Source organism: Eubalaena glacialis, chromosome 15, assembly GCF_028564815.1.
Source record: "Eubalaena glacialis isolate mEubGla1 chromosome 15, mEubGla1.1.hap2.+ XY, whole genome shotgun sequence".
NCBI lineage: Eukaryota > Metazoa > Chordata > Mammalia > Artiodactyla > Balaenidae > Eubalaena > Eubalaena glacialis.
Genome location: NC_083730.1, coordinates 92732269 through 92804357, shown reverse-complemented (window position 1 = coordinate 92804357; position 72089 = coordinate 92732269). Strand labels below are relative to the sequence as shown.

General features: G+C 47.5%; 2 pseudogenes; one reads left to right on the top strand and one right to left on the bottom strand.

The window, feature by feature from the left end:
• The first annotated feature begins 35393 nt into the window (after positions 1–35393).
• LOC133075203 (proton-coupled zinc antiporter SLC30A9, mitochondrial-like) lies at positions 35394–56299 on the top strand (annotated as a pseudogene).
• Positions 56300–69838: 13539 nt separating this feature from the next.
• Positions 69839–72089, bottom strand: part of LOC133075202 (sec1 family domain-containing protein 1-like) — a 4036-nt pseudogene continuing 1785 nt past the window's right edge.

Here is a 72089-nt window from a genome sequence, read left to right as displayed (position 1 = left end):
GAAATAATCAACACTGGTGAGAGGTATTCATGTGTGTGATCTCAGCCCTCCCACTGGCATGCAAGGTACTATTTTACCCCCCCCCCCATCCAAGCATTGGTTATGATTTTACATTTAATGGGGGTATAGGACAGGTCTGTACTAACATATATCACAAGGACGCTGTGATCAGTGTGGTGCATGCAATATTGGAGAAGGGGGAGATGGGGAGGGCACTGGGGGAAGATGAGGATGGTGTTGAATGGGTGTGATTCAGCTCCAGCCCAAGTGTTTGGGGTCACTGCTACAGCCTCCTGAACCTTGTTGAAGATGAAGCCTTGTTCATCCAACTGATATCCTTGAGTGCCTGCCACGTGAAGGCAATGGATTCTGAGGTATGATACCAAAAGCGTGAGTGACAAAGGAAAACATAAATAGGATTTCATCAAAATTTAAAACATTTGTGCTTCAAAGAAGATTATCAAGAAAGTGAAGAGACAACCTACAGAATGGAGAAATTACCTGCAAAACACATATCTGATAGGCATCTGGTATCCACAATATATAAAGAAATCCTGAAACTCATTGCAAAATAGTCAACAAGCCAATTAAAAAAATGGGCAACTGACTTGAATAGGTATTTTTCCAAAAAAAGATATATATGTAGATAATTAGTACATGAATATATGCTCAACATCATTAGTCTTTGGTGAAATGCAAATCAAAACCATAGTGAGATACCACTCCATTTCCAGAAAGAAGCATTGGCAAGGATATAGAGAAATGAACCTTTGTACATTACTGGTGGAAATGTAAAATGGTTCAGTTGATGTGGAAAACAGTTTTGATGATTCTTCAAAAAGTTAAACATAGACTTACTATATGATCCAGCAATTTCAGTCCCAGGTATGCACCCAAAAGAATTGAAACAGGCTCTCAAACAAATCATTTGAACATGAATGTTCATAGTGGCAACATGACCATATAGCCAAAGGTGGAAACAGCCCAAATGTCCATCAAAGAATGAATGAATCAACAAACTGTGGTATATACATGTATATTAATATTAATAATGGAATATTGTTCAGTCTTAAAAAAGTAATGAAGTACTGATACATGCTACAGTGAAGATGAACTTTCAAAACCTATAATAAGTGAAAGAACCCAGACACAAAAGGTCACATATCCTATGATTCCATTTATATGAAATGTCCAGAATAGGTAAATCCGTAGAGACGGAATGCAAGTTGTTGTTTGCCAGATGGAGGGATGGGAGATGGTGAGAAAATGCCTAAAGGGTAGAAGGTTTTATTTTGGGGGGATAATCCAAAATGTTTTGGGACTAGATGGAGATGGTGGCTGCACAATGTATTAAATGCCATTGAATTGTTCAGCTTAAAATGGTTAATTTTGTGTTATGTTTATATTACCTCAAAAAATTGAGTGGTTTAGTATAAAATTCTGATTTCTGGATTATCTTGAACAGTCAGGGCTCTGGTAGCCTCAGGCTCCATTCCTGCATGGATTCTTGCTGAGCAGTGGACCTACCCTCATGGAGACACCGGCTCACCCAGCCCCACCTGGTCCATTGTATCCTGTAACTGCCTGCTCCGGTGTCTCCTAAGGATTCCAACTTTGAATCAATTCATATTCACTGACCAAGTGTTTGGAAATTGTGAGACTGTTCTTGACCTTGAGAAGGATTGGCTTTCAAGTCAGATGAGGTAGACAGGCAATTCAACAAATCACAGCAAACATCAAGTGCAGGAAAAGAGAGTAGGGCTAATCTTATTCAAGTCCTTGATGGTGTTGTAGGTAGAGTAATAGTCTCCAAAGATGTCTACACCCTAACTGCCAGAACCTGTGCCTATGTTACCGTACATGGGGCTTTGCAGATGTGATTAACATTAAGATCTTGAGATGGGGAGAGCATCTTGGATTATCCAGGTGGGCCCAACCTAATCATGCAGGTCCTTAAAATAGGATAACCTTTCTTAGCTGGGCCAGAGAGATGAGGCAGAAGAGGGAGGAGAGACTTGAAGTGCGAGAGGGATTTGACCACTATTGCTGGCTCTGAAGATGGAGCAAGGGGCTGTGAGCCAAGGCACATACATGGCCCTTAGCAGGTAGAAAGACCCTCCTGTGACAGTCAGAAGGAAACAGAGATCTCAGTCCTACAACCACAAGGAACTGACTTCTGCCAACAATTCGGATGAGCAAGGAAGCAGGTCCTCCCCTAGAGCATCCAGGAAGAAACAGCCTGGAGACATCCTGATTTTAGCCCAGTGAGACCCACATCAGACTTCTGACCTACAGAACTGTGCAATAACAAATTTGTGTTGTCTAACCCATTAAGTTTGTGGTAACTTGTTAGGTCAGCAATAGAAAACTATACAGTTGGTTGTTTCTGGAAAAAAGCTGACCTTCAGCCCATACAGACTGGAAGCCTGCTCTGCCTGAGGCCAGGTGTGTGTGCGAGGTGTTGGAGTGGAGCTGCCCTTGTTTGATAAATATAAATAAGGTGTGGTGAGAAGGATGAGTGCGGCTGCCCAGTTGGGAATGTCGGCAGTGTTCACCAGTGTCCTGAAAGGTAGGTGTCGTGTGCTTCTCTCAGCCTCTCAATAACCAATCTGTGGCTGGACCAGCCCTTGTGGTTCTTATTATGATTGCAAGATGCCCTTCAGGCCATCAGGGAACTTTGGGGACAAAAGGTTTATTACTTACAGGATCTGGAGAATACATGGCACACCTAGGGCCACACCATGATGTCACGGGTAGAGAGAGAGAGAGAGAGCGAGCATGGGTCTGGGGTTCCGCTTTTATTGGGGTCAGGGTAGGGGCCTAAGGTTTCGAGGTTTCACTCTTTATTTGTAAATTTAAAATATAAGAATGGGAATTTAAAGCTCCGGAAGAGAAAAAACAAGTGGCCCAATGGTCAGCTATCAAAATCAACCAAGATCTTTAAAACAAAGGGGTCCAGTGGAGGGAGGCAGCCTGGGTCTTTATGGCTGGCAATGTGTTTATTTGAGATAGCCATCTCTGAAGCAGATGCCGTCTTTGAAGTGGATGCCATCTTTGAAGCGGATGCCATCTTTGAAGTGGATGCCGTCTTTGAAGTTGATGCCTCTTTGAAGTGGATGCCTTGGCAATCAAAGCTTAAGTCAGGCACTTGCAGAACAAAAAAGAGAAGACCCAAAAGTCAGGGTTTACCTTACTGTAGGACAAGGTGAGTCAGTCCCAAATCACCACCACAGTGAACCAGAATCTTGAGAGCTAATTACCTGCATACAGAGTGCGATGCTGCCCGTGGCTTAGCAAGCTTGGCAAAGAATCAACAGATCGACCTCCTAGAAATGGTGAGGAAAGGAAATAGATTTGGAAAATGGGTGATGTGCTGAAGTGATGTCATTTTCTAAAAGGTTGTCATGTTTGTGCTTTTTGTGTCCTATGAAAATGACACATCTGAAGGTTTATTTTGTTAAGAAAGCTAGTCTTTATGTTCTGTACTTTTCACACACTTTCTGAAGGTTCTCAGGGAGGGGGTCATTTTTTCTTTCAACCACACACCGTTATTCAGTCAGGAAATTTCTCTCAGCTTCCCTTGTCATCACCAGCTGTACCAGCTCTGGGATTGATGCCAGAATGTCCTCTGTGGCCTGTAACAGGGGACCACTGCCCTCTAAAGACCCACAGCTAGTTCTTAGGACGATGCTGAGCCTGTGTCCGAGGGACGGGCACGACCAGGACGTGGATGGCAGACCCCGGACCTTGGCCCCCTCCCCAATTTCCCCGACATTCACTCTTTCTACTGACATTGCTGACTCTGTGTTGTGGGCCAGGTCCTCCCTGGGAGCTGGGTGTGAGCAGCAATGGGAAGATCACGTCCTGCAGGTCAACCCACGTGTCAGAGATTCCAGGAGGCAGAGACAGCGAGGGGCAGAGAGGAGGTCTGAGCCATGTGGATTCCAGGAGGGAGGTCATTTTGGCTTCACCTCAAACATTATCAGTTGGATTCCCAGAAGACTGGCTGCGTTCTCAATGTCCAATGTGACAAACCCCTGCTGTGTCCCGTAGCTGCAGGCCTCATCCTCAGCATCTCCCTGGGTCTGGGAGAAGCAGCAGCGCTGTCCTCTGAGCTGGAGGGGATGGGCCTTCCTGAGAGATCTGAGGTCTCAGAGAGCAGGGCGTCCTGGATGGTGGGAGGTGGCAGAGTAAGTGTGAGGTACACCCAGCAACCAGGGAAGGGGAGACGCCCTGCTGTAAGGCTGGAGGAGTCCTAGAGGGATGGCCCACTGCATCTGGGGTCAGTTGAGTGGTTTGCCTTGTCTGCGTGACTATGGGAAAGAGAAGTAAGAGAGGGAGGGGGGAGGGGAGGAGAAGGTGATCCCGGCTGACACAGGAGCCTGAGGGAACCCTGGGAAATGTTGAGCCATGTCAGCTCTCACTCAGGTATAAATTAAAAATCATCTCATATGAGCTGACTGAAAATGACAAGTTTCCTTCCAGATGACAGGCTGGAGGAAGGAGATATGAAGAAATGAAAGGGATGGTCTGACTAAATGTTAATGGCCCACAGGCATGTGTGAAAGGCAAGATTGTAGGGAATCAGAACATAAATTTTAATCTAAAAGAACAAATAATACAACGACAGTTCTAGTTCCTGTTATTCTTCTAAAGTCTAGGCTTAAGCATTAGGACTGAGGGGATAAGAAATATGGGTTGAGGCAGCCAGGTGAGGAACAAAAATGTCATTTAACATGAAGAAAGATTTGAGTCCAGGGCCCTAGTTATGAGAAAGCATGTGATACAGGCCTTTGAAATCTAGTGCTTCATTCACAAGTGCCCTGAAATACAGCATGACAAATCTCAAAATTATTTCTGCACCGTTTACTGCAAAGTCCACCTTGTGAACGTGAAGTTAATAACCACCACATTCATGGAGCACCTCCTGGGTGACAGGCCTTGTGCTAAGGGGCTTCGATGGATTATCTCATTCAATCCTCTCCCAGTGAGGTAGGTTCTGCTCTCATCCACACTCACCACCGAGGAAGCTGAGGCACAGAGAGGTTACAGAGTTGGCCACACATCCAGGGAGGGGTGGAGCCAGGACCCCCACACAAGCGTGTTCCACTCCCAGCTGGTGGGCCCTCAGCGCCCAGGATGGAGCATGGTGTGGGGGGAGCCGCCTAAGACACAGGGGCCACGGAAATAATGACAACATAGAATTCACATCTTAACACAGGGTTTAGGTTTAAATTGAGTTTCTTAAAAATCATGAGTAGTCCAGCATTGGAACAGATATAGTTTTTTGTTTTTGTTTTTTTCTCTGCTGAGCATAAGATGAAATAAATGCCTCATTCGTAGGGCCATTTTGAGTGAAGAATACAATTTTAAACACTGAATCATCTCAGAATGGTGAAGATACCCCCTGGAGACAGATGAGGGGACAGCAGATCCCCATCCTCTGATTCCTGCATTTGGGACATAGACTCCTTGACAGGAATGACCCAAATGGGTTAAATAGTTTTCCCTCTCCCTCCACCTACCCTCTCCCTGTTGTTGAGTGTATATATCTGGATTTAACACCTAGATGAGTGTGTGCCAGGATCCCACTGTGTGCCGTATCATAGCTTAGAAGAAGGTTCCTTGGTCGACATCAACACAGTGATCTCCCTACACTGAGTACCCGTTCTCTCTGCACACGATGACCACATGCTGGGTCAGCCCCTTTCCAGTGCTGGCCACGCCAGAGAAAAAGCACTTCAGGTATGCCTTGTGAAGAAGGCCCCCTGCCCCCCCACTCACACACACACACACTCACACTCATACACACACACACACACACACTCACACATACACTCACACATACACACACTCACTCACACACACACACACACTCACACACAACACATATTCAACCAAGAGGATCAGTTTTATCCTCAGAACATTCCTTCTGGGAGGAGCCCTGCGACGGTGTGGAACATGGATGGCCAGGATCTTCCCCGGTCACGCAGTCTGGCTAAGTGAAGGGTTGTCCTGCTGAACAGCAAGACATTTTATAACCTTGTGTTGACAGGGGGAGGGCAGGTGTGAACCATCTTTGCTACGTCCTCAGTGCTAAGGGCCTTGGATTTGGGCGTGGTGTCCTGGAATGACTGGGGTGGTCAGAGGAAGCCTCTCTAAGGAGGTGGCATTTGGACTGAGGCCCGGCTGGAGAGGTGGGCAGAGAAAGTTCTAGAAACATGGGGGGCTGGGCCTGGTGTGTGGGAGGATGAAAGACGGAGGGGCCTGTGAGTCTTGCGGCCGGGGTCTGGCTGTGGGAGAAGCTGGCGCGGACGTCGTGCAGCCCCGGGCTGGCTGTGACACCTCCCTTCCCGGGGGACACTTGCCTCATCAGGAGCCTCACTTCCCAGGGCGGAAACCAGAGGTCCGTTTCCCAGCCTCCCTTGCAGCGGGGCCCAGTCACGTGACCCCGGCCCGCCAATCCGAAGCCTCCCGTGAGCCTCTGCCCCGGAAGAGAGACGGTGGAGCCGGCAGAACCGGTGAAGGCGCTGGAGCTGGCGGCGAGCGTGGCCTCGGTGGGGAGGGCTGGAGAGAGAAGGTCCAGTTCTCGGGGCCAGCGGCGGCGGCGGGGTCTGGCTGAGTGGCCCTCGTGTGGGGCAGGCGTTTGTTCCCCACGGGGGGCCTGAGAGCCTCCTGACATGCGCCCCGGCCGCCCACCTGGCGGCTTCACCTGGGGCGGTTGGAGATGCTCAGGCTCGGACCCGCCCAGACCTGCGCGCACGGGAACGCTCAGGGACAGTGAAACGTGCTCCTTTTCCCCTTCACCCAGCTGCAGGGGTTCCTGTCCTTACAGTTGCCAACCCTGATGATGTAGAAGCCCTGGGAGGCCTTAACCAGGGAGTGAGGTGAGCTGGTTTATCCTTCACATGTCTGTCCTGCTGCTGGGCTCAAGAGGGGCCGGAGGGGAGGCCAGGCCAGGAGGCCACGACTTGTCCAGAGAAAACGTGTCGTTGTCACAAGATAGGCAGACATGCACATGCCCTGTGCAAGGACAGAGACACACACCTGCAAGCTTCGACGCACACATCACAGATGCTCACACACACAGGCTCCCATGTGCAAATTCGGAAACATCTCTATTTATACAGAGAACACAGACCCACAAAGACACAGGTGAGGGTGCTGACCCCAAAGCTGCTTTTGTGTCCTGTGCCCCTAGAACCAGAGGAATGAACCAAGCCTGCCTGACTTTGCTCCCCTCGTGCTGCAGACAACCTTGCAACTGAATTAAATATCCACGAGCCCCGGGAGCCTGGTTTGGGAGATTGGATCCGGTGATGAGAAGTCCCAGCTCCAGGCCAGATGCGATGCCTGTGGTCCTGCCTCTCTCAGGGAGGATCGCTCAGCTGAGCCCCCCATGGCTGCAGATCAATATGGACCAGATGCTAATGGCTTTTTAGCTGGGGACCAGCATTGAACCGGGGCAGTGTGTGCTGGCAGTGGGCACCCTTGCCTTCCACAGGGCAGAGCGGGTCAGCCACGGGCTGTGATCCCTCGTTGGTGACCTGGTGTGTATCACTTGTGCATCAGCGGGGTGTTCTGACATTGGGAACATCAGCTTCTGTCCACGATCAGCTGTAAACACTATTTATACCTTGGTGACTCTATCCCACTAATCAATTACAAGGGAAGAAAATCACATTTGAGAGATAGTCAGACATTCTATAGTATATTGCACTTCAAATTATAATTTTATGAAATCTCATTATTTGTGTCTAGACTGAAAGAGATTTAATTTTGATTACTTAACTGCATTTCCTGTTGCTCTTATGAGGAATGCTGCTTTTCTAAAGGTCCTCTGTTTCAGTCACTGAGAGTGGTTTTTTTTCCTGATGTGTCTGGAAATGAGCAGCGCCATCAGGGGCTTCTAGAAGTCTCTGGGAGCCTCAGGGTTTGATGCTGGAAGGACATTATATCCATTCTGGGCTGCTTGCTTTCATCACTGTTATCGTCATCATCACCACCATTATTATCACTGCCGTCATTGCCAGCATCACTGTCGTCATCACCATCACCATCGTCGTCGTCATGGTCGCCGCCATCACTGAATGTGGCACTCACAAGTCCTGGCACTGCTCTAAGTGCTTTCAATCTGTTACTCTGTTAACATCATCACAAGTCTATAAGGTAGTGTCACCATCCCCATTTGAATGATGAAGAAGTTGAGGCACAGAGAGGTTAAGAGACTCACCTAATGTTGAACAGGTGGTGAGCTGCAGAGTCTGGGCTCAGACCCAGCAGCCTGGTCCGACCTCCATGCGCTTACCCACTCTCTGTTTCGCACAACACGCCCTCGATCTCCCTCGACAGCCTTTGCTCTCCATCGCTGGGACTGTGTCCGCACCTCAGCTGTCCCCAGAATGTCCCTCGCTGCCCCTGAGCCTTTGTCGACACACTCACCGTCCACACTTCCCTCTGGGCCACCTTCTCCTGAAGCCCCTGCTAGCATCTCTCCCCAGCTCCAGACACTCACAGCGCTGCGGCTGTCCCCTCCTGGCACTGACCACCTGCAGCACCGTGCTGAGAACCGCAGAGGCAGGTCTCCAGTTGGATAGACTCTAGTGCCCTAAGCACCCCCCCAGGATGTCCAGGGACAGCCTGTTGTTACTCTGATGATGGCACCGGGTCAAGGAGGAGGCGTTTATCACCTGAAATTCCTGGTCTCTCAATGTCCTCCCATCACAGCCCACAGAAACGACATGGCCACGGCATCATTCTGGTTTGACAGGCATGTGCTGTTCCCCGCCCAGCGTGGGGCCCCCGGCTCTGGATGTAAGCGTGTGACGTGGGCAACTGAGAGATACTGAATTTGAATGAGATCAGATTGAAGCAGGGAAGCCTGTCTTCCCCCACAAGGCGACTGTGCTGGCACCTCCGAAAGGGACTCACACTCCGTCTGATCTCCCTGCTGGAGACTCCATTATCTCTTCTTACAGAGAATCTAGCCTCGAAACCTACACAATTTTCCTGCTGTAGCAAGACGCGGACGGGGACTTAGATCAGCATGTGTAATAGACCCAGACTGGGCTTCCCCACTGACAGCTGACAGGGGCAAACCAGCCTCCCGGTGAGCACGGCCCCTTCCTGGGCAGCTCAGGAAGGAGTGGCCTCTGCCATTGTCCCCTCTGAGACCCCAGCCCAGGAAAGACCCCCGCGTCTCCCCTGGCCAAGGTGCAGATGAGAAGACCAGCATTCAGGATGTTCACTCAGTGCCGGCCATGCTTGGGGAGCTCTGCTTACAGGACCAGTTCGCTCAGTCCTCACCCTGACATGGGGATAGTTTATCCTCAGTTTTCGGATGAGGAAACTGAGGTACAGAGTGGTCCATTCCGTTGTCCAAGGACACACGCTGGTGAGTGACGGGACTGAGGTTGTCATCACCGTTACCTTCTCCACAATCATAACCACCCTCATATCAACCCCTCCTCATCGTCACCGTTGTCATCACTGCCCCTCCCTTCTTCCTTTTTACTTAATGAGAGTCTTTCTTTGTCATGTCGTTGATTTCTTTGAGAAAGTACAGTCAATTTTTTCCCTTGTGGTTTGGCTTAACTTGTTTCTGTATAAAATAACTTTTTAAAAATTATATATATATTATTCAGATACTTACAAGATAAATATTCAGACATTATGAAATTAAAACTAAACAATTATTTATAGAATAAAATGAGAAAAAACTAATAATTCATGTTCACCAGTAATATTTAGATGGTTCTCCTTCTTTGTTTTTATTCAAAGGTATGCAAAACGTTTCTTTCACCAAACATAGGGTAATACGGCACGTGGTATTTCATAACCTGCTTCTGCCACTGGACGCTGTGTTGTAACATCTCATGCCCGCTCTCACCCATGTACCTGTGCCTCGTGATGTGAAGCCCGCACAGGGGACACCAGCCAGCCTCTCCCACCTGTCCTCCTCGCGGCTCAGCGGGGCGAGCATCTGCACCCCAGTCCCCCACTTCCCATAGGAGCCCCACTTGTTCATGGTCATCAGTTCCTGACCTGCCTCCTGTGGGAGACCCCCTCACCCATATGTTCTGTGAGGCCCCCTCCCCACGTGGGTCATAGCTCATAAATGATCCTGCTTGCTGCCTTGTCACATTTCCTGAGAAACTTCTCACTCCAGACCCTGGGTGGGTACTGGGGAAACACAGACAACACGGCCGACCTTTCTTGAGCACTGACAGGCACCAGGCATTTACTCTTTACTTGTCTGGCTTCCATAATCCCATAGCAACCCCATGAGGTACGTTCTGTTATGTCCCCGATTCAGGCCTAGAGGAGGTGAGGTAGAGGTTGCACAAGTGAGAAGCCAGGCTTCACCCCAGGCCGTCAGAATCCAGAGCTGAGCCCCTAACCGTCCTGCTGGTCCATGGTCCCTGGCTGTGAGGAGGCCACCCTGCATCAGAGGACTCTCCACCTGCCCAGTCCTGTGTCCCGAGAAAGGCCAGGCAGAGCCCTAAGTGCTCTGTGCAGCTAGAACTCGTTTAGTTGTAAAGGACAGAAAACCCAACTCTAACCGGCTTTAGGCAAAATGGAGGGTTTCAGATTCAAGCTCCTCCACAGTCTAGGGCCAGAGCTGGCCTCTCAAAGGCTGGATTCAGACCCGGTGATGCTATCAGGGCTCACTTTCCCTCTCTCCCTCTCACTGTCTGATTTCTTCTTCCGGGTCAGCTTCATTCTCAGATACACTCTCCCTGATGGATGCAGAATGGCTGCAGCATCTCCGGACCTCACACTCTCTCAGCTTCAAGTCCAGTGGGAGGTCACCTGCCTCTGTCCTGGAACTTGCACCAGTGGAATGTGACAGGAGTGACGGGTGTCCCCCCTGATAGAAGCTTTAGGAACCCGTGTGTCGCTCTCTTCCCTGCCGCAGTGAACAGCAGCGTTCCAGATAGAAGCTGCCTCGGTAGCCTGGGTGCTGGAGTGACAATGCTGCGGAGCAAATCCACAGCCACGACAAGACGCACACGAAGCACGAGCAAGAGCGAGCGTCTGTTTTGGTGAATACTAGACCTGGGGCTGTTTGTCGCTGCAGCATAACCTAGCACGTCCTGCCTGATCTCCAGCGCACGGACGTGGTGCGTGTCGGCGGAGGGTCTGGATCCGGCATCGCTGCGTCTTGTTTCCCCCAGAGAGCCGAGTCCACACGGGGACCCAGTCAACACCTGGTGGCTGATGGGTGCCAGTCACCTGTCCACGTCGCTCCTCTTTATCTGGGCTCTGCGCTGGCTCCCTTTTCCTGTAAAGTCTCTCTGGCCACTGGCCCTCCTGGAGTCAGCCTAAAGCACCCAGCAGGGCTCCAGGCGCTGGTCAGGAGCAGGTGATCAGCTCCAGCTCACCCTGCTGAACCGTGGAAACGAGTGTGGTTTCCATCAGTTCTCCTTTTGAGCTGGGGCATAATGGGACCTTCCCTGGAGAAGGTAGCTAGGAGCCTGCCTTAAACTGACACAGGAAGGGAATAAAAGCCCATCACCAGTTTTCAAAAAAATGTTTTTCTGTACAGTTGTGGAAAAAATAGGGCACTGGCTGCCATAATGTTCCCTGAAGTCAGAAAGAGCCAGGGCTCTAATTTAGCCTTTGTTCAGCGGCAGACTCACTGGAGCTCCATCGAGCAGGAGGCGTCGTCCCTCAGAGAGCAGCCTCTCCTCACTCCACAGGACACGGTGCCCGCGGAGGAAGGACTGTGTCATCATCAATCAGAGCTTCCTGCACTCAGCCTGCAGCATGGCTCCTGACGCAGCCTGGCCCCTTCCCATCTACCCTCCTCCTCGACGGGGCCTTCATTTCTGGAAATTAGTTCAGTAAATGTACCTGCGTGTATGTATGTGCGTACATGTATATGAATAAAACCTTCACTGGAGTGTTTATAGACATTTCAGACCAGGAACCACAGAGGTGTGCGTGGACTGGGGCAGGTTAAATGCCGCGTGTTCATCGTTCACAGGGACCCTGTGTGGCTCCTTTTAGACATGAGGCTCCTCCATGTCTGGCACCTGGGGGTGGGGAGATGCTCCAGGCTTGGGCAGTGGGGCGCTTGCTCCAGGACTAGGGGCTCAAGTGAGGGAGCAGAGCTGGAGCGGTCATGTGGCGGCCAGTGTGGTGCATGGGCAGGGGCGCCTGGGTGTGACCTCTGCAGGGTCCCTGCTGCCCGGCCTCCAGAGAAGGGCCTGTTTTCTGGGTCTCCGGCAGTTCTGTGGACCCGGAGAGCAGAGGATGATTTCCCTTTGTCCTTAAGACAGAGAGGGCGTCTGCTGTGGCACCGAGAACCCTGGACCCTGGAGCCTGCTCTGCATCCTTTACCCTGAAGGACAAGGTCGCATATGGGTCTCCCTGGCTCTGCACCTGGACCACAGGCTGGCAGAGGGCAGGCCCTTCTCACCTGTGCTTGTCCCCATGTCACCTCCTGCAGGACAGACTGGCTGCAGGGCTGACTGCACGGAATCCCCCATTCACGTTGCTGGTCTCAGGTGGGGTGACAGGGTGACAGTGACGCAGGGACACACATGGCTGGAGCCCTGGCTGACTCCGGGCTCTCACTGGGGCTGAGGATGGGAAGCACACGATGCTGTGACTGGTCACTGGGAGGAGGAAAGTGCAGGTGGAGGCCGAGCGCTGAACGCACAGAGAGGAGCCCGAGGGCAGATGCGCGGTGGAAGGGGCACCTCCTGCTGAGCTGAGGCTGCCCCAGGGCACCGGCCTGTCCCCAGGGCTGGGGCAGGGGAAGCAGGTGCTGAGCATCCTGGTTCCTGCTGAAAGGAGCCTCTGTCTCAGGGGAGGTCGTGGCTTTATTGCTCTGTGGGGTTAACTCTCTGTTCATTAAAATTAACCAACTACAGTGAGGATGTGGGGCAACGGGACCCCTCCTGCACTGCTGGTGGGAATGTAAATTGGTGCAGCCACTATGGAAAACAGTATGGAAATTTCTCAAAAAACGAAAAATACAACTATCATGTGACCCACCAATTCCACTCCTAGGTATATATCTGAAAACAAAAACACTAATTCAAAAAGATACGTGCACACCAACGTTCATAGCAGCATTATTTACAGTTGCCAGGATGTGGAAGCAACCTACGTGTCCATCAACAGTTGAACGGATAAAGAAGATGTGGAATGGAATACTACTCAGCCAGAAAAAAAAATGAAATTTTGCCATTTGCAGCAACATGGATGGACTTGGAGGGCATTGTGCTAAGTGAAATAAGTCAGACAGAGAAAGACAAATACTAATATCACTTATATGTGGATTCTAAAAAATACAACAAACGTTGATATAACAAAAAAGAAGCAGACTCACAGATATAGAGAACAAACTAGTGCTTACCAGTGGGAAGAGGGACGGGGAAGGGAATCGGGGAGTAACAGGTACAAAGTATCAGGTATAAAATAAGCTACAAGGATACATTGTACAGCACGGAGAATACAGCTTAATTTTATAATAACTATAAATGGAGTATAACCTTTAAAAATGTGAATCACTATATTGTACACCTGTAATGTATAATACTGTACATTAACTAGACTTCAATAAGAAAAGTACATAAAATTTTAAATATAAAAGAACGCAAATAACAGAGAAGAAAATAAACTAACTGTGAATCACACCCGCCACGCTGACACACGCTGGTCTGGGGGTTTTGCTGCCGCTTCTGCTTTAGGAAGAGCAGGGCCTCAGGCGGGGCTCGATGAGCAGCATTTAGCAGGTGTGGCTCCAGACAGCTGACCGGAGGCCTCTTCGCTGTGTGTCTGCGTGTCTGACATTGTGTACAAACCGTTGCATCCCTATGGGCACCGGTGGAAGAAGGAGTCAGCTGACCGGGATGGGAGGAGCCGCTCGGGTGGAAAGAGGATGAAGTCAGGTGCAGCAGGGTGACACCACGACGACAACTGTTCCCGCCAAGGCCACCTGACGCCTCACAGGTGTGACGCCGAGGCCCAGCTCCTCCCACCTCCTCCATCCCCAGGACGGGCGTCCTCTGTGCTCCAGCCGCGGCAGTGACAGCGCTCAGCACGGCCTCATGCCCCTCTCACGCCCGGGCAGAGTCCTCCTAAACCACCCCTTGTGCAGCTACACCGCCTCTGGGTCTTCCCTCCCGTCTGAAGCCCTGGGCCTCCGGATCCCGACCTCTCGTGTCAGGAGGGGCTTCAGTGTCTCACCTGGAGTAGGAGGGGCGCTCATGGCCACACAGGAACGCAGCCCCGGGACGCACCTGAGTGCAGCCTCTGACCAGACTCCCCCGAGGCCGCCCCAGGGTCTCCCTGCCTGCAGTCAGCATGCCCTGGGGTGTGGGAGCCTCCTGGTCAGGACACCGATGCCCCCAACCTGGTTTTCAGGGAGAACTAAGTGAAGGAGAGGCAGGCCTGGGGAGGAGGCTGGGCCTCGACTGGAGTCCGGGAAACTGCCGGTGCTGGGGATGCGGCCGTGGTCCCTACCACAGGAGGGAATCCGGGCAATCGTCCCAGACACCCCGCAGACAGGCCATGCTCCTGGGGTTGGAGCGGAATCGGTCAGCTGTTTGGAGGCGGCCCAAGGCCGAAGGGAATCTGCTTCCAACCCTGGGGACGGGCCTCAGGCAAGACCCCGTGTCTGGGGCTTATTCCAACCGGAGGCCCAGCCAGGGTCCAGCTCTGCTCCTTCTCTGTCTGACGAGAACTTCGTCCCTTGTCCTCGCTTGCTGTCCGCTCTCTCCCTCTCTTCCTTTCCTGAGCTTTGTCCCCACACTCAAGAGCCAGTCTGAAATATGAATTGTACTTTCCCTCACTTATTCACTTACTTATTTCCCCAAACCCTGTTCTCAGGTATCTTCCAATCCCACATCACTAAATGACAAAGGAGTACAATTCATCCAGTCTCGACAGAAGGCACTGATGGGACACAGGAGTTCCTGGCTCTGTGCGCATGTTCCCCGTGATGGGGACAGGCACCTCCCGCCACCCCTCACCCTCTCTCACACACACAGTGGGTTCAGATTTCCCCTCCAGGATCCTGGCATCTGAGGCATCTAGACAAGCCCAGGTGAACTCCATTGTTTGAATTTCATGGGAGGTTCAAAGCCTAGAAAACCTCCAAAGGAATAGCCCAACAAAGAAACCAGAGTTGTACACTTTGGGTCATTTACATGCTGACATAGTAGCTGTTCAACTCCTTGCACGACGTCAGGAGCCGCAGGGGGACAGGTGCTCATCGTGAGGCCGAGGTGCTCCTGGATCAGGTGACGCCAGCCGGTCTCTCCAGGGAGCAGGTGGACCGTCCCCAGTGACCAGGCGGAAAGCACGGGGGGGGGGGACTTTGGCACCAGGTGAGCGTCCCGTTCATCCATCTTTCACCTGTTGGTCCCTCCCCGGTCGATGAGCCTGGCCTGGATCGATAATCAGTTCCTCTGAGGGTTGTAAAACGGTGACTTTCCAATTTGACCATTCGCTCCACCCTTGACTGTCATTCTCCTGTGAAGCGGAGCCCCGGGGGAGCCCGTGGCGCACAGGTCCCACTGCGCAGGCAGGGAGAAGGCAAGTCCTGACCTTTAATCAGCAGTTTTCAAAGTAATGGGGGGTCCTGGTTATAACACACCAACACAGAAAATGTTTGGAGAACAATTGGAAAAATTAGACTATAACCTAGGTATTAAACAGGATTAAAATATATATTTTTTTGGTAAGTGTGATAATGTTATTTTATTATGTTCCTCTTTTGTTACACATGCAGCCAAGTAAAAACAAAATATCGGTAATCCCTCAAAAATATACAGTTGACCCTTGAACAACATAGGTTTGAACTGTGTGGGTCCACTTATACGCAGATTTTTTCATAAATAAATACTACCGTACTACACTATCCATGACTGGATGAATCTGAGGGTGCAGAACCGTGGATACAGAGGGCCGGCTGTAAAGTTATACACAGATTTTCAGCTGCATGAGTGGTTTGCGTCCCTAACCCCCGAGTTGTTCAAGGGTCAACTGTAGTGAAAATACAACTGCTTGAAACAAGATAATTGCCGACGTTTTATATGCACATGTGCACACACGCTCACACTCGCACACTAACTCACAGACGGTCCGGGCGGCGCAGCTCAGGGTGCAGCAGGGTCTGAAATGTCTGTGAGGAAACTCCTCTCCCCTCAGTCCTGCCTCCAACTGCAATTTGAGCCCATGTGGGGACAAGGTTGAACGTTTAAGGTTGATCCCGTGAGAGGCTGTGCTCTTGTTCCCAGTTCTTCACCCGTTCCTGTATCCTCACCTGTTCCCTTGACCTTGGGTTTGAACCCGTGACTTGCTTTGGCCAGTGATGCAGGGAGAAGGGCAGTGGGGCAATTCCGAGCCGGACTCGGGAGCCCTCTGACGTGTCCTGTTTCCTCTGACTTCTCTGCTCTTGTCGGGAGAAGAATATGCCCAGGCTGGCCCACGCTCCCAGGAGGATAAGACACGTCCTGCCCAGAGCAGGCAGTCCCCGGCCGTCTGCCGAGCCATGAGTGAGCCCCGAGACCTGGCAGCCCCCCGAGCTGACGCGCAGCCGCTCTGCAGATCCACGAGAACACTGGCTGTTGTTTAGGCCACCACGTTTCTGGGTGGTTGGTTAGGTGGCATTCCTGTGGCCACAGCTGACCGACGCAGTGTCCCCTTCCCAATCTGAGCCCCAGGGAGGCTAGGGTCTTCCTGCCCTACAAGGGCCAGGGTGCCTCCCCAAATGAAGCAGCAGCCCCCCAAAACGGGTGCGGGAGGGACTCTTCTCTACTGCATCCATTGAAGATACCAGGCATTGATGGGCTAAACTGCTTTTTGTCTACTTAACAGGTAATTTACCACTCACATAAGAAACACATAATTATTGCTTATGAAGGTTTTACGACCGTGTTATGGGGAAAATCTATGTTTGCTCAGAAGTTAGTAGGAAAAAATACTGTCCCCATCAAGCCTCCTGAATAGCCACGTGCATGCGCTCGCCCCCGCGGGGCGCTGGGGCGTGAGGAGAACACCGGGCACATCTGGAGAACTGTCACCGAGGATGGTCTGATGAGGCGGGTGTCACCTGGGGGTGTGCTGGGTCAGCTCATTCCCGGGAAGAGGTTTCCAGTCTTCACAAGCGGCCCTGAACTCGGAGACGTGGGGTCTGCAGCCGTTTGCGGCGAACTGACAAAACTGCTTCAGGTTTACTTTGGTCCCCATAGGGGGCGGAGACCAGATGGAATGCATCAGGGATCGGCACGTGGGCCCCGGGGTGGGCAGTCCAGCCGAGGACACAGCAGGCCGGGGCTGGGAGTGGAGCGGAGGGCACCCGGGGGCACACCCTGCTGCGTCCGGAGGGGATTAGGCGGGTTTCAGGAGTGCCTTACCCCGTCCCTTCTCACGGGTGTGGGCAGAGCCTGCGCCGCTGCCCCTGACACGGCGCAGTCGGGGGGCGTTTAGGCCCATCGCACACTGCCGCCTCCACGGTCTAGAGGAGCTCCTGCAGGATGCGACTGAGAGAGGCCGCCCGCTCCCTGCTGGTCCAGGAGGCCGGGATCTGGGCCTGGGCTCGCAGGCAGGACAGGAGCCGCCACGGGGCCTCCGGGGCTTCACAGCCTCCATCCCAGCTCAGGAGGGCGGGCAGCGCGGGAGTGGCTGAGACCGGCCCGCGGTGACCCTCCAGCTGCAGCCCCTGCGGCCTCTGCCAGGAGGGCCTGGTGATCGCGGGCTTGTGGCCGCAGCATCAGCGGATGGGACGGGTCCCGGGCCCGGTGCGCCCTCCAGCTCCGCGAGCCCCGAGTGCGGGGAGCCGGCAGCGCCTGCACGTCGAGTCCCGGGCCCCCCTCCGTCCTGGACAGGTCACCTCACCTCCGTGTCTCACTTTCCTCACCTGTACGTAGTAGTGAAGACACCTGATGGGCTCACTGCGGAGACCGAACCTCTGAATCCGCGGAAGGCTTTAAGAGCCACGTGTGCGCACGCGTCACGCGTCCGTGCCGGCTGCAGTGATCTTGCCCAAGTATTGGGGATCCTGCCCTCCACGCTGAGAAGGGGGGCCTCACGTCACAGACCAGCCTTCCCCCCAGTGTCCTCTGCACGGTCCAGGTTCCACAGGATAAAGGAGCTGTGGCACCAGCGCAAGTATCCTGCGACCAGATATTCCGGGAGTGCCGGATCAAGCCAGCTCGACCCGATCCTTTGCTGCAGGCCCTGTCGGTGCCTTTCCCACGACGAGGGGGCTCTGCGGTCCGGGCGGCTTCTCAGGGTAACGCTGGCTTCACAGAGCGTCTCCGTGCCTGGAGGGGGGCAGCACACGTGCGAGCCCTGCCCTGCTGTCCTCGGTCACCGAGTAACTGCCACCCCCCAAGTCCCTGCAAAGGAAGCTTCTGTGAATTGACACAGCGGGAAGAGAGCCCTTCCACGAGCAGGCAGCTGGCTTCATTTCCCTCGGACAACATCTCAGCACGTAAACTGGCTTCCGCTGGCCCGCGATGTGCAGCTCCGGCCCCGGCCCCTCGTTGGCAGCCACGCCGGGACTCTGGAATCATCTCCGACCCGCTCGGCCCCTCCCTTCCGACTGAGGGGGTGTCGGAGCTGAGCCAGAAGCCACCTCCTGGGAGCACCTGGACGGGCCGCCTCCGCCAGGGAGAAGCTCGGTGACAGCTCTGCAGCTCGGCGCCCGCCAAATAAAAGTCTCCGATGCACTGGGGTGAATCTCCCTTCCCCAAGGTTTTCTCCCGAGGCTGGACGCTTAGCCAGAATCGCCAGTTTTAACAATGGAATTTGTGAAGATGACTTGTCCTCGTCCTGCGCCCAGAGACTCAGGCATCAGTGTCCCGCCCCCCGCAGTCGGAGGCTCGGCAGAGATCACCCCCCTCTGCGGGTGCTGTGCTTCCTAACAGCCACCTGCAAGGGCGGAGCTTTCTGTCCAGTGAAGACCACCTATGCCGCCTGAGCCCAGCACACCAGGGGGGAAGCCAGCGCCGCAGTCCGTCCCCAGACGCTCCCTGGTTTGGCATTTTCATCCCACCATCTTCACTTAAAGCCAATGCCCACATTTGACACGGGCTGGGGTGTTTGGGCTCGACCTTTCTGAGGAGTCGCTGAACTTTCCACTTTGCTTTCATTTCTGCTTGTAGCAGCTTCACCGAGTTCCTATTGGCACAAGATGAAAGGCACCTACTGATCACTTTGGACATGTGTGTCTCCGTGTGAAACCATCACCACAGTCACAGTAATGAGCACATCACCACCCCAAATCTCCTTGTTCCCTTTTGTCCCCTGACTCCTGACCGGCAGCTAAGCCCTGCCGGCTATCACTGTAAAGAATTTCCACTTTCCAGAATTTTATATAAATGGAATCCTGCTATTTACACTCATTTTGTCCAACTTCTTTTACCCAGAACGACTTGAGATTCATGTGGCAGCGTAGAGCTTAGTTCATCCTTTTCATTGCTGAGTCGTTCCCTGTACGCATGGACCACAAATTGTTTTCCATTCAACTGTTGATGGACATTTGAGTTACATCCAGTTTTCACTCATTACACATAAAGCTACTGTGAATATTCGTGCACATGTTTTTGCTTAGACACTTGCTTTCATTTCTCGTGGGTAAGAATCTAGGAGTGGATTGACTGGGTCGTATGTATGTGTGTGCTAACTTTTCAAGAAACTGTCACGTTATTTTCTGAAATTCTGCCATTTCACACTATTGCTAGTCGTGTGTGAGAGTTCTGGTTGATTCACATCCTGTGATGTGATTCGCACCCTGTCCCGTCAGTCTTCGTCCATTGTAATAAGGTGTGCAGTGGTATTTTAAAATACCTTTTTGGGGTATGATTTACATACCAAAACTTGGACTTATTTAAATGTACAACTCAGTGGTTTTCAGTAAATTTAAAGAGTTGCACAACCATCACCGTAGTGAGATTTTAGAACATCCCATCGCCCCCCAGAATATTCCACTCAGTTCTCCCCCCAGCTTCTAGCAACCAGGAGTCTACTGTCTGTGTCTGTGGATCTTCTTTCCTGATATTTCACATGAACGGAAGGGCACCTGAGGAGGACTTTCACATCTGGCTTCTTTCACTTAGCATCATGTTTTGGTGATTCACCCAAGTTGTTGCTTGCCTCAGTGCTTTGGTCTTTTATTGCCAATTAGTATGCCAGTAAACACATATAACACATTTTGTCTCTTTATTCACCATTTGGTGGCTATTTTTATTGCTTTGGGGTTTTGGCTATCATGTTATGCTACGAGCATTTGTGTACAAATCTTTGTATGCATGAATGCTTTCATTTATCTTGGGTAGACAGACACCTAGGAGTGGAATTGCTGGATCATATTGTAAATTTATATTCATTAAAAAAATTGACATACGATGTTGTGGTCTGAATGTTTGTATCCCCCAAAACTCAAAGGTTGAAATCCTAGCATCCAAGTTGATGATACTTTGAGATGGAGCCTTTGAGGGCTGATTAGATCATGAGGGTGGAGCCCTCATGAATGGCATTGGTGCCCTTATAAAAGAGGTTCAAGAAAGCTCCCTTCCCCTTCCACCACGTGAGGACACCCTGAGAAGAGGGCTATGAACTAGCACCTGGGCTCTCAACAGACACTGAATCTGCCAGCACCTTGATATTGGACTTCCCAGCCTCCTGAATTGTGATAAATTTCTGCTGTTTATAGGCCACCCGGCCAGTTTATGGTGTTCTGTTACAGCAGCCCACATGAACCAAGACAGACTACTTTCCAAAGTGGCTGTACCATTTTACATTCCTACTAGCAATGCATGAGGATTAAAGTTATTTCATGTACTTCTCTCTTTTATTCCATCCAGTGTTACTGAGATGTAATTGACACATAACTTTGTACTAGTTTCAGGTATACAACAAAACGATCACCACAATAAGTTTAGTTAAAATCCATCACTTTACAAATTTACAAACTGAGATGTGATGAGAACTTTTAAGATCTACTCTCTTAAAATTTTTTTAAAATATCTACTCTCTTAGGAACTTTCAAACATGCAATACAGAATTGTTAACTATCACCACGCTGTGCATTACATCCTCACCATACACTTTTTGACATTTATTACTATCTTTTTTATTGTCATTCTAGTAGGTGTGAAACTGTATCACACTTGAGAACTTTATTTTTCTAATGATTAATGATATTGAGAATCTTATCCTGAACATATCATATATGTTGTATCATATATGACAAACGATATATACACACACATATTTGTCATTATTTTTGTAGCGTCTGTTCAAATATTTTGCCCATATTTTATTGAATTGTTTTTAATGTTGACTTTTGAGAGTTCTTTGGATATTCTGGATACAAATATTTCGTCACTTATGTGATTTGTAAATATTTTCTCCAGTCTGTAGCTTGTCTTTTTATTCCATTAATGTCATTTTTTTTTGCAGAACAAAAGGATAAATTTTGGTAAATATATTGTTATTTTTTAAAGGTCATGCTTTTTGTTTTACATCTAATAACACTTTGCCTAAAGTATGACATGAATATTTTCTCCTACATTTTCTTCTAAGAGTTTTATGGTTTTCCTTTTTTACATTTGACCAATGCTTGGTTTGCTTTTGTATAAGGTACAAGGCTTCCTTTGATGATTATTTTATTTTATTTTTTTTGCGTATGGATGTCAATCTTTCCAACACCATTAGACAAAAAGACTATATTTACGCCACAGAATTAGTCTTTCAACTTGGTAAAAAATGAGTTTCCAATATTACTGTGGGTCTATTTCTAGATTGTATTTTCTGTTCCCTTGAGGTAAGTTTTTACTTTTTCATCAATACCACACTCTCTTAGTTACTTTAACTTTATATGAATTCTTAAAATGAGGGAGGACGTTCCTCTAAATTTTTTTCTTTCTCAAAATTATTCTGGCTGTTCTACCTCATTTGCCTTTTCATGTAATTTTAGAATCGTCTTGTCCCTATCTACAAATAAATCTTGCTACAATTTTTGTTGTATTGCATTATACATAGAGATCATTTTGGGAAGAACTGATACTCTAACTCCTGAATCCTCAAATACATGACCAGAGCATGTCTCTCCATTTACTTAGATCTTCTTTAATTTGTTGTGTCAGTGTTTTGTGTTCAGATTACAGATCCTGCAATGTTTTTTGACCGATTGTAATTGTATTTTGTTGTTAAGATTTGTACTTCTTGTACATAGAAACGTGATTCATTTTTGTCTGTTAACCTGTATACTAAGACCATGCAAGACTCATTTATTAGTTACCAGAGGGTTTTTCCTTTTTCTTTTTCTTTTGGTAGATTTATTGAGACATTCTTCATAGAGAATCATGTTGTCTACAAATGGAGACAGTTTTATTTCTTCTGTTTCAACATATATGACTTTTATTGCTCTCTCTTGCCCAGTGCCCTCCCTAGGACGTCCAGACAGTGTTTGATAGGAGGGGTCAGAGTGGACATCTTCGCTGTGCTCCAGTCTTAGGGGGAATATTCAGTCTTGAACAACTAGGCATAACTTAGACGTGTGTGTGTGTGCATGCACGCGTGTGTGTGTGGTGACCACTATCCAGTTAAGGAAGCTCCCTCTAATCCTTGTTTGCTGAGAGTTTTTATCATATAGATATATTGAATTCTGTCAAATGTTCTTTCTGTGTTTTTGATATAATCATGTGTTTTTGGTTTTTTTTTTCAATTTCTTAATGTGATTCATGTTGTTGATTGATTTTTGAATATTGAACTAGGCATATATGCCTGGGATAAACTACAATTCTTTGTGTAATATTAAATTTTATTTTTTTCATGATTCAATTAAAAAATATTTCGGTGATGATTTTGTGTCTGTGTACATAAGAGATATTGTTCCCTAGGTTTCTTGTCTTGTGGTTGCATGATTCTGGTATCAGAGTGGAAATGCTGGCTTCTAGAGCCAGTTGCTAAATGTTTTCTTCTGTTTCCTGGAAGGGACTGTGCACACTTGGTATTTTTCTTTAAATAGTGGGTATAGTTCCTTGCCTTGAAGTCTACTTTGATATTAATATAGGTTCTCTAGGTTTCATTTGCTTTATGTTCCATAGTATATCTTTTTTCATCATTTTAGTTTATCTTTCTTAGAATAATATATTTAAAGTGGGTTTCTTGCAGACAGAACATAATTTTTGTATGTGTGGGTTTTTTCAAAAAATATTCTGACAGTATTTGACTAATGGGGCAGATAGTAAATAGGGTCTCCATTGCAGCTCTTCCATTCTGCATTTTAGGCACAAAAGTACCAGAGGCATTATGCAGATAATGGTAACAGCTGTGTTCCAGTAAAACTTTATTTACTAAAGCAGGCGCTGAACTGAATTTGGCCCAAAGGCTGTAGTGTGCTGAACCCTGTTTTAGGCTATTTATATTTAACATAACTATTGATATGTCTGAATTATATCTAATCATTTATTAGTTTTTTCTCTGTTTGCTGCCTCTGTTCTTAATTCCTCTCTGTCCCTTTTCTGGCCCCTTTTATAACGTACGATTTTTCTTTTTAGTGTTCTATTTCAATTTATCTATTTTTTAGTATTTTAATTTATCTGTTGAATTTTTAGTATACCCCTTGTATAGTTGTGTGTGTGTGTGTGTGTCTGTGTGTGGTTGCTCTAGGGGTTAAAATGCACTTACTTAACTTTTCACAATCGACCTAACACTGATATTTTATGATTTCACATGGAACGTAGAGGCAGTAGCTGATCTAGGTCCCCTTACCTTCCCACATGATGTTACAGCTGTCCTGTGAATTACATCTACGTACCTTATAAACCCCGTCAGACAGTGATACACTCACTGTCATGAGTCTCTGTTGGAAGCAGGACGTGTTGCATTGGGTGATAGGACCGGGTGTGAGCAGACCGTTACTGGGAGCTTCCATGTCCATCTGGGTAGGAACGGGCTCTGGGTGAGCTTTGCTGTGGCCGCAGGTGTCGGAGGCCCCATGTCCCCCTCGTGCCTTTGTCTGGGGTCCCCTGGACTTGGGCTTCCCCACACGCTCCTCTGCAAAGCTGCTGGGTCCAGCAGCTCTATCAGCCCTAATCATGGATGTTACGCCAGAGCCCTGCTGGTGTGGTTGTAGGTCTGGGGGAGGAAACTAGTCTACAATCTTATGATGAAATCTCTCTTTCATTTATTTATTTATTAAATTAATTTTTATTGGAGTCTACTTCATTTACAATGTTGTGTTAGTTTCAGGTGTACAGCAAAGTGAGTCAGTTATACATGTACATATATCCACTCTTTTTTAGATTCTTTTCCCATACAGGTCATTACAGGGTATTGAGTAGAGTTCTGTGTGCTATACAGAGGTTCTTATTAGTTATCTATTTCATATATAGTAGTGTGTGTATGTTAATCCCAATCTCCCGATTTATCCCTTCCCCCCTTTCTCCCTTGGTGACCATAAGTTTGTTTCTACAAAACAAACATGACCGTAAGTTTGTTTTCTATTTCTGTTTTGTAAATAGGTTCACTTGTACCATTTTTGAAATCTCTCTTTAATGGCTGAGTCCCTGGGCCACGTCCTCCATGCGTACTCCTCCAGGGGGATGGATTCCTCTCCCCTCTCAGGTGAGACGAAAGTTGGAGGGGCTGCAGTGGGGCAACACTTTCTCCAGGCCAGGAGAGGCCTCAGGACTGAGCTTTGGAAACTCCCACCCGGAGAGCAGGCCTTTGCTACGGAGAAGCCTCTGGGCACATTCACAGGGACTCCTCTTCCCTCCCTCTGCCTGAGCCACTGGGATCTTCCTGGGTCTTCCCGGGGAGAACATGGTGGGGCTCCTGGAGATAAAACCCAGGACGGCGTGGGCATCCCCCGACACTGCGGCCACCAGGAGCTTCTCGCCCTCATGCGAGTCCTCACTCAGGCTCCGCCGTGGGTCAGTGTCACCACAGGGTTCCTGCCAGCTGCTGCCCCCACCCGCTCCTGACCCAGGTGAGCAGATCCTGGCCTGACCCTCTGCGTCCCCCGTCTCTCCAGATTTGAGGTGGTGGTCTGTCACGAGACCTCACTTCTCTGATGCCTCCAAGCAAAGCTGATTTTTAGTTTGTTCAGCTTTTCCTGGTTGTGGATGAAAGTGAAAGCTTCCAAGTTCTGGAATGTCAGAGCTGAAACCAGAAGTTTCATCTTTTAAAGAACTGAAGAGAGAAAAACAGCCTATTCTGAGGACCCAGGTACTTAACCTTTTCTGCTGTTCCTCCTCGCCTTGTGAAGTCCTGGGTTTCCTCTGGTCTCTTTCTCAGCGGCCTGAGGAGGTGCCGCATCTTTTCTTTCACAGCAGGTCTGCTGGCGACACGTCTGGTTTCCTGCTTCTGAGAAGGTCTCAGCATCACCTTTACTGAAGGGTGTATCACCAGATGTGGAACTCTGGTGGACTCCATTTCTTTGAGCCCCAGAACCACTGCCTGTTCTGCTATCGTCTAATTTTATGTCTTCTCATGAGAACTGTGAGGACATTCCACACAATGACACACACGCAGGGAAACAGTGCGGGGAATGTCCTCACGGTTATTTCAAGGTTGTTCTTTGTGTTTGCTTCTCAGCAGTTTGATTCTGATATGTGTACACATGACTCTCTCTGAATTTATCCTGTTTGGGGTTCACTTGGTTGTTTGAATATGTAACTTTGTGTTTTCGCAAATTGGGACGTGTTAGCAATTATTCCCTTCACCACACTCTTCCTCTCTTTCTGGAATTTTGGTGACATGAATGCTGTGCTTTCGTTTGTTTGTATTTGTATTGTCCCACAGTCTCTGAGTCTCTGTTCCGGTTTTTCAGTATTATTCTCCTAGTTTCTCAGAATGGATAGTTTTTATTAATCTGTTATCAAGGCACTGACATTTTCCTTTGTAAACTCCATTCTGCTTCTGAGACCAGACAGCATTTTGTCTTTTGCTTATTGTATTTTTCAGCTCTAAATTTTCATTTGTTTCTTTTTTAGCTTCTATTTCTTATCTGAATCTCTTTCTTTCCATTTGTTTAAAGAGTGCTCATGTTTCTTCCTGGAGCATAGTTATAACAGTTGTTTTAAAGGTTTGTCCACTAATTCCAACATGTGTCACCTGGAGTTGGTATCTCTTAGTTGGAATTCCCTCTTGCAAGATATTGAGATGGTTCTGGTTCTTTTTTTTTTAATATTTATTTATTTATTTATTATTCATTTAGGCTGTGCCGGGTCTTAGTTGCGGCATTCGGGATCTTAGTTGCTGCTTGCATGCGGGAGCTAGTTCCCCGACCAGGTATTGAACCTGGGCTCCCTACACTGGGAGCACAGAGACTTACCCACTGGACCACCAGAGAAGTCCCGGTTCTGGTTCCCTGATGGCATATAATTTCAGATTGTATCCTGAACAGTTTAAATATTACATTATATGACTCTGGATCTTGCTTAAATTCTAAGGGGAAGGCTTGTGTTAGCGGACAGTTGACCTGGTTAGGCACATGCAGCAAGTCCCTGCCTTCGTTGCATGGGCTGTGGTTCAGTTTCCGTTCCAAAGCCTTGGAAGTGCTATGTGTGTCTGTCCCTCGTGTGCTCTAACCATCGGTCAGCCTGGGACCTGGGCACTGGTCTACCCTGGGCACAGTCTTCAAAGCCTTCGGTGTGCTGATGAGTATCAGAGCCCATATGCATGGGTCAGGGTGAGCCCAGTAGTAGTTCAGAAACGCCCTTGTAGTTGGTTCCCTTTCTTGGTCTCCGTCTCCTCTGCCATCTCCCCGACACGTTACGGCTTTCAGGATCCCCCTTTCGTGTTCCTCCAGCCGCCCCACAGCATTCCAGCTAAGGAACCTGGTGTTTTAGTTTCCCTCTCTGTGTGCACAGTGCATACCCACTGCCGGGGCTCGTGCTAAGGGCAAACTGCAGCCCAGGACACTCATTACATCTCCGTGCGTGATACCGAAGCCTCCGGAATCCTGAGGGACCAAAGAGGGAAGTGTCCAGTGAACTGCAGGACAGCGTCAATGGAACGCTCTGCAGAATAAGATAGTCGTGCAGATCTGCAGTATTTATGTGCAGTGGTCTCTGTAGTATGGTGAGTGATGGCGGTAGGTGATGAAATGTCATTTCTAATATGGTCCCACTTAGGTATAAATGAGGTTAAACATATTACGTGCATTATATGTGTGCCTTATTTTAGACAAAGTTCTAAAAATGGAAAAGATACAGCATTAATGTTAATGGTGATTTTCCTGATGATAGAATGTGGATGACTGTACTTTCTTTCTTTGACGCCCTGTGTCTTCTGATCGCCTCTCCCTGCCATCAGCGTGCATCACTTACACAACTAAACAAATGGGAAGCTTTTAAAACTTGGCTTTGTTTGCCGGCACCTTCCTCCCTGGGCACATGTCTGGGTGAGAATGGCCCTGAATCTCCCACCTTGTGAAACGCACCTGCATTATCTCTCACTGGCAGAGCAGAGATCACAAAAATTCAATCAAAACAGCAGTTAGACTGGACACAGACATCCAAGTACAAGGTGAATCTCGGAATGCATCAGTAGTCTTAACCGTGCATGAGCTTTATAGTGTCTCGTGTTTTCTTCCATGGACTAAAATGATCTAAGAGTGAATAATTCCCAGCTAATTTATCCTTGCCTTCAGAATACATGAGTTCCCCTTTTTAATTAATGATTTCATCCCAGGAGAATTATGTTTTAAAATGTCTGCCTTGGGCGAATATTAAAACAGCTGAGCTCCTGCTGACCGATGGAGGGGTGGGGAAGAGCAGAGGGGTGTGCTGGGGGTGCATGGATGTCGGGCGGGGCACAGACCCAAAGACCCCCTCCCCTCTCCCATCCGCAGAGCAGCCCACGTGGCTTGTCCACGTAGCTTGTCCCTGAGCCACGGGTGATAGGACAGGTCCCAGCAAGTGACAGCTGCATGGGGTTAAAGAGAGATCTAGACAGAGTTCATGAAATCTAATTTAATGATTTATTCTCATCATTCAAGGGGAAACTCCAGGTTTAGGCAAGGCTTGGAGGAAAATCTTTTTCATGATGACTTAAATAGACCGCTTGTATCTCTCCATTATTAACCTTCCCTCTGGGTATCTGTGCTCCTGTTCATAAGGGCATGTCCAGAAGCGCTCTTTGCTGCTGCCAGGTAGGGCACTGCCCCCCACTTTCCCTCGTCCCAGATCACCAGCCCAGGCCAGCTGACACTGGGGCGTGTGGCTCTGCTCTCTGCAATTTTGTGAGATCACAGTCTTCTCTTTGTACCCTGGGCCCCCTTCACCCCGCTCATGTCCTCTTGTTGTTGGTGAGATGGAACTTAAAGCAAACGCTGGGATCTTCCTGCCAAAGCACACTGAGAAGACACAAGCAACCAAACACATGTGACCGTCATATTGTAACTGGGTGACAGCTGTTAAAATGAGTGAGATTTCCCATAAAGGATGTAATTACATTTTCATTGTGTTAAATAAAGGAAGAAAAGTAATACCAGCTCACGATCATTGCCTTTAATCTCCAGCAATTTCATTTACCTCTGAAATTGTTAGGGAATATCAGGCCAGGCAGCTGTTGGCGCCATGACTCCCGTGTAGGGGGCAGAAAATCCACCCCTGGGGGTGGGTGGGTGAGAAGCGTGCTCACCGGCTTTGGAGCCGGGCTGAGGGACGGCACCTTGGGGTCTCAGTCCCCACCCTCCGCCAGCCTCTGTCCAAACCCCACAGTGTGAGCGGGGCGCTGGCCTGGGATGGTTACGTAATCCAGCACCAACTTCCAAAGGTGTGTTAAAGAGAAAAAGCTGAAATCTCACAGAGGAGAGAATTTCAGATTCGTGGAGCCTGGCCTTGATCCAGCCGTGGACAAGGAAGGGAAGGAAGGCGTGGGCATGTCTGAAGCTTGAGTTAGGATTTGGGGTAAATCAGGAGCCTGTGGGAGGGGGCGATTCCTGACTCAGCGTGTGAACCCTGGGCCTTCCTTTGCAGAGACATTAACAGATCCCAGGTCCCCTCAGGAATCTCAACCAGGGGCGTGACGGAGCCCGACAGCAAGGGGGGCAGCGGAGGCCTCCAGAGAAGACCCCTGCCAGAAAACCCAGCCGCCCCGCCGTGGTCCACGTACACGGGGGTCCACATGGGCAGCATCGAGTTCTAGTTACAAATCGTTAGAGAAGATTACACAGGATTTTAACTGGATAATTCAAGCAGTTAGAGTAAAAGGGGGTTGTTTGTCCTAATATTACTAGGGGGAAGAGCACGTGTCATTAACTCTCTTAGAATGTCTCACCCCCAGGGGCAGGCAGAGCACCAGAAATCAGGGAGATACTTTATCAGGTGAAATCCCCGTCTCCTCGTCTATGATGGCTTCAGGATCCCCCAGACAGACCCTCACTCACACCTCAGACCCACAAAGTTCACAATCAGCTACAAACAGCTTCTGCAGAGTGGATAAAATGTCATATTTTAATGACATAATTACCTGTCTTGATTATGTAATTAGTAAAAACACCATAATTATACACTTAGAACCTGAAATCATTTATTACAGAGCCCCTGTTTTGTCATTTGAACAATAATTTGTCATGGTGAACCTGGTAAAATCTTACACAATCTGCGGAGAAGGCAGTTTTAAAGGGATGAAGACGGATGCCCTCAGCAAACTGGGTATCAACAATTTCTTCAGTCGTCAAAAAGAAGTTCGGAGCCCTGGTGAGAGCTGCAAGTTATAAAAGCCAACAAATTAAGTAAATAGAAAGTAGTTTTGAAATACAGCTCTACACACTGCTAATTTGTTACTGAGTGTTTCAAAATCACTTAGTCTGTAAGAGATTGTAAAAGCCTCAGAGGTTCTTCAAAGGCAAGGGTTGCGATTTTTTTCTAAATATTTAGAAACAGGTGTGAGTGTGAGTGTGCATGTGTGTGTATAGCTCTTATGGTTAAAGGTACTTTACATGACGGTCGTGTCCACGACTACATCATTTAATAGTCATCTCTGGGGAGCTTGGGTGTGTATTTGAAAACGTCCCTCTAGAAGGAACCTCCACATTGGGAGCAGGTTTGAAACCCTTACCGTCCAGCTCCATGAGTTGGGGCACTGGGGAATCAGGGCTGACGAATAATAAAAGAAGGAAAGGTAGATCCCTTGGCTTCCCTGGTGGTGCAGTGGTTAAGAATCCTCCTGCCATTGCAGGGGACACGGGTTCGAGCCCCGGTCCAGGAAGATCCCACATGCTGTGGAGCAACTAAGCCCGTGCGCCACAACTACTGAGCCTGCGCTCTAGAGCACATGAACCACAACTACTGAAGCCCATGCGCCTAGAGCCCACGCTCCGCAACAGGAGAAGCCACCGCAATGAGAAGCCCGTGTACCGCACCGAAGAGTAGCCCCCGCTCGCCGCAACTAGAGAAAGCCCGCGCGCAGCAACAAAGACCCAACGCAGCCAAAAATAAATAAATTAATTAATTTTTTAAAAATAAAGAAAAAAGAAAGGTAGATCCCTCTTGTTGCGGAAAGTCTGGAGAGAGGAGGAAGCAGCCGGATGGGGATGGAGTAGGAACCTGCCTGGGAGATCTGATGCCTCTGGGTCAGGGTCTCGCAGAACTCGCCACCCTGATCCCACCTTGTTCTGGGGAGGAGCTCTCTCTCCTTAGCCCCAACTGGCTGGTCAGTGACTACTCAGTCCTCCTGCCGACCCCTCCCCACCTAGAGGCTCAACACCTCCCCCACCCCAGACATCTCTATGTGATGGAGGACCTGACTCAAGGCTGTCAAGGGCTCTCCTGCTTGGGGACGCTGGGGAGGCCAGCTGCTCTGCGGTGTCACCATGCTCTCACTGTTGCTGTGCATTCCCCAATCTCTGTTTCCAGAAAAGACAGGGACTTCTTGTGCTTGGTGATTGAGATGCCTGCTCCATCCTGTTTTAGAGAAGGTCTGTCCTCATTCCCCAGAGCTGGTTCTCCAGTGGATTCCTGTTCACACACACAGTCACTGTTAAGGAGAGAGAAGATCCTGACTGCAGCACCAGAGTGCCTGGATCCAGCCACACCTGAAAGCAATACCCTGTACTTTTCAGTGAAGTGGGCCAATAACTGCCCCCCTTTTTAAAATGTTTTATTTATTTTATTTATTTATTTTTGACTGTGTTGGGTCTTCGTTGCTGTGCGTGGGCTTTCTTCTAGTTGCAGCGAGTGGGGGCTACTCTTCGTTGCGGTGCACAGGCTTCTCATTGCAGTGGCTTTTCTTATTGTGGAGCATGGGCTGTAGGCACATGGACTTCAGTAGTTGTGGCACGCAGGCTCAGTAGTTCTGGCGCATGGGCTTAGTTGCTCTGCGGCATGTGGGATCTTCCCGGATCAGGGACCAAACCTGTGTCCCTTGCATTGGCAGGTAGATTCCTAACCACTGTGCCACCAGGGAAGCCCCTCCCCCTTTTTTAAGCCAATTAGAAATTGGTTCTGTCACTGACAAAGTTGTTGTTGATAACCCATCTCTGTCCCGCCCACCCCCACTTCATTCTTCTGAGCCCGAGGAAAAATTGGGAGAGAGAAATAAGTGGGCTGCGGAGAGGCAGGTTCTGAGCACCAAGGTCATCATAGCCCCTTCCCACAACATCAATGGACCGATAACTTTGGAAACGCCATTTGCACCAAAACCTTTATAGCATCCTCTGCCCACTGTGCCCACAACCTGGAGACCCTTCCGCAGAACTGCTCCACCCTAAAGAGCCCCCGGCCGTCACCTCACACATCTCTGAGGGCTTTCCTGACCGCACCCTTCCTGGGCTCCCTCCCCGGCCCCCGTCCACCTGCCATCTGTGCTCAGCCCAACTTCACATCTCTCTGATACTGGAACCACCCTCCTCCCCAGCTGCGCTTGGTCCCCTGAGGGCAGGAGCTCCCTTACCTGTTCCTGGCTTCTTGGCTCTTAGCAGAGCCCTGGGGTCCCTGATAAATGCTCATCGGCAATAACCATTCACCCACTGCCACAAATGCACAGGCGACTGCAGAATTACAGAGGGTGTGTGGGCAAGAGAGAGATTGGGAATCCCTGCTCTCGTCCTTGTGGTTTGGAATGCATTGCTACAGGGTTCTAATTAGGCTTATACTGCAAGCAAAGCCACACTTCAAAAAAAATAATAAGTCTACTACAGGAATAAATAGGCAGTTTTTCATGTAAAGTTTCCACCCTGTGCTTTCCTGGCAGGATTCTGAAGGCCTTTAGAGCTTGTTATCCTAATTGGAGAAGCCCCAGAAAGGAGAGCTAGAGGGGAGTGATGGTTTCCTGTACGTCACTCCTGACATTCTGGGTCTCTGAGCATCCCAGCCTGGCTGCAGGGGAAGAGGGTGGGAGGGGACCTGGCTCAGGGAGGCTCCTGGGGGCTGGGGCAGCTGCAGTGACCTGGTGGGAGCAGCATCGGGTGGGGGACAGACCTACAGACCCTCCTGCCCCCCATCCTGAGACACCATGCAGCAGGACTCCCTCGGGGCAGTGCCACCACCTGCCCCTCCCTGCACAGGATGGAAGGCAGACTCGGCCGACCCTGGGCACATGCCAGAACCTTCTAGAATGTTCTGTCCTCAGTGTCTTTAGTCATGACAGCCAGACACACACCAGAAGAAAATCACCAGGGAAACGCAGCAGCACCAAGGCCCTGTCTGCTCATTTATTCTTTTGATTTGTTTAGCTGCAAACCAGACTCGTTTTTCTGCAGACTGGAATAGAGCTGATAATATCGACAGTTTATTACATGACCATTAACAGCTGATCATTTATTCCTACTGTGGTTTTTCACTCATATTTATTTTTACATCTAGCATAAAGTACCTTGTTTATTTTTCTGAGGGACTCTGAGGCTTTACTTAATTGATCACCACAACTGACCTCCGGCCCCCAGATTTGTTAAGAAAAGTACACACTCTAACTCAGGGCACACAGAGCAACATTTCTTTACCTGAATTTTGATTTTTCATTTTTCTGAAAGTTAACAAGTTTTAAGGGGCTTTTGACCTAAGCTATTCATCTTTTATGACAAATTGTTAGGGAACATAGTATCTGAACTTTAAAGGTTAGCAGGGATAAAGCTAATGTTCACTTTTCACTTTCACTCACTGGCTGTGTTCCTGGGGCAGGAGCTGAACGTCACGGCATCCTGCCTGTAACAGGACAGTGATAAACCTGCCTCCCGGGGGTCCTGCAGGTCGAGTGGGTCTCGCGTGGAAAGTGCTCAGACGGTGCCCGGCTCACGACAGCCCCAGCGCATGGGGCTTCCCCCGTGGAGCTGCCGGGCCAGGTGAGAGCATCACCGGTTCCCGTGCCCGATGTGAGATGTGCCCCTGCCGGGCTGAGTCTGCACAGTGTGAAGTGGAGCCTCTTCTCTGCTGGCCCTTCTGAGACTGAACGACTGTGTCCTCACCAAATCCACGTGTAATTCCTAAGAATTCAAGTATATGCATTTTGCCAGAAAAAAAAGAGAGAAACAATTCAAATTGAGCTGTAAAATTAAATTTACACATGCACTTTTTATGATACGCTGCTCATTTCAGTATGTATTTTGCATTCTGAATACATTTGCATCTATTCTGTACGCACTTTGCAAAGCTGTTGGGAATTGTGTTTCATGGCTGATCTCAGAGGTTTGAAAAGGCAGTTTTGCCCAACACCTTCTGTGCCAGGACGCAGCGCACACGGTGCACGAATCCACCACGTAAGGGAGGAGCCGTTCGCGTCTCAGTAGGAGCGTGAAGATGCACAGCCAGCCTCCCAGGCAGCCCTCCCTCACCCTCGGGGGCAGCGTCCCCACCGGCACCTGCCTCTTGGCTTCTTCCCAAGGGCACGTATCTGAACTCACACAACTTGACGTGGACGTGTGACGGTCTCGACTACACAGCGAGGCCACTGCGGTCGTCCAGGTGGGAGGGGACGGCTGCCTGGACCAGGACGGCAGCAGGGGACCTGGGGAGCGCGGGTCAGACCTCCCTAGTGGGATGGGGGTGGAGAGGGGTGAGGGGACGACCCCTCCAGGCCCGTCACTGTTCTCTCCTGTCCCGGGCTGAGGGAGGGTAACCTGTGGATAACCCCCTCCATCCTCTGTCCTCTGTGGACCAGACGCTTCCTGCCACCAGCTCCGTGCCCCCCACTTCCCTGGCAGCCCCCAGGCGCATTGGGAAGAGCAGGGTCCGCTTTCACGCTCGCCACGACGGAGTGCCCACGAGCTGCTGGCCCCGGGTGCTGTGCGGGGTTCCTCACAGTAGGAACACGTCTGCAGTGTCGCTCTGGCTCTGACCCCTAATTGCTTCTTGGCTCCCTGAGCAGGGCCAGCCCCTCTGTCTATTCCTTTCCTGTCATAGGCGGCTCTCTGTGTAGCCAGGGCTGGCTCCCCGCAGGGACCTCCCAGGGTGACACCGGGGCCGCTGCAGGTGCTCCAGCCAGACCCAGATCCCTCTCCTGGCTCTAAGATCCCATTAACCCACTACCCATTCACCCAACAGGTATTTAATGAGCACCTACTGTGCGCAAGGCAGCAGGGAAGGGTGGTCCCTGAACACAAGCACCTGCGTCTAGAGGGGACCATATGGACCAGAGGTTACCTTGTCAGCTGTGCTGAGTGGGATGAAGGAGGGGACAGCCCAGGGGACGTGACCTCAGGGACACAGGGGATGAGCACTTCCCAGGGGAGGGAGGCTGGAGCAGAGACAGGAGGGCTGGGGAAGGCCCACCAGGACAGCAAGGGAGGCTTGAGGGCAGAGGGGCAGGAGGTCAGGGCCTGAGGGGGAGGGACTTGGTGACTGGGGACAAACAGGGTCCAGTGAGGCCAGACCACAGCCCGTGCTGTGGGTTGGGGGGGGCATCCCAGGGCCCTGTCGGCCTCAGTGCTTGGATCTCCTGCTGACACAGCTCCCCAGCCCCCATCCTGCTCTGCTCTGCTCTGCATCGGGGGCTGGGGTCCGTGGACGCGCTCCCCTGCCAGCTCCTGACCACAGGGGCTCCGCTGGGACCCGAGGTGGGAGGGGCCCCTGAGCAAGGAGATCTCCCTCCAGCTCCCCCAGCTGCCCTGCAGAGCCCCCTCCTCGGGCTCCTACCCCTGCTGGTGCCATCCGCCACAGTCCTGGGGTCCCCAGGGGTCCTTCCACGGTGGGCGGTGGTCCAGCGCCCAGGCTGCTCCTGGGCCCCGCCCCCCTGGCCCCCTGCCCCGGGAAGTGTGCGGAGCTGGCCCTGCAGTGGCTCTTCTCTGCCATCACCCACGGTCTGCCCCTCCAGCCCGAGCCACCCCCTGCCCTCCCAGCTCTGCCACCTCGGGTGTGACCCAGTCTCCACTTTTCTGCCTAGAGCCTGCCTTTACCGCCTTTGAGGTTGGCAGCAGAGGGAAATCACTGAAGGGATTTTAAGCGAGGAGATGACTTTATTCAGTTCAGTCTTGAAAGATGACTCTGGCCACCGAGCAGAGAGTGGACTGGGTGTGGGCGGAAGCCAGGAGCCTGCGGGTAACCTGACAAAGGTGACAGCACTCGGGAGGGCAGCAGTGCAGAGGGATGAAAGTGGACGCATTCCACAGAGATTAGGACATGACACCCAGAGCCCCGGGAGGTGAACCCCATCGGGCTGGTTGTACAGAAGGAACGCCTGAGGTTCAGAGGCACGACCACTCCCTCAGCACCGTCCACCCTGGAAACCCGGAGAGGGGACCGCCTCCACTCCGGCGCCCACCCCTGCTGACCCCTCGCCTTCTCTCAAGGCCACCTCCGCAGATGAGGCCCCATTGTCCTGACTCTAAACTCTTTCTACTTGAGGCAAAATTGAAACACAATGAGAAATGCAGAAAAACATCGCTGACACCACTGACCTGGCTTCAACCACCGTCCGTCATTTTTAGTCTCCGCAGAACCGTCTCTGTGCACAGAATGTCGATGTCCTGATGTTTCCCTGCATGAAGGCCTGCGCAGGGCTGGGGGCGCTGGGGAGGGAACTGTGGGACCCCCATCCCTGTAGGCTCCTCCCCAGGCGGGGGACAGGAGGACGGTGCTCTTCCCGGGGCTCCTACAGGTGGGCGGGAGGAAGGACAGCGGGGAAGTGGACACAGGAGCAAATGCCCGGGGTCCTGGAGCTGCACACCCGCCCACCTCCACAGGGTCTGGGTTTGCACCAGTGAAGGGGCCTCGGACCCCCTGCTCAGGCCTGTGCAGACCCAGGGCTGTGAAGGCTCCAGACTGCACCCCACAGAGGAGAGGCCATCCCACCCATTGCCAGACCATTTGAGCTCATGGCAGGTGTGCTGTGTGCAAGGTGGGGAAGGCCCAGGTGGGGGGATGAGGGCGGGACCAGGCTGGGGGCGGGGCAGGGCAGAGGGGCGGGGCCAGGGTGGAAGGGCGGGGCAGGCCTGAGAGATGGGGCCTCCACTGTTGTCTTGTGCTGATGGGGGATAAACAGAGTGATGTGCACTTCAGAGGGGTTTCCGTTGGTCTCATAGCCGCTTTCTCACTGCTTCCATCTTCACCTTCTTTATGGGACCTCAAGACAAATGTGGTGAAGTAATCACACTGCACAGATTACGTGTCATTTGTCTGCAGGTGGATTCCATCTGGTTTGATTGTTTCTTTATTCCCCTTTAATCCATTCCTCTTCTGCTCTTAGGAAATCACAAAATTGTGTTTACTACTATTTAATTTTTATTGAATTTTTATGTTATTAATTTGAGTGTGTTTATTGAGACTCTTTCCTAAGATTTCACTCCTAGGAAATCCTTGAACTGTGTTTAATGACTATCTTTTTATTTGAATGTGTTCTTGTAAAATGTCCACTGCTGTTTTGTGGGCATATATTTTAAATAACGATGGCATTGTGTTAATATATTTCATTCTGTTTATGACACTTTATTTTTACAAATAATTATGTTATTTATTTATTTATTTATTCTTGGCTGCATTGGGTCTTCATTGCTGTGCGCGGGCTTTCTCTAGTTGTGGCGAGTGGGGCCTACTCCTCGTTGCGGTGGCCTCTCCTTGCGGAGCACGGGCTCTAGGCGCGTGGGCTTCAGTAGTTGTGGCACGCGGGCTTAGTTGCTCTGCAGCACGTGGCATCTTCTTGGACCAGGGCTCGAACCCGTGTCCAGGGAAGCCCGGAATGTGGGCTCTTAGTTGCAGCATGCGGGATCTAGTTCCCTGACCAGGGATTGAATCCAGGTCCCCTGCACTGGGAGCGTGGAGTCTTAACCGCTGGACCACCAGGGAAGCCCCACAAGTAATTATGTTTTGACCAGATGCTCATGTTGCTAAGTGCACAGTGCCTGCCTTGTTTTCGGGCTGCATCCTGCTCCGAGGCGGGCACCCACCACGTTTTCCCTCCACGTTCCCAGGAAGTCTCCAACTCCCGGCCACCACACGCACGCTCAGAGAACACCCTCTTACACGTCCCTCGTGGGCCTGTGTCAGCATCTCCCCGGGCTTGTGCTTGGGGGCAGGGGAGGGGACCCCCTGCTAATAGAGTTTTCCTGTACTTGGTCTGACTAAATAATGCCAGGTTCCTCTCCAGGATGGCTGCTCCCTCTACCCTCCCGCCTGCCGGGCACTGAGTGCCTGTGTCCCCATCTCCCTGGCAACACTGGCAGTTGCCAGCTTCCTAATTGCTGCCAGTCTATTAGGTGTAAACGGATATCACTTTGCAGGGTTCATTTGCATGTCCCTCATGACCAACAATTTGGAACATCTTGGCATAAGCTTGTTAGTATTTTGAGGTTTCAATCGCTGATGATTATCTGTTAATATCTTCACGTCCATTTCTGGGAATTCGCTCTTTCTCTTGTTGATTTTCACAGTTACATTGTGTATTCTAGTGTTGACTGTTTACCAGTTTCAAGCATTGCAAACATATTCTCCCACCTGTCAGTGGTCTGTTAATTTTGTCCATGATTCCCTTCATGAACAGACATCCTTACTTAGATGTAAGAAAATTAATCATTTAACGATCTGGCTCATACTTTTTAAATTTATTTAAAATATACTTGCCAGCTACATGTTCACCAGCATCCTATATAACCTGCTATTTTATTTCCTTTCCTATGTAGGTTTGTAATCCACCTAGATCCCACCTTTGTTAGCGGTGTGGGCGGGGACTTAGTCTCATTCCTCCGTTTATACACCTGGTTTCCCACCACCAGTTTCATACCACCCATCCTCTGTACCTGTTTGTGGAGCCAATTTCACCACTGTCTTTACAGCCATCCTGTGAACACGTTATTCAGTTTGTTGGTTTTGCTGCAATATTCTAGCTTTTATTGACTGTGCCCCCTTAGGGGGAAGCCAACCAGAATCACACAGAACAATGAAAACATCACCATCAATGACAAAGATGCCTGGCACACGCTCAGCTGCATGCTGGCGGAGGGCACGGCCGTGGGGTCCAGGAGGCCAGCCTGACCTGGACCCCAGAAGCAGATGCTGTGGTGAGGACCGGTGGATGAGCCACGTGGGCAGAGGCTCTCTCGGGAGAGCTGGTGAGGGACCAGGAGCCTGGCTGGGAGGGGACAGAGCCGAGCAAAGTGTGGTGTCCACGTGGCCCTCAGTCTGTGGCCTCAGTGCGACGGTGCCGGAGCAGGGAGTGTCACCACGTCTCTGAGGGGAAGCTCGGGAGCTGAGTCAGACCCCACACCCGACACTGTCATCGGTTAAAGGCAGAGTCGTGATGCTAAGTGTTTAACAATTGTCCCTGTGGGGTGGGGGAGAAGTTCATAGCATTTGTCAATTTTCTGTGGCGTAGATATTTTCCCCCAGGACTCATTTTGAAGCTACCAACTGGCTCATAGAGTTCCTGAAAATTTAAGATGTAAAAATCAGCTCTCACAAGCCGGCATCTGCTGGCCTCAGCCCATTTCACGCCCCTGTGATATGAGCACATCTGGCTCAGCAGCCTGAGGCCGGGCCATGTCCCAAGGGCAGTGCAGGGGCAGCTGGAACAATGGGAGAATGCAGAGCCGAGAGGGTGCTGGGGATGGAGGGGTCCCAAGGAACTGAGTGGAGCTCCAGCCCCCCCTCCCCTGGCTGTGTGCCCTCAGCTTTCACCAGGGTGCTGTGATGCTCACACCAGCTGCTTTTTTTTAAAAAAAATTATGTTTTATTGGGTAACACTGATTTATAACATTATATAAGTTTCAAGTGTACAACACTGTACTTCTACTTCTATATACTCTACAGTGTGCTCACCCCCAAAATTTTAGTCTCCATCCCTCACCATACACTTGATCCCCTCTACCCTCCCTACCCGCCTAACCCCTTTCCCTCTGGTAACCACGACTCTGTTCTCTGTATCTATGTTTCTGTTTTGGTTTGGTTTGTCTTGTTCATTTATTTTGCTTTGTTTCTTTCTTTGTTTGTTTTTGGTTTTTTGGTCTGGTTTGTTTTTGGTCTGGTTTTCAGTGGTGCTGATAACAATGTGGCAGATGCATAAACGCCCAAACTCAGCCCATTCCCCTGAGTTCCAAACTGCAGGGGCTTCTCAGCCCCCGTGGAGGTCGAGGGGCGCTAGAACCTTGGTGCATTATGTTCTACAGAAGCACCAGTGAGCGTGCGGGAAACACACAGTTATTCTTGCTGCCGCCGCTTGGCAGGAGGGAATGGATGAGTATCAGAACTCCCGAGGTGAGCCACAGGAGGGGCGGGTGTCTCAGAGCGCTGCACCTCTTCCCCCGGCATCAGCCGTGCTGGGTCCCAGCACGACCGCCCACATGCTGCATTCTGCTCTTCCCTGGCTCCTGCCTGCAGAGTCGCAAACCTACTCCCAGGCTGCCGTGAACGCCCATGTTCCCAGGAGTGCAGAGGAGGTGGGCTGAGGCTGGCAGAGGGCTCTGGGGGACGTCTGCTGTTACTTGCTTACCCTTCATTGGGTATCAACATGCGGTTCTGCTTGGAGCCCACACCTTACTCATTAGATGCATTTTTTTTTTAATTGAAGTATAGTTGATTTACAATGTTGTGTTAGTTCCCGGTGTACAGAAAAATTGTTCCGTTATATATATATATATATATTCTTTTTCAGATTCTTTTCCATTATAGGTTATTACAAGCTATTGACTATAGTTCCCTGTGTTATGCAGTAGGTCCGTGTTGTTTATTTTATATACAGTAGTTCGTATCTGCTAGTCCCAAACTCCTAATTTATCCCTCCCACCACCCCTCCCCCTTGGTAACCATAAGTTTGTTTTCTATGTCTGTGAGTCTGTTTCTGTTTTGTAAATAAGTTCATTTGTATCATATTTCAGGTTCCATATATAGCTGATATCATATGACATTTGCCTTTCTCTGACTTAGTATGATCATCTCCAGGTCCATCCATGTTGCTGCAAATGGCATTATTTCATTCTTTTTTATGGCTGAGTAATATTCCATTGTGTGTGTGTGTGTGTGTGTGTGTGTGTATCACATCTTCTTTATCCATTCCTCTGTTGATTGAATTTTAGGTTGTTTCATGTCTTGGCTATTGTAAATAGTGCTGCTATGAACATTGGTGTGCATGTATCTTTTCTATATCTCTGGATATATGCCCAGGATGGGATTGATGGATCATATGGCAACTCTTTTTCAGATTTTTAAGGAACCTCCATACTGTTCTCCATAGTGGCTGCACCAATTTACATTCCCACCAACAGTGTAGGAGGGTTCCCTTTTCTCCATACCCTCTCTAGCATTTGTTATTTGTAGACTTTTTAATGATGGCTATTCTGACTGGTGGGAGGTTTTCCTCATTGTGGTTTTGATTTGCATTTCGCTAATAATTAGCAAAGTTGAGCATCTTTTAATGTGCCTATTGGCCAACTGTATGTCTTCTTTGGAGAAAGAAGTATTTCCACACTGACCTTGGGAACTTCTGTGTTTCCTCTGGTGTGCGTACTTTTTTGTTTGTTTGTTTTGTTTTTTTGTTTTGTTTTGTTTGTTTGTTTTTTTATACTGCAGGTTCTTATTAGTCATCAATTTTATACACATCAGTGTATACATGTCAATCCCAATCGCCCAATTCAAGGTGTGCGTACTTTTAACTTGTATGTCTTTCTAATTCCCCAGCTCTCTATACTCTGATCAGGGATGCCTCCATACTTACTCTGGTGTGTATAACCTGAACATATATGTCTCCTTAATTAATAAACAATTGTGTGTACATTTACAAAGAATGTCTTTCTTTTTCTCCACATCTGACTACTCTTAACCTGGATTGTCTCTACCCAGGAGTGTCTATCCTGACCTGGGTGTCACTCCAGTTTCACAGGTGTGTCTCTACTGAACTGGATTGTCTCTAATTCCTAGTCTACCTAGTTTTTCAGGTGTGTCTGCTCTGACCTTGGTTGTACTCCTTATTCCCCAGGTATGTCTGCACTCACATGGGGTGTCTCCATAATTCCCAAGGTGAGTTTAATATGACCCAGTATGATCCCTACATCCCAGATATGTCTACCCTGACTTAGAATTTCTCTCTAAACCCCAAAACTACTATTCCTACCTGGGAGATGTACCTGGTTCCACTGGTGTGTCTACTTTGACCAGTGAGGTTTTCCTGTAACATGGGTGTGTTACTTTGACCTGGTATATCTGCCTAATTCCCCAAGTGTGTCTATACTGATGAGGATGTCTCTCTAATTCCCAAGATGTTTCTATTATAAACTGGGGTTTTGATCTAGTTGCCCAGGAATGCCTAAACTTAAAAATTATTTCTCCAAAATTCCCCAGCTGTATCTAACTAAAGACTTGAAACTCATTAGGGGTGACCTTATATGTTTCAAAATATCTAAAATTACAATAAGAATCTATAAACTCTTTACCAGAGTTATATATTAAACAATTGCATAGCCTTAAACTATTTACTATCTGAACAAGAAGAAATACACATTATTGCTAATACATCATGTTTTGCTGATATAAGTAACTCAGAAAAATCAGAAACCATTAAAAATTATGCAAAACAATGAAGATTGACTTTAAAAATTAAAAACTGAATCCATTTATAACCCATTTGATATATTTTTTTAACATCTTTATTGGAGTATAATTGCTTTACAATGGTGTGTTAGTTTCTGCTGTATAAGATAGTGAATCAGCTATACATTTACATATATCTCTATATCTCCTCCCTCTTACGTCTCCCTCCCACCTTCCCTATCCCACCCCCCTAGGTGGTCACAAAGCACCAAGCTGATCTCCCTGTGCTATGCGGCTGCTTCCTACTAGCTATCCATTTTACATTTGGTAGTATATATAAGTCCATGCCACTCTCTCACTTTGTCCCAGCTTACCCTTCCCCCTCCGTATGTCCACAAGTCCATTCTCTATATGTCTGTGTCTTTATTCCTGTCCTGCCCCTAGGTTCTTCATAACCATTTTTTCTTTTAGATTTCGTATATATGTGTTAGCATACAGTATTTGTTTTTCGCTTTCTGACTTACTTCACTCTGTATGACAGACTCTAGGTCCATCCACCTCACTACAAATAACTCAATTTCGTTTCTTTTTATAGCTGAGTAATATTCCATTGTATATATGTGCCACATCTTCTTTATCCATTCATCTGTTGATGGACACTTAGGTTGTTTCCATGTCCTGGCTATTGTAAATAGAGCTGCAATGAACATTGTGGTACATGACTCTTTTTGAATTATGGTTTTCTCAGGGTATATGCCCAGTAGTGGGATTGCTGGGTCGTATGGTAGTTCTCCAGTTGATATTTTAGTTGTTTAAATTTGGGCAAATGTACACCTTGGCTTTGGAGTATCTTTTCAAACACTTGATATTATCCTCCTATTAATCATATTAATAATATCCCTTTTGTGTTGTATTTTCTCATGTGTCCTCGGTGCTTTTCAGCAGTCACTGACTAATCAAATGATCTCCATGTGAATCGAAAAACAAAAACTACATGAACAAGAATCATCAGAAGAACCTACTGAGATTCTGGTTCATGATCTTCAGATGTCCACAGAGGGAAGTTAAAAAAAAAAAGTGTAGATATTTTAGAATGTTTTTGAACTTAATTGACTACCAGTTTAAAACAAGTAGGTTTAGGGCAATATATATGAACCACATGGTAACCACAAATCAAAAGCCTACAACAGATACTCAAAAACTAGAGAGAAAGGAACTCAAGCATACTACTAAAGAAAATAATCAGACCACAAGGGAAGAAACTAAAAGAAGAAGAAAAGGTCATTAAAGAACTACAGAAACAACTAAAACACAAGTAACAAAATTGCAATAAGTACATACCTAACAATAATCACTCTACATGTCAATGGACTAAATATTCCAATCAAAAGACAGAGTGGCTGATTGGATAAAAACCAAAACCCATCTATAGGCTGCTTACAAGAGACTCACTTAAGAACTAAAGACACACACAGACTGAAAGTGAGGGGATGGGAAAAATTATCTTATTCAAATGGAAACGACAAGGAAGTGGGGAGAGCAATATTCATATAAGACAAAATGGACATTAAAACAAAGTCTATAACAAAACACAAAGAAGGGCATTATAAAATGATAAAGGGGTCCTTATAAGAAGAGGATATAACACTTATTAACATATTTGCACCTAATATAGGAGCACCTAAATATAAAGCAAACATTGACAGACATAAAGGGAGAAATTGCCAATAGTACAATAATAGTAGGGGACTTTAACACCCCACTTATGGGACTTCCCTGGTGGCACAGTGGTTAAGAATCCACCTGCCAATGCAGGGGACACAGGTTCGAGCCCTGGTCCAAGAAGATCCCACATGCCACGGAACAACTAAGCCCGTGCGCCACAACTACTGAGCCTGTGCTCTAGAGCCTGCAAGACACAACTACTGAGCCCACGTGCCACAACTACTGAAGCCCGCATGCCTAGAGCCCATGCTCTGCAACAAGAGAAGCCACCTCAATAAGAAGCCCACACACCGAGTAGTAGCCCCTGCTCACCGCAACTAGAGAAACCCCGCATGCAGCAACGAAGACCCAACACAGCCAAAAATAAATAAATAAATAAATAAAAAAATTTTAAAAACACCCCACTTACTTCAATGGGCAGATCATCCAGACAGAAAATCGATAAGGAAACTGTGGTCTTGAATGACACATTAGACCAGTAGGACTTAATAGATATCTACAAGACGTTCCACCCAAAGAGAGCAGGTACACATTCTTTTCAAGTACACGTGGAATGATCTCCAAGATAGATCACATGCTAGGCCACAAAAGAAGTCTCAACAAATTTAAGAGGATAGAAATTATAACAAGCATCTTTTTCTGACCACAATGGTATGAAACTAGAAATCATTACAGGAAGAAAAATGGGAAAAACACAACATGTGGAGACTAAACAACATAATACTAAAAAATCAATGGGTCAGTGAAAAAAATCAAAGAAATCAGAAAATACCTTGAGACAGTCTCTTCAATAAGCGGTGCTGGGAAAATTGGACAGCTACATGTAAAAGAATGAAATTAGAACATTTTCTACACCATATACAAAAATAAACTCAAAATGGTTGAAGACCTAAATGTAAGATAGAAACCATAAAACTCCTAGAAGAAAACATAGGCAGAACACTCTTTGACATAAATCATAGCAATATTTTTGGATCTGTCGCCTAAGGCAAAGGAAACAAAAGTACAAATAAACAAATGGGACCTAATTAAACTTAAAATCTTTTGCACAGGAAAGGAAGCCATTGGCAAAATGAAAGACAGCTTACTGAATGGGAAAAAATATTTGCAAATGATATGACTGATAAGAGGCTAATATCCAAAAATATATAAACAGCTCATACAACTCAATATCAAAAAAACAAACGACCCAACTTAAAAATGGGCAGAAGACCTAACAGACATTTTTCCAAAGAAGATATACAGATGGCCAATATTGCTAATCATCAGAGAAAGACAAATCAAAACCACAATGGCTACCACCTCACACCTGTCAGAATGGCTGTCATCAAAAAGTCTACAAATAACAAATGTTGGCAAGGATATGGAGAAAAGGGAACCCTAGTACACTGTTGGTGTGAATGTAAATTGGTGCAACCACTATGGAAAATAGTATGGAGGTTTCTCAAAAACTAAAAATAGAACTACCATATGACCCAGCAATTCCACTCCTGGGTATATATCTGAAGAAAATGAAAACACTAATTTAAAAAGATATATTCACCCCAATGTTCATAGCAGCATTATTTACAATAGCCAAGATATGAAAGCAACCTAAATGTCTATTAACAGATGAATAGATAAAAAAGATGTGATATATATATGTATGTGGTATTTATAGCACTTATTATATATATCTAGTGTATAGTATATATATATACATATATACATGTATATAGATAGATATATAGCATGGAATATTACTCTGCCATTTGCAACAACATGAATGGACCTAGAGGGTATTAAGCTTAGTGAAATAAGTCAAACAGAGAAAGACAAGTACTGTATGTTATGACTTATATCTGGAAACTAAAAAATAAAACAAATTAATATAATAAAACAGAAAGAGACTCATAGATACATAGAACAAACTAGTGGTTACCAGTGGGGAGAGGGAATGGGGGAGGGGCAAGATAGGGGTAGGGGATTAAGAGGTACAAACTACTGTGTTAAATAAATAAGCTACAAGGGTATATTGTACAGTGCAAGGAAATATAGCCATTATTTTATAATAACTTTAAATGAATTATAATCTATAAAAAATAATGAATCACCATGTTGTACATCTGAAACTAGTGCAATATTTAAATCAACTATACTTCAATTTTTAAAAAAGACTCATAGTTATGTAACCAAAATTTAAAACTGTCCTGATTCCAGAAATTCTGACTCTGATTTTGAACAAAACTCAAGCTTGTTCATGTCAGAATGACATTACAGCTTTCAAGCTAATCAGCTACAATCAAGTAAGCTCATGTAATGAAAAGAGACGTAAGTTTCTGGTAACCAAGCACAATAGAAAACAATGAACGTACTTTCACGTTCATGCTTTATAAGCTATCTGTAACTACTGAGAGTCAAGTTTCTCAGCCATTTCAATTTGGATGTTTCCCTGTTTCCAAAAACTTTTCTTCTCTCTCAATAAAATATTCATATAAAGAAAAATTCACTAAATTTACTTTTAATAGTAGACATACCTGGGATTAGAAAGACATCTCAGGTTAGTATAGACACATCAGGTGAAGGAGGGAGACACCACAGATCAGGGCAGTTAAACATGCAGAACAAAGGAGACATCCTACAATAAGGTGGACATCCCTGGGGAACTAGGGAGACATCACAGGTGAGAGGTAAGACACCTGTGGAAATAGAGAGACATCTAAGGTCAAGGTAGACACACCAAGGGAATTAAGGGAACAACTCAGGTCAGAGTAGACATAACTGGGGAATAACAGAGACATCCCAAGTCAGGGTTGACAAGCTGGGAGAATTAGCAAGACATTAAAGGTTAGGGGAGACACATCTGGGAAATTATTGTGACATCCCAGGTCAAGGTAGAAACTCATATGGAATAAGGGAGACATCTCACATCAGTGTAAACACATCTTAGGAAATAGGGAGATATACCAGTTCAGTGTAGACATACCTGAGGAATTAGGTGAGACATTATTGATAATACAACTGGGGAATAAAGGAGACTTCCCAGGCCAGTGTAGACACATCTGGGGATTTAGAGAGATATCTGAGGTTAGAATAGAGACATATGGGGAAGAAAAAAAGGACACATGCCAGGTAAGGGTAGACACACCTGGTGAACTAGAGAGATAATCCAGCTCAGAATAGTTACACTTGGGGAGTTAAGGTGACATCCCTGGTTATGATTGACATTTCAGTGGAAGAGAGAAGACATTCCTTGTTGGGGAAGACACACTTGGGGAAATAAAAAGACATCACAGGTCATAGAAGACAAATCTGTGGAATCAGACATCTTAGATTACTGCTGACACACAAGCGTATTTAGGCAGGCATCAAAATTAGGATAGATGCACCTGAAAATTTGGTGAAACATTCCAGTTCTGTGTAGACAAACCTAAAGAATTAGGGAGCCATTCCAGGTCAGGGTAGAAACACATGGGGAATTAGAGAGTCTTCCTTGTCAGTGTAGACATATCTAGGGCATTAATGAAACATTCTAGGTCAGAACAGATATTAGATATCCCAGGTGAGTATAGACACACCAGGGTAATTAGAGAGATGAACCAGAATTGAGGTAAGAAGTAAATGGGCCCCTGGGCAGAGAAGCTGGTGTCGGTCAAGCAGAGTAAATTGCAGCTTTGTTTTCCCCGGACACTCCAAGAATAAAGTTAATGGCAGGAGCTGAGCCCTGCTGGAGTAAAGAGATAAGACGACCACATCTGCCACTCCTGAGGTCAAGGAAACCTCCCTGACTGTACATGCGTAGGAAGGCTCCTCAGGGGTCAAAAAGGGCGGGGGCGCCATCCCGTAATAGGCGTTGTCAAGCCTCCCACAGGCCTCTATGCTGGATCCATCTTGGCAAAAATATGCACACGCATATTGGGAGAGGCCTAGGACATGTCAGGTGTGGAAAAGAAACAAGATATCTGGTCAAAGATACACAAAGACCCAGAAGAACTGCCCCTTTATAAATGATTTAACCACCTCTTTATTGCGTTCCTCCTCATTAGGGAGAATGCCCACACCACTTCTCTGCCTTGCTTCTGTCTTAAATAAACTGTTTCTCTGTGTGCTCTCCTACATGTCGTGCTATGTCTCTGATAATAAATTTTGTACCTGTTTTTGCAGTTTTTGCCTTTTTGAGAAATGCATTTTTCAAATGGGGCAAGAGCCAGTGCAACTTTGTCTCTAGCCTCTAGTCCCTGGTGGACCAGTGGCTAGGATTCCTGGTTTTCAATCAGGCTATCCAGGTTCAATTCCTGGGCAGAAAACTAAGATCCTGCTTCAAGACCATTCACTGCTGTCTCTCCAAAAACAGAATCAGGGTTGACACATCTGGGAAAATAGGGAATCATCCCAGGCCAGTGAAGACATACCTGGGGATAAGACATCCCAAGCCAGACTAGACACACCTTTGGTATTAGGGAGATATCCAAGGTTACTACAGAAATACCTGGGTAATCAGGGATACATCCAAGTTCAAGACAGACACACCTAGTGACTAGAGAAAAATCCCAGGTCAAAGTAGAAACACCTTGTGAATTAGGGAGACATCCCAAGTCAGTATTCTCAAAACTAGGGTATTGGGGGACACTCCAGGTCAGTGTAGATATACCTGGGGAACTTGAAAGATGTGTTAGGTTCAAGTAGATGAACCTAGGGGATTAAGGAGAGACCCCCATTAAGTATAAACCCCCCCCCCCAGGTAATAGGGAGACATGCTGGGTAAGAGTAGACACACCTGGGGAATTAGAGAGACATCCCAATTCAGCATAGACATACCTGGGGGTTGGCAGACATCCAGAATCAGGGTAGACACACCTGAGGAGTTAGAGAAGTATCCAGGGCTAGTACAGACACACCTGAGCAATTATGGAAACATCCCAGGTCAGGATAAACACACCTGGGGAATTTGGGATATATCCCAAGTCAGGGTAAACACACTTGTTGAATTAGGAGACATCCCAGGTTACAGTAGAGACACATGGTGAATAAGAAAGACATCTCAAATTAGAGTAGGCAAACATTTAGAAATAGGGAGACATCAAGGTGAGAGTGGAAATTATAGAGACAGTAGAGGTCACTGTACACCTTAGAAATTATGGAGACACACCAAGTCAAGGTAGACACTACTGGAAAATTAGATAGTGTACCATGTCATAACAGACACCTGAGAAATTAGGTATACATCCCAGATCAGTGTGGACACACTAGAGATTTAGGAGGTCATCTAGGGCTAGTGGAGACACACCTGGAAAACTGAGACACTCCAGATCAATATAGACACACCTGGGTAAGTAAGGACAGCAACAAATTCAAATAAGCCATACCTGGGGAATACAGAGATTTCCCAGGTAAAAGAAGAAACATTTGGAAAATTAGGGAGACATCACAGTTCAGAGTAGACATACCTAGACAAATAGGGTAAAACCCTAAGTCAGAATGGTCATGCCTGGCGAGTTAGGGACACATCTCAAGTCAGCTTAGATTCATTAGGGAATTAAGTATATATATCCCAGGCCAGTAGTTACACAACTGGGGCACTGTTGAGAAGGCCAGAGCAGGGAAGACACACCTGGGGAATAAGGGCGTTATCTTAGTTTGAATAGACACACCCAGAGAATTAGAGCAACATTCCAGCTAAGAGTTGTAAACCAAAACACCTAGAGAGATATCACAGGACAAGTCTGACACACTGGAAAACCAAGGAGACATTCCATTTCAGGGTAGACACATCTTTACAAACAGAGGGGAAAAAAACAGGTTAGAGCAGAAACACCTGGAGACTTATGTAGATATCCCAGGTCAGAGAGGATACACCAGAGGAAATAGAGACATCCCAGGTCAGTGTAGACTCACCTGAGGAATTAGGGAACCATCTGAGGTCAGTGTAAACACACCTTTGGATCTATGAAGATACATCATGACACAGTAGACATACCTAGGAAACAAGGGGACATCCCAGGCAGTGTAGCCATATCTCAAAATATGAGACATCCAGATCATAAATGGCACACCTGGAGATTTAAGGGAGATAGCCGAGATCACTACAGACACACATCGGGGAAAAGGGTTAACATCCAAGGTTAGGGGAGACACTCATGGGGAATTAGACATTCTAAATCAGAGTAGACTGGGAGAATTTGAGAAACACCCAGGTCAAAGAAGACACATCTGGGGAAATAGGTAGAATTTCAGACTAGAATGGACACAACTGGGGAGATATGGAGACAAGTCAGTATATACACTCCTGAGGGAATTAAGAGACATTATATGTCACTAGACTCACTGGAGAACTAGGGAGACATCCAAAGTCATAGTTAGATGGGGAATTAGGGTCACATCCTAGGTCACAGCAGACATATTTGGGGGAAAGGGAGACATCTCATGTCAGCATAGACACTATTGAGAAATAAGGATACATGCCAGTCAGAGAAGATGCACTTAGTGAATTTGGGAGACATATAATGTCAGGGTTGACACACCTGGGGAATGAGGAAGACATCTCAAGACAGGGTAAATCAAACTGGGGAACTAGAGAGAGATCCCAGGTCAGGGTAGACACATATGGTTTATTATGTAGACATACCTGGTCAGGGATGACAACCTAAGATATTAGGCAAACATCAATAAACATCCCAGCTAAATATAGACACTCAAGGAATTCAGGAGTTACCCAAGTTCATTGTGGGCACAACTGGAGAATTAGGGAAACATCTTTGGTCAGTGTAGATATTACAGAGGTTTTAGGGAGCCATTCCAGGTCAAGTAAACACACTGGGGAACTAGAGACTTACCAGTTCAGAGTAGACACACCTGGGGAATTAAGAAGACAGCAAAGGTCAATATAGACACCCTTAAACAATTAAGATACATCCCAGGTCTGGGTAAACACACCTGGGGAATTAGGGAAACAGGTCATGGTAGAAAAACCTGAAAATTTAGAAAGACAACCAACATCAGGGTAGACACAACTGGGGAATTACGGAGACATCCCAAATCAGGTATGAAATTCTAGGGACTTTGTGAGACATCCCAAGTCAAGATAGACAAAACTGTTATTAGGGGGACAACCAATATCAGGGTAGAAATATCTTTGAAATTAGGGAGATAACCCAAATAAGTTTGGACAGATCTGGGGAACTAGGAAGAAATTCCAGGTCTGAGAAGAGAAACCTGGGAAAGTAGTGAGACATCCCAGGTCAGGATAAACAACCTGGGGAATTAGGGAGCTATCCAAGCTCAGAATAGACACATACACTTGGGTAATCAGGGATAATTCATTGGTCAAAGTAGGCACAGCTGATGAATTAGAAAGACATCCCAGTTCAGTGTAGACACATCAGGATAACTAGGCAGATATCCAAAATTAGGGTGGACACATCTGGTGAATGAGAGAAACATCACAGGTCAATGTAAAGACAACTGAAGAACTGGGGAGACATACAAGATAAGGGTCAACAGCCCCGGGAATTAGGAGACGTTGCAGGTCTAAGTAGACACACTAAGGGAATTAGAGAGACATCCCCGGTCAGTGTAGACTTACCTAGGTAATTAGGAACATACTAGGTCAGAGCAGAAACGCATGGAGAATTAGGGAAACATCCAAGGTCAGGATAGACACACCTGAGGATTTAGGGAGACATCTCAGGACAAATTAGACACATTGAAGTATTAGAGACACCTCAGGTCAGATTACACACAATAGAGAATTAGGAAGTCGTGCCACATCAAGAGTAGACACATTTAGAGAATTAGTGAGACATGACTGGTCAACGTGGACACACCTAGGTAATTAGGTATATACCCCAGATAAATAGACATATCTGGGGATACAGAGTTGTAGATGCAACTCAGGAATTATGGAGACATCTCAGGCTAAGGTAGACAAATCTGAGAAAATGAGGATACATCCCAGATCAGGGTAGACACAACTAGGTAATTAGGAAGACATCACAGGTCAATATAGACAAAAGTAGGGATATAGAGAGACATCACAGGTCACTGTAGACACATCTGGATTACAACTGTTATATCCCAGATCAGGTTAGACATACATATGGAAGTAGGGAGATATCTCAGTCAGAATAGTCAAAACTGGGGTAGTGAGTCAAAACTCACAAATATGCACAACATGAAAAAGATTCTAGGACACAGTATACAAACCTGGGGAATTAGGGACACATCCCAGGTCAGTGTAAACACATCCTGGTAATTAGGAATATATCCCTGGTCAGTGTAGAAAAATAGGGAATAAGGGATAAAACTCATATCCCAGTAGACACATTTGGAAACAATCCAGATCAGTGTAGACACCTGAGGCATCCAAGGTCAAAGGACACACCTAGAGAACTAGGAAGGCATCCCAGGTCAGAGTTGGGAAATTCTGGGAAATTAGGCGGTCAGACCAGGTCAGCGTAGACAAATCAGGGAATTAGGAAAACATTCTAGGTCAGTGTACACATTTAGGGAATTACTGAGACATCCCAGGTGAGCATAGACACACCTGGGGGATTCGAGAGACAACCCACATGACACCCCTGGAGTATTAGGGAGCTATCCCAGGTCAAAGTAGACTCACCTGGATCATTACTGAGATCCCAAATTAGTGTAGACAAACCTGTGCAATTAGAGACGTCTGCATCAGTGTAGACACAATTGGGAAATTGGGAAGACATCCCAGGCCAGATATGCACACTGAGTGAATTAGCAACACAACCCAGGTCAGTTTGTACACACACGGTATACTAAGGAGACATCCCAAGTCAACACAGACACAGGAAGGACTAGGGAGTTATCCAGGTCAGAGTAAACACACCTGGGAAGCTAATGAGTCATCTCAGTCAGTGTAGACACACATGGGCAATTAGGCTGTTAACCCATGACAGAGAAGAAACTCCAGGGAATTAGGGAACCATTCATGGTCAGAGTAGACACCCCTGAGGAAATAGAGTTATCCCAGGTCACAATAGACACACTTGGGAAATTAAGAAAGCTTTCAGGTCAAGGTAGACGTGCCTAGGCAATCAGAGAGACATCCTAGGACATAGTGGACACACCAGGGTATTTAAGGAAACATCCAGGTCAGTGAGTCACACCTAGGGAATTAAGGAGACATCACTGGTCAAAGTAGACACACCTGGGAAATAAGGGGGAAATTGCAGGTCAGTGTAGACACATCTGGATAATTAGGAAAAATCCCAGGCCAGAGTAAGCGAGTCTGAGGAATACGGGAAACATTCAATGTCAGGGTAGGCATAGCTGGGGAATTAAGAAGACGTGCCAGGCAAAGGTAGACAATCCTGAGTACCTAAGGAGATATCCCATGTCAGAAGAGACATCCTTGAGGTTTCATAGAAATACAGGTCAGCAAAAACATATGGGAAATAAGGGAGACATTCCGTGTCAGTGTAGGCACACTGGAGGGACTAGGGAAACCTCCCAGGTCAGTGTAGACACTTCTGAAGAATAAGGGTATAATAGCAGATCAGAGTCGACATATTGGGGAATCAGGAAGATTTCCCAGGTCAAAGTAAACACACCTGGGGAACTGGGGAGACATCCCAGGTATAGATACACCTGGGGAAATTTAGTAACATCCTAGGTGAGGGCAGACACACCTGGGAAACAAGATAGGCATGCCAGGTCAGGGTAGACACACCTGAGGAACATAGGAGCCTTCCCAGAAGACAGTAGACACATCCATATCTTAAGGTGTGTAACTTGTTCAGAGAAGACACATCTGGAGAATTAAGGAGACATCATTGGTTAGTTTAGACAAAGTGGGGAATTAGGAAGACATCCAAATCAGGGTAGAAGCCCTTGGGGCATTATAGAAACATACCAGTTCAGTGTAGAAACATGTGGGAATAAGGGAGATACACAAAGTCGGTGTAGACAGACCCGTGGAATTAGGGAGACATCCCAGGGCAAAATAGTAGCACCAGAGCAATTACGGAAACAACCCTGGTAAAGTAGACACACCCATGAATTAGGAAATCCCAGGTCAGAGTACACACATCCAAATTAGGGAGATCTCTCATGTCAGAGAGAACACCCGTGGGAAATAAGGGAGACATTCTAGGTCAGTGTAGATGTGCCTGAAAAATTAGGGAGGCATCCTGGGTCAGTGTAGACACACAAAGATTAAAAAGAAGATAGTTCAGGGGAGACATCTCAGGACAAGGTAGAAACACATGGAAAAGTAGGGAGATATTCCAGGTCGGAGCATACACACCTTGTGAATTAGGGAGACATCTCACATCAGGAAAGACACACTTGGGGAATATGGGAGACATCCTTTGTCAGAGTAGACATTCCTGAAAATCATGGAAATAACCACAGTCAGAAACCACAACTCAGAAAATAAAGGGACTTCCCAGTTCAGTGTACATGCACTTGGGGAATAAGAGAGATATCCCAGGTAATAGTAGACATACCTGGGAATTAAGGAGACTTCCTAGCTCAGGGTAGACATACCTGGGAACTAGGGAGACATCCCAGGTCAGGGTAAACACATCTGGGGAATTAGGGAGACATGCAAGGTCAGCATAGGTAAAACTGGATTATTAGGGAGGCATCCAAGGTCATAGTAGAAACATCTGGGGAATTAGCAAGACCTCCCAGGTCAGGTAGTCACACTGGGAAGTAAGGAACATCACAGATCTGGGTAAATATGCCTGTAGAATTATACACACATCCCACTTCACTGTAGATGAACCCGGGAAATTAGGGAGACATATCAGGTCAGTGTAGACACAACTAGGGAATTAGAGAAAGAGCCCAGGTTGAAGTAGTCACACCTGGGGAATTATGGAACCATCCTAGGTTGGGTTGACACACCTGGGGAACTAGAGAGGCATCCCAGAAAGAGTAAAGCAGTTGGGGAATTAAGGAGAAATTTCGGGTTAGAGTAGACGCTTCTGGGGAAATAGGGAGGCGTCCCAGGTAAGCTTAGACATACTTGGGTGATTTGGGAGAAATCTTATTCAGTGGAGACAAAGGGTGGTATTAGGGTGACATCCCAGATCAAAGCAGACACATGTGGGGAATTAGGGCAGAGGCCACAGGTCAGGGTAGACACACATGGGTAATTAGGGAGACATGCCAGGCTAGAGCAGACACCTCAGGAATAAGGGGGTATTCCCAAATCAGAGTCTTCACACCTAAGAAATAAGGAAGATGTCCCAGGACAGTGTGGACACACTTTCTCTGATTCTTCCTGTACTGCTCCCCGTGCACATGGAGTTTAAATTCTCCTCAGATAGGCTGTCCTTTTTAAGGGTAACATCTGGTCATTTGGGATCTTCGAAACATCTGGAAGTCTGTAATGGCTAGAGAATCTAATCTCAAAACACTACAGTTGATAAAGCTTCAGGAGACGAATACCATAAGCTGCCTCTTCACCTCCTTTACTCGTGGGACCAGCTCATTACAGAATGCGCAGTTGTCATGGTAACAGGTGCCAGACAGGAGGCAAAAATTCCAAAAAGCTTGGAGAAGATAGTTTTATAAGTCACTCCGGGCTGCCAGTGACTTAAACCTGATTCTTTCTCACTTAAGCAGCAAACAAGGTGTTTTTTTTTTTGCTTGCATTTTTGAAAAGGCCACGTTAGTACCAATTCCAGGCAGAGCTGCAGTCAGGGCTCAGTAGTATCATGAGGCCCACAGTCTCTTTAGCACATAGTTCTGCCTTCTTGATTAAAGTCATTGTCAAGCTTCACGTGTCATCACCTGAAAGGTTCAAGCTCAGATCATCATTAATATCAGCAGGCCTAGACTTTAAACAAAAAAATTACCAGTCATTTTACGAAAAATACTACGCAAGAAGAATTATTGAAACAAGAAGTTCAATAACATACTGTTTTCCACAGTGACTGCACCAATTTACATTCCCACCAACAGTGTGGGAGGGTTCCCTTTTCCCCACATCCTCACTGTAGTTGGTTAATTTTAATGAACAGGGAGTTAACCCCACAAAGCAATAAAGCCACGACCTCCCCCCAGACAGAGGCTCCCCTCAGCAGGAACCAGGATTCTCAGCATCTGCTTCCCCTGCCCCAGCCTTGTTGCTGTAAATGAGCTTCGTAAGTGTGCTCGGGCCAAAGGAATGTCATTTTACAAGTAGGTAACAGAAAGTCGTGATCCTAATACAAATGTTATATTATTGGAGGATACTGCAGCAGTATTGGGAGTGACAATAGCAGCCACTTGTATGGGCCTTACTTCTATAACAGGCAATCCACTGTATGACAGCCTAGGTTCTTTGGGTGTGGGCACCTTATTAGGTGTGGTCTCAGCATTCCTCATCTACACTAACACAGAAGCACTCTTAGGGCGATCCATCCAGCCAGAACAAGTACAACTTGTTCTTACTTGAACTCCTGGAGAATGACCCATCAGTAAGGGCAATTCATGATGTTAAAGCCACAGATCTAGGATTAGGGAAGGTAAGATTTAAGGCAGAAGTAGATTTCGATGGACGAGTTGTTACAAGATCATATTTGGAAAAACAAGATTTTGACCAAATGCTACAAGAAATTCAAGAAGTGAAGACTCCTGAAGAACTAGAGACCTTTATGCTTAAACATGGAGAAAATATGATTGATACTTTAGGAGGTGAAGTAGATAGACTTGAGAAGGAACTGAAAAAACGAAATCCTGAAGTTTGACATGTAGGTTTGGAGATATGATAAACTTGATGGAATGAATCACCTTGGAGGGAGCCTTGGAAACAAGTTTGCCAAGACTACTTTCCCACACTGAAGGGGTCAATGCCATTCAGAAGCCGTTTTGTTTTGTTTTAAGATAGAGGAAATATTTATGTAAAGGACAATTCAACAGTCCACAGAACTAAAACAACTTCTCACCTCTAAGAGACATATTACAAGTTGAATCAATTTGGAAACATGTTTTTATGTTTCAACAGGAAACATTTTGGTTACTTATATCGTTCATAATTTCTCATTTTAGCCTGTCAGTGTGTACTGTACCTTGCAATCATGTTTCCTTTCTTCACACTGGTAAAAAATAAGGGGCATCCGTAAGGTTATGATTTTTGATTTTGTTGCCAGTGAAGATTTCACTCCATCAAAACCTGTCAATGTTGAACATTCTGGCTAAATCTTGGTTTGCGGTTTTTTAAAACAGTCACTCCGTTCCAAAGTCTGTCATTCCTTATAGAATGTAAAAATTATTTTAACATACATTGTATTTTTTGCCCTGAGCACTAAGAGAAACGCTCTCCTAACCTAGTTATCCATAAATGTTCATTCCAGGAAGGGCTTTGTTACTGAATTGAAGGAAGAGATTTCAGTACACTCTTTTAGGTCATGCTACTTGCCATTTTGTAAGATTTCTTTTCTCTTCTTTGCTTTTTTTTCCTTATTTAGTTTAATTTTCCTAGTGGTAGGAAATATGAAATAGCCCTAGATGTTTCCATGGGCCAGTGTGATGACTGGTTTTTTGTTTTTGTCTTTTAACTGGCTTCAGTGCCATAATGTGTATCTACTAGGAGACAATGCATTTATAAGCATTTTAACATTCTGTAAAGTGGACTAGAAATATTTATAATTTTACGGACAGGACAGCATTTTATTTTTAATTTCTTTTAAAAGAGGCACTACTTAACTTATGTAAATCTGAACTGTGGGATATTTCTTGCTTTAAGAGATAGAGAAGTAAACCTCTTATGTGGAAACTTATGGCCATGACTTTTGTATAATATCATAGTCAGTAGTGTGTCTGTAACATGAGTTTCTTGCAGTTACAAATGGGCACTTAGCATAATGTATGATTATAACATTATGTGATAAGTAGCTTTCTAATGATCATAAGGTAATATATATATAATTTTCAATTACCGGTAATTGAAAATTTAGTGCAAAACTACAGCTGTGTCTCCATTCATAAAAAGAATTCATATGCACTTTAAATTGTTCAGATACCAGTGAGAATTGTCCATGCAAGAGTGGTAGCTGGGTGAATAATCTCTTTGCCGGGTAAGTGAGTGCTTAAAGACCTAGGTCAGTGTCTAAAAACGTATTTAGATTGAAGTTTATGAATTATAGCAAATTATAATGCTGGAAACAAAAAATGAATTTTTTTTTTTTTTTTTAGAAATTTCATGTAATGACTGAAACATTTATATTAACATATTTCCATACAAATAACCAAATGAAAGTTTAGTGTTAGTTGTTTTGTTTGTTTGTTTGTTTATACTGCAGGTTCTTATTAGTCATCAATTTTATACACATCAGTGTACACATGTCAATCCCAATCGCCCAATTCAGCACACCACCATCCCCACCCCACCGCAGTTTTCCCCCCTTGGTGTCCATATGTCTGTTCTCTACATCTGTGTCTCAACTTCTGCCCTGCAAACCGGCTCATCTGTACCATTTTTCTAGGTTCCACATACATGCGTTAATATACGATATTTGTTTTTCTCTTTCTGACTTACTTCACTCTGTATGACAGTCTCTAGATCCATCCACGTCTCAACAAATGACTCAATTTTGTTCCTTTTTATGGCTGAGTAATATTCCATTGTGTATATGTACCACAACTTCTTTATCCATTCATCTGTCGATGGGCATTTAGGTTGCTTCCATGACCTGACTATTGTAAATAGTGCTGCAATGAACATTGGGGTGCATGTGTCTTTTTGAATTATCGTTTTCTCTGGGTATACACCCAGTAGTGGGATTGCTGGATCATATGGTAAATCTATTTTTAGTTTTTTAAGGAACCTCCATACTGTTCTCCATAGTGGCTGTATCAATTTACATTCCCACCAACAGTGCAAGAGGGTTTCCTTTTCTCCACACCCTCTCCAGCATTTGTTGTTTGTAGATTTTCTGATGATGCCCATTCTAACTGGTGTGAGGTGATACCTCATTGTAGTTTTGATTTGCATTTCTCTAATAATTAGTGATGTTGAGCATCTTTTCATGTGCTTCTTGGCCATCTGTGTGTCTTCTTTGGAGAAATGTCTATTTAGGTCTTCTGCCCGTTTTTGGATTGGGTTGTTTGTTTCTTTAATATTGAGCTGAATGAGCTGTTTATATATTTTGGAGATTAATCCTTTGTCCGTTGATTCGTTTGCAAACATTTTCTCCCATTCTGAGGGTTGTCTTTTCGTCTTGTTTATGGTTTCCTTTGCTGTGCAAAAGCTTTGAAGTTTCATTAGGTCCCATTTGTTAATTTTTGTTTTTATTTCCATTACTCTAGGAGGTGGATCAAAAAAGATCTTGCTGTGATTGATGTCAAAGAGTGTTCTTCCTATGTTTTCCTCTAAGAGTTTTATAGTGTCCGGTCTTACATTTAGGTCTTGAATCCATTTTAAGTTTATTTTTGTGTATGGTGTTAGGGAGTGTTCTAATTTCATTCTTTTACATGTAGCTGTCCAGTTTTCCCAGCACCACTTATTGAAGAGACTGTCTTTTCTCCATTGTATATCTTTGCCTCCTTTGTCATAGATTAGTTGACCATACGTGCGTGGGTTTATCTCTGGGCTTTCTATCTTGTTCTATTGATCTATGTTTCTGTTTTTGTGCCAGTACCATATTGTCTTGATTACTGTAGCTTTGTAGTATAGTCTGAAGTCAGGGAGTCTGATTCCTCCAGCTCCGTTTTTTCCCCTCAAGACTGCTTTGGCTATTCGGGGTCTTTTGTGTCTTCATACAAATTTTAAGATGATTTGTTCTAGTTCCGTAAAAAATGCCATTGGTAATTTGATAGGGATTGCATTGAATCTGTAGATTGTTTTGGGTAGTATAGTCATTTTCACAATATTGATTCTTCCAATCCAAGAACATGGTATATCTCTCCATCTGTTGGTATCATCTTTAATTTCTTTCATCAGTGTCTTATAGTTTTCTGCATACAGGTCTTTTGTTTCCCTAGGTAGGTTTATTCCTAGGCATTTTATTCTTTTTGTTGCAATGGTAAATGGGAGTGTTTCCATAATTTCTCTTTCAGATTTTTCATCATTAGTGTATAGGAATGCAAGAGATTTCTGTGCATTAATTTTGTATCCTGCAACTTTACCAAATTCATTGATTAGCTCTAGTAGTTTTCTGGTGGCATCTTTAGGATTCTCTATGTATAGTATCATGTCATCTGCAAAGAGTGACAGTTTTCCTTCTTCTTTTCCAATTTGTATTCCTTTTATTTCTTTTTCTTCTCTGATTGGCATGTCTAGGACTTCCAAAACTATGTTGAATAATAGTGGTGAGAGTGGACATCCTTGTCTCATTCCTGATCTTAGAGGAAATGCTTTCAGTTTTTCACCATTGAGAATGATGTTTGCTGTGGGTTTGTCATATATGGCCTTTATTATGTTGAGGTAGGTTCCCTCTATGCCCACTTTCTGGAGAGTTTTTATCATAAATGGGTGTTGAATTTTGTCAAAAGCTTTTTCTGCATCTATTGAGATGATCATATGGTAAATAATGAATATTTGATTAAAGGATTAAAAAAAAAAAAGATGCTCTGAGGTCTGAAGCATGTACTTGAGGTAGGGAGACCAGCACTGGTTAAACTGATGAAAGGGAACGTGGAGCTGGACGTGTAAAACCCTTCTGAAGGATGTTTCAGAACCACAAGTGCAGTTACTCCAGTGAAGTACTGCAGAGAGGAATGGTTGCTTGTCTTGGAGGGACCATGAAATCAGGTGCCACTTTGTCATGATGCTCCCAAGGAAAACTGGGAGCTATATGGGTGACCCACTGCCCTTCTGAGGTCATAGCTGGAGTTGTAATTCTGTAGGAGATGGAACATGGTTTCCCATTAGAATAGAAGCAGTCACTCATGTCCCTTCTTTCATCTTTCAAAATATTGATTGAATGACACTGAAAGCCCAGTACACTGCTAGGCAGTAGCCTCTATAAAAGAAGCTCTGTGACGGCTTCCCCAGCCTCTTCCTAGCTCTATTATGACAAAACTTGGAAGAGATCAAAAGATGATTTTTTCACCTAAGGACTGGTGATGCAACCAGGCAAAAGGTTATCAGTCTTCCGGTCGCATCTATAAGGATGCCGTAGCCCTGCCTTAGAGTTTATTGTCCATCCAACCAGCCATTCAATAAATGTTGAGCACCTACTGTATACCAGGCCCTGGGCTAGGCATTGTCCTTGAGGAGATTATAGTCCAACAGGGAGACAGTCATGGAAACAGACTGAATTGTCAGAACTCCTGGTTTCAGGCAACAGAAACACAGTTCCAAACGCCAAAGGTCAAGGGGGCATGTGTTGGTCAAGGACAGTGAGAAGGGGTTCTGATCTAATTGTTCTCTGTGTCCCCCAAGTTCCACCCTTCACCCTTCCCTGCCCTGATCTGTCTTGGAAAGCTGGTCCCAGCTCTGCCTCAAAGCACTTCCTCACCATCAGGTGGGTTCATGGGGAGGGGAGGGGTAGGCGGGGAGTTGGCAGGAGATTGGAGGGTGGGAGGAGAGGGAAGTTGGGGTATTTCTCCTGTTTCTGTCCTGCTGGGCTGTGGCTCTGGCAGAGGCTGCATTTCTCTAAGGCCACAGACCCTGCCCATGGATGCTCTCCCCAGGCAACAGCTCTCCCTGGCTTCCAGAAACGTTGTTTCCTCACTTGTCATTCAGATGATCCCAGAGATAGACTTCCTATTCTTGCTAGTCCCTGAAGTGGGAGGCAACTGAATAAGGGTACACATAGAGGAAAAAGAAGGTAGCTAACCAAGGCAACCTATAGACTCAGTGCAATCCCCATCAAAATACCAATGGCATTTTTCACAGAACTAGAACAAATAATTTTAAATTTTATATGGAAACACAAAAGACCCCAGAATAACCAAAACAGTCTTGAGAAAGGAGAACAGAGCTGGAAAAATCATGTTCCCTGGCTTTAGGCTATATTACAATGCTACAGTAATCAAAACAGTATGGTACTGGCACAAAACCAGACACATAGATCAATGGAACAGGATAGAAAGCCCAGAAATAAACCCATGCACTTACGGTCAATCAATCTACAACAAAGGAGGCAAGAAAATACAATGGACAAAAGACAGTCTCTTCAATAAGTGCTGCTGGGAAAACTGGACAGCTACATGTAAAAGAATGAAATTAGAACGTTCTCTAACACCATACACAAAAATAAACTCAAAATGGGTTAAAGACCTAAATGTAAAACTGGATACTCTAAAACTCCTAGCAGAAAACATAGGCAGAACACTCTTTGACATAAATCGCAGCAATATTTTTTTGGATCCATCTCTTAAAGTAAAGGAAATAAAAACAAAAATAAGCAAATGGGACCTAATTAAACTTCAAAGCTTCTGCACAGCAAGGGAAACCATAAACAAAACAAAAAGACAACCTACTAAATGGGAGAAAATATTTGCAAATGATATGACCAATAAGGTATTAATATCCAACATATATAAACAACTCATACAACTCAACATCAAAAAAAAATCCAATTAAAAAACGGGCAGAACACCTAAATATTTTTCCAAAGAGGAAATGCAGATGGTCAACAGGCACATGAAAATATGCTCAACATCGCTAATCATCAGGGAAATGCAAATCAAAAACCACAAAGAGATATCACCTCACACCTGTCAGAATGGCTATCATCAAAAAGAACACAAATAACAAATGTTGGAGAGGATGTGGAGAAAAGGAAACCCTTGTACACTGTTGATAGCAATGTAAATTGGTGCAGCCACTGTACGGAGGTTTCTCAAAAAACTAAAAATGGACCTAGCAATTTCACGCCTGGATAGATATAGATATATAGATATAGATATAGATAGATATAAAATATGTAAAACAAAAGCAGTAATTTGAAAAGATACATGCACCCCTATGTTCACAGCAGCATTGTTCACAATTGCCAAGATACGGAAGCAATCTAAGTGTCCATCAACAGATGAGTGGATAAAGAAGATGTGGTGTATATATATATATATACTATTTTATATGGAAACACAAAAGACCCCAGAATAGCCAAAACAATCTTGAGAAAGAAGAACAGAGCTGGAAGAATCATGCTCCCTGTATATATATATATATACAGCAGAATACTACTCAGCCATAAAAAGAATGAAATGTTGCCATTTGCAGCCACATGGATGGACTTGGAGGGCATTATGCTGAGTGAAGTAAGTCAGACAAAGACAAATGTACAATATCACTTATTTTCGGAATCTAAAACATGCAACAAACTAGTGAATATAACAAAAAAGAAGCAGGCTCACAGATATAGAGAACAAACTAGGGGTTACCAGTGGGAGGGAGGGGCAATTTAGGGGTAGGAGAGTGGGAGGCACAAACTACTGGGTGTAAGATTGGCTCAAGGATGTATGTACAACACGGGGAATATGGCTAATATTTTGTAATAGCTGTCAATGGAAAGTAACTTTTAAAATTGTATTAAAAAAATTGTGCCTACAAGATTAGAGGACAGAGTCTCAAAAAAAGAAAAAGAGAGAGAGAGAGAAGGCAGTTAAATTTTGCTGCAGAATGAAGGGATTTTGTAGGAAAGCTAGAAAGTAAAGTTCTCAAGGATGTAGAAGCCACATGTAAGATGTACTGATGAAGGAGGACTTCCTCCTGCAGGGAGAGAAGGGGGAAGGCAGTGAAGGATCACTGTGGCCTCTGTTAATGCTCTTGGGTGATGCATCCAAGAGCAGAAGTTGAGCACTGCGGGGAGAGTGATGGGACTCAGGGACAAAGCCCCAGAGGAGGTCAGGGCAGCATCCTCGCAGCCCTGAGGCTAAGAGCAGGGACCCCAGACCCTGCCTGCCTGGGTCACTCCAGGCTCTGACACTTGTTAGAGTTAAGACCTTGGGTGAGTCGCTTGGGCACAGAGAAGAAGACGCTGGTGGTGGATGAGGCGGTGCTGAGCGTCCCCCACTCCAGCCTCCCTGGCGTCCACAGAGGAGGCTTCGGAGTCAGCTGGCTGCTGCTTCGCCAGGTCCCCAGGTGAAGGGTGGGGTGCACCCTTGTGAAGTGCACCCCAGTCCAGCTGGACCTTCTCCCTGGGAAGGGGAGGCTCCTGAAATGGGGTATGGGTGCTCCTGTCCTGGACCCCTGAGGGCCTGGCCTGGACAGTGGGAGAGAATGGACCCTGAAGCTCCCCTCCCTGACCGAGTGACCTGAGGGGAGTCTGCACCACGGAGACCTGACTGTCCAGGCAGAGCCCTGAGCTCTTTAAACAGGGCACAGGGCAGTTGAGCCATGCTGGCCTGGAGGCCTGGGCCATGGGGCCCGGGAGGAGCTGACCTCAGGAGGGCAGGCTCCTCACGTGGCGTCGGGTGGGGACCTCCCTGGATGTGCTCCTGGGTCACCTGCTTGCCCTGCGTGAGGTCCAGGTGCCCAGGAACGCACGCCCTCATAGAGGCGGTACCGCAAGCTCCAGTCTTCCTTACAGAGAGACAAAGGGTCCTTTGATGACACCATCCATGTCAAACATTTGGTTCAGAGCCTCAACTTGAAGGAGAGTCTGACGGGAAAGCACGTGCTGTATTAGGAAGCCCAGGAGAAATGAGTTCTATGATAAGTCGGTGCCATAGCACCTGCCCACAGGGACATGCCCCTACATCTGCCCTGTAAGACACTCCGTGCTTCTGTCAGGAATGGCTGCAGAACCACAGGTCACCCCATGACTCACTGGGGCCTGGAGCTCTGACTTCTGTGGAAACAACAGCTGACATATGACGGGTCCAGATCCAGGAAAAGAGAACTGGTCTGGAGCCTTCTAGCACCCTCCTTACTGCAGAGATGGGCAAACCACCACCTGAGCTTATCTGCCCCAGCCTGTGGGTCCTTGGACCCTCTCGGGGCCTCTCTGGAGGCCTGCACCCCAGAAAGCTCAGGTGGTCCAGTCTGAAGTGCCTCCATCCTAGACCCAGAAGCCGGGGCTCCTGGAGATCACTGAGTGCTTGTCAGCGTTGACGTGAGGGTCACCTTGACACTGCTGCTTCTCTGTCTTCTCACCTTTCCGAAGAAAGGACCAGAAGTTACTGACTCTCAGGCTGCAATTTCTCTCCTTATTTTAAATGAAAGAGTGATATACTACTTTCTTGGCATTCCTGAAATGCATAATTAGAAGTATAACTGGGTATTTACTTTCTAGATCATCATCCCAGATTTGGACACAAGTGTCTGTGTATCTGCACTTCCTGGGGCCCTTTCAGGAGCTGCCTCTCAAGGACGGACTCAGATGTCTACAGCATAAATGTTGATGCTCTTTCAAAAAGATGAAGTTGATGCCTGAGTGTGAAAACACACTATTGCATTCCTGGACTATATCGTTGAGACATTTTATCTGACACCCAGGTGGACAATTGTTCCTAGAAGTGAAAGTCAAGTTAGAGGCCATTGTGCCTGTAAATCACCCATAAATAGAGAGAGATCTGACCTTCCACAGTAGTCAGCATTGACTTCTGAGTGTGCAGATATGGGGAATGCTCATTTTTAAATGTTTCAGCAGGACAAGAGTCAGACTAGCTCTGCATCCCAATACTCCTTTCCAATGACAACTTTCCTTCATGGAGTCTGGGTCTGGTGCACATTGAGAAGAGGCATCCCATGTCTGGCTGGTTAGATCTGCACGAGATTCTGGACACAGCATCTTGTCTGCCCCACGATAAGCTTCACCAGGTGGTGTCAGAGATCATGGAAGCGTGGAAGGGAAGGGCTGTTTGAGGGAACGGTGTGTTTGGACTTAACACTGAGAGGGAGGACAGTTGACACACGGATCTTGTGAAATGCATTAAGTGGCTTGTCTTTGTGACCAATAATAAAAGCAATGACTGTTAAGGAGAGTCCAGCAGCACAAAAGCTACTTAAAATATCATCAAACATTCCTTGTGGTCTCTCCTGGCTGCTGTGGCATAAATGTTTTAAAAAGCAATTTGCATCTCCCTTCTATATGGAACTGCCTGTCGTCTTTTTGTTTTTAAATTTTATGTTTGTAACATCCAGTTACTTATGGATCTCATGGACCTGAAATTCACTTGTTTGAAATCATCTGAGTTCTCTTCCTAATCTTGTTGGGGACCACCTGTACCCAGCTGAACTCTCTCTCTCAAATTTAGTCTCATTCATCTTGAATTATGTAGTTATAAATGGAAATGGCTCTCAACGCTTGGAAACATCCTCTGGGACCACTCCTGGGACAGTGACTGCCCCCAAAGTCCACTCCTCTGCTTTGTGCTGTAACAATAGAGCTCCCAAGTTTTAGCGGGATGCCAGTTCTTCCAGAATGGACTACAATTCCCAGCCTCCCTTGCAGCAAGGTATGGTCACATGACAAGTTGTAGCCCATGGCATGAGAGAGGAAATTATGTGTACTACTTCCGGTTTGCCCCTAAAGCCTGCCCTCCCTTCCTCTCCCTTCCCCCGGATGGAAGTGGATGCGTGTCCGGCCATCTTGGATCACGAGGAGGATGAGGATCTGCCAGAGCTGCTGGAGCAACGACGTAGAGCTGAGGCCTCACAGGGTGGGGTCGGCACACTGTGGTCCATACGTCCGGCCACAGCTTATGCCTGGATTGTGGATAACAGAAATTCCCCGTTTTGTTTAAGCTGCTCTTATTCGGGACCCCTGTCCCCGCAGCGGAATTTGTCTCCTGGGGGATGCACCTGCTCACACGCCGAGCCACACAGACTCCTCCGAGCCCAGATGGCCTCTCTCCCCCCAGGGAAGCGGGTTGGTTTGTCCTCCGTGGAAAGAGGGAAGGACGGGGGCGTGATGGTCCCAGGGTGCTGCAGGAAGCTTGGTCTGGTGTCTGTGGTTCAAGTCCATTTAATCACAGAACGAGTCCTCCGCCTCTTCTTTTCCATCTTCACTTCTTTCCGTGCACTGTAAAAGCATCAGATAATGTAGGACACTTACGGAGCACAGCCTGTGGGCCTGGCACTGTGCTAACGTGTCCTGTGAATGACCTCACTGATCCTCACAGCAGTCCTGTGGGGAGGTGACACTTCCATCCCCATCCTACAGGTGTGGAAACTGGGGCCCAGAGACCCCCCAGTACACCACAGAGCCCGTAAGGGGGCAGGGCATGAGGGCCGGTGGTCTGGCTCCAAAGCCCCCTGACTTTGTGCACAGAGAAATCCTGCCAGTGTCCCCTGTAAATGCAGAGGGAGCTGGTACCTGGCCTCTGTTTATGGTGCGTTTCTTTCGTAAAATAGGCCCTCAGCCCACAGTTCCCAGATGGTACTTCCAGAGGGCTTCTCTTGATCATCCCCATTGTACAGGATGTGGGAAAACAGCTCTAAGGGTCCATCGGAGTGCCTGAGAGACTGTGACAGCCCCACCGCCCTTGGGCAGGGTGTGGGCAGCCTGGCCCCATGGCCCTAACCAGCTGGGACCCACCATCTCCCACTGCCCAGGGTGGGGAGAGGGGGCTAAGACAGTGTTTAGCACCCACCTGGGGGCCCTGGAAGTGGCTCAGGCAGCTCCTTATGCTACTTTCTCTTCACTCCCCCGAACCCCACTCTGCGGCCCCTCCTTAGGGGAGCAAAGGAAGAGCTCCCTCAACCCAAGGCTCCCAGCCAAGGAGTTAAAGAGAACCTAGGACAGACGCCAAGGATGGATTAGAAGCCCAGTCAGACTGATGGGAAATTCTGCCAATTGCAGAATCGCAGGGGCTGAGGGGACGAGCCTTAACCCACGGGTGATGCCCTTGCTGTGTTCATGGGGTCTACAGGCATTTCCTCCAGAGTAAGGGGGCAGGGACCCCAGCAGGGTCTGCTAAGTGAGGGAGGACGTACCCCCGCTGTCCCAACAAACCTGCCCTCGGCCTCCACAGGGACCAGAGCAACCCTCTCTGGGGTTCTTCCTCTTCACTCAAGTTAGTGGTCTTCCACTGGGCAGTGACCCTGCAGCCTTTCAACAGCTGGAACCAGCAGCTGCTCCAGATGCATGAAAGGGCAGTTATGCGCCTGCAGCTTCCGCATGGGCTCTGTGTCCAGGAGGCTGGGAGGGGCTCTTGTCCAGGGAGCTGGGGTTCTGGGCTAGACAGACACGCTCTGTCACAATGCCTGGTTTGGGATAAAAGCACATTAAGTGTGGATCTCAGTCTACCGTCTTAGGTGTGCTAGAAAATAACATTTAGGGTTGCCTTTCCGTAACGGAAGCTCATTTCTATTTGAGGCCCCCCTTTGTGTCTTTGGTGGAGATGTCATCTCAGCCCATTCAGGCACCTGCCTCCTTTTCCCTGGTGCTCTAAGTTCTGCAAAGGTGAGGTGAGCAACTTTTTTTCTTATTTATATACAAGACCTTTTAAATACATTGATGTGTGTGGCAAATTTCCAGACATATGATTGTGAGCCAAATCAGAACACGCGAGCCCCCTCCCCTGCATCCAGGGTGGGCTGGGGGATGGGCAGTGACAGCAAAGGTGGCCGGGTCCTGCCCTGCCCTCCGTGCTCCCGACCCTTCACTGCTCGCCCCAGGATCTGTTACATACACTCACTTTCTGCCTCGTCAGCCCAAGTCACCGTCTGAGATGCTGACTGGTGTGTGGGCCACGTGGCGCTGTGACCTTGTGGGAGGGACGTCTGGCCTCACTGGGATGTCATCACTCCCATGAGGCCCTCAGACGTCGGTCCTTGCAGGTCTCTGTGAGTCCTCCTCCCCCGGGGCCTCTCCAGGACCTCTCTGCCCCTCCCACATGATCCCAGGAAATGGGGGGCCTCCAGCTGCTCCCACCCCCTCTGAGGAGGCCTGGGGACCCCGTGACCAGACTCATGACTCTGTCTGGATGCTCCGCAAGGAGCTACTCTCCTGCTGCCCGTAAAGGTGCCCACTGAGCTGGGGCCTGGGTCGGGGGCAGGGGGGGCAACTCAGCCTCAGATCGGGTGCTGGGTCACCCCAGACTGATCTCCAGGGCCGATAATTCCGCTATGGGAAGGTCCCCAATACCCCATTGGCAGGATAATACTGTGAGGAAGTGACCGATGTTTTCTAGGCTTGGGCATCTCTTTTACCACCCCGCCACTCCACCCTGGTCATTGCCCTGGAGGCTTCTGCTCCAGAGGAAGTACTGTGGGAGAAACAGAGAACAAAGGAATAATATTACTTTTTAAAGGGGTTTTTCTCAAATACATTGTCCTGCTGTGACACAGAGAAACTTGGGAGAATATCTTCAGAGTCAGTTGCTTCCCAGCCCAAATAGGTCAAGATTATCTCTGGGGTGGAGAAGAAAAATAATCCAGAAGAAAGAGGAGAGGCACAAGAAGGGGTCTTGCACCCAACACCTCCCCGAAGTCAGCTCTAAAATGGAAAGTGCCAGGCACCCCTGATAAATTTGGGGTCTGAAAACAGAGGGGACTTGGGTTTGCTTCCTGCCTGGGATTCTGGAAGCAGTAACCTCACAGGAGCCCACACGACCAGAGTGAGGTCAGGGAGAGAGGAGGTGGCTGGTGGGGCCTCAGGGCAGAGGGGACCCAGGGGAGACCCATACATCCTGGTATGTGGAGAAGAATGAGGGCACCCAGGTCCCGTAGAGGACAAAGTCCTACAGCAAAGGAAGGGACAGGGCATGAAGAGAGCTGTGCTGGATCAGGGATGTGACACCAGGAGAGCTGTGCTGGGTCAGGGGGTGAGATACCAGGAGAGCTGTGCTGGGTCAGGGGGTGTGGCACAAGGACAGCTGTTCTGGGTCACGGGGTGTGACACAAGGACAGCTGTGCTGGCTCAGGGGGTGTGACAGTATCAGACACACTGAACATTGTAGGACCAGACCCTGAACGGGCGTGGGCATGGTCCGAAGATGGCAGCTAGGGTGGTGACGGCTGAAAGTCCCACCCCCACCCCAAGTGACCCCGCTTGGAGGCACCTAAGAGGGGAGGGAGAATGCTCCCCAACTGTCTCAAAAAAAGTCTACCGCCCTGCATTGATACTATTCACCTGGAATTGAGTCTGTTGTTTTCTGCCATTAGGCACAGAGAGGGCTCTAGAGAGAAACTATATTTAGTCATTAAAGAATCTAGTTATTTTACACACTTGAGTTGATGGCTTAGAAATCTGTGCCACTTGAGAGTGCTTTGGGAGAAATGGTTATGTGCAGCGTAACAAATGTGAACTTTGCTTTAGAGCCCAGGAGGAACAAAACCAGTTTTGGTTTCTTCACCAGGAAGTAGGGTTTGCCCAGGGCCGAGGAGGCTTTTCTGGGTCTGACACCATCTTGAATCTGGAGGGCGGGTTCAGGGGGGACCTTCAGCCACTTTAGGGTGGGCAAAGGGGCTACTCACCCAAGTCCCGGGAGTAGCTGAGCTGGGAGGAGATGGGAGAAGCAGAGGAGAGATGGAGGGAAGAGGAGGAAGAGAGAAAAGGAGGAAGAGAGACAGCTGGGCTGGGAGGAGGGGCGTTGGGTTGGGGAGACACAGGTGAGGTACCGACCCTTTCCTCGGCCTCCTGACTTGGGAGCAGCTGCCTCCCTACCATGTGGGAGCAGGGAGGACACTTCCGATTGGAGGAGGAAAACCTGGCAGAGCTTCTCCATCAGACTCATGAAAGGTGTTGTCATCCGTTGGTTCCTGCATGCACTCAGGGGAGTTTCATCGTCATCCACTATGGCCCTGACGCTGCTGATAAATGGCGGGTGAGGATGACGTGGTCCCTGCCCTCTTAGGAAACAGCCAGCGAGCAATAAAATGAGAAGAAAGCCAAGACGCTTTTAGATAGTGATAGCTGCTACAACAGGAAAAGGACAGCGGTGAGACAGAGAATAAGGTGGGCACCACTCTCATGGGGTCAGAGGAGGTCTCTGTGAACTGACTTTGGGGCTGAGAATGGAAGCAGAGAAGGAGCCAGCCATGTCAATGTATCAGGAGGAACGTTCTAGACAGAGGGAAGAGCAAATGCAAAGTTCCATGAGATAAAGTGTGGAGACTTTGACAAGCTGAGGGAACTTGTGTGCCACGAAACCTCTTGACCACTGCGCACGTCTCTGTCCCCTCTGCCCCCCCCCACCGAGTGCTCAGAGCTGAGCTGGGGGCCGAGGGTGTCGGTGTGTCGTTCCCATGGGCAGCAGTGCAGCATCAGCGCACCTGCCCCAGGACCATCTCTGCAGCTGGCGTCTTGTTGCTGCTCTTCCACTGTGGGGTCAGATATTTACAGCACTTGAATAAACAGCGGACAACGTCCTTCATTCTTTACACTGCTGAGGGCCTCACGGGAACATCCCCTGGAGATTAAAACGTGCCTGGACCCCCTGACTTAGGGGCAGAGTGATCAGACCCTGGAGCAAGTGATGCTGGTGCTTTGCCTGGGGCTCCCTCGACCACTTCAGAGAGCCCTGACCTGTGTGCTCCCTCCAGGGCGTCTCACACCCGCATCCACACCTGTCCAGGTACAGACCGCTGGGCATCCTGGCCAGTACTGTGGCAGGGTTGGGGGCTCCTGGGGGTTCCCAGCAAGGAGATGCGGAGCTGGTTGAGAGAGGGATGGGAGAAGAGCAGGCTTGGGGGAGCAGGTGGGGATGGAGTGTGCTGGCGGGAGCGAATAATCCCCACATTAGGCCATCAACACCGTCTCTCACTGCGAATCTCACACCGGGCCGCGAACACCTTCATCCACTCTGGCTGTTTCCACTGGTCCCTCCCAGAGAGGAGCTGGGAGCCCTGTGAACACGTGAAAGTCTGCATCTGGGTGGATGTAACTCAAGCGCTCCATGGAAATTTCCATGTATCCTGTCTCTGAGAACATTTTTTGAAGCCTTTCCAGCTGCTGAGCCAGAGAGATTGGTCAGGACCGAGTGCGGAGAGCCCCCGGCCCAGGTGAGAAAGGGGCCCATCAGGCAGGTGACCCGCAGCTCTGAGCTGGGAGGTGGGGCTCCAGGATCACACCTGCTGCCCAACTTTTACCTGAGAGGAGAGACAGCGGAGGGATGGTGGTCTCCTCATCCCAGGGCAGGTGCGGTTTATTTGAATTTGGGGAAGTTATATGCACGGTGGCTGGGATTGTGTCTCACTGCCTGCGATGCTCTGACTTTGGAAAGGCCCGTCCCCAAATCACTGCCGTTCTCCCGGGAAACATGCGGACATGACTGTGAAATGCTTGGGTTGAGGAGAAGCCGAGTCCCAAGGTATTACAAGAACTCCAGATGGGGAAGATGTGGTTTCCCAAAGCAAAATCGAGGTTTGTGTTGGAAGCAGAGGGAACGAACGACACTCAAAACAGCACATGTGCGATACAGGCCGCTCGTGTCCACAGCGATCGCCGCGGTTTCCACTTGACCACGGCCGGAGGTTGACACAGGTCTGTGAGCACAGGTGAACCCGCCCCCTGGGGTCCCTGACGACGGCCCCTTAGAAAGCAGCTCTGAACTCTGGTCCCGCCTGGCCGGGCGTGGCCTGTGCTGTGGAACGTGTCACGTGGAGGTGTCCGCATTCTGGGCGATCCCTTTGTTAAACCACAGAAGAGGAAGTAGGACACCACCACGCCTGGAGGTGTCCTGGGGATACGAGGAGTCAAAGATGGAAGCCATCAGCGT